The sequence below is a fragment of the Oncorhynchus nerka genome, linkage group LG9b, assembly GCF_034236695.1.
Source record: "Oncorhynchus nerka isolate Pitt River linkage group LG9b, Oner_Uvic_2.0, whole genome shotgun sequence".
In the NCBI taxonomy this organism is placed as follows: domain Eukaryota; kingdom Metazoa; phylum Chordata; class Actinopteri; order Salmoniformes; family Salmonidae; genus Oncorhynchus; species Oncorhynchus nerka.
The window spans coordinates 32958480-33015993 of NC_088424.1; the positions used below are offsets into that span (position 1 = coordinate 32958480).

Sequence of the window (57514 nt, forward strand, 5' to 3'; positions counted from 1 at the left end):
AAGATTTTATTTATTTATTTAACCCTTATCAACTCTATAATTCCAAGTTTTGGGAGACTTAGCAATGAGAGGGAGATGGTAGAGGAACTGATGACCATGATATGTGCTGTACAAGGTGTAACTGCAATAGCATGCAACCCCATTGTCCATCTGGGCTTTGTGGTTGAGTAGTGAGGTATGAACATACACAAAAACTATTGTGAATCTCCAAGTGTGTGTGTGTGTCTATATGTGCTTGTGGGGCTGTGACCAGTCACACAGGGCTAGTGGGGTCTAATAGTGTAGTAACATTGTAGTGATAGGGTGTAGTAATATTGTGTTTGTACATGAAGGTGTGTGTGTGTTTGTGGATTCAAATAATGAATTTCATGTGTGTGTGTGTGTGGTTGTTGATTGTCTGTTTGTTTTCTTGTCTGGTAGCCTGTGTGTTTTATTTTGCCTCCACCTCTTGCCCAGAATCTAAGAGAAAGAATGTGACCCCAGTGTTCTTAAGGTCAAGTATGCCAGCCAATTACAGCCTGACCCCTGATACCCTACAGGGTAATGGGGGAAGGGTGCACCAAGAGATGAAAGACAAAACAAACGAAGAGAAAGAAAGACAGAGAGAGGAGAGAGAGTAGTGTGTGATAGAGTGCATGTGCATGTCTATGTATGGTTTCCATGTCTTTTTCAGGGGTCAGGGTTGTAAAGCAGTTGTAGGGTCCATTGTCCTCAGTGTTGCCGTGGAAACAAGGTAGGCTGCTCATGGTGTAAGTTGGGGGGGGGGGGTTGCAGACGAAGACGGAGAGGATAAAGAATGAAGTGAAGAGGAAAGAGAAGGGGAGGGGGAGTTTGGAGAATTATGAATGAGGGGGAGTTTGGAGAATGAGGTGATGGAGAAGAGAACCATGTGAAATTGGATCTGGATCAGGAGTTCACCTGACAGAATGGTCTCATAATGTATAGTTGTTATCTGAGGGCTTCAGTCCTTAGCTGTTGTGCTTCTACCTACCTACCTACCTATGCAAAATCACAATTTTAAGAGGGCCATTCTCTTCTATCTGGTTGTTGTTACCTCTATGATTTGCCAGAGTTGCATTTCTGTGCTATCCACTGACCATCATCAGAGTGTGATAAGGTCGACCTGTGGAAAACACTCACAAAAAGGGCATTCTGAGTAGTGCTCACTGCTCAAACAGACTTCCCTGAGTTTTATATAAGGGAACGTGGTAACAGTGTGTAAAGTAGATGCAAAGCTCTGTCATGCTCAGTAAGACAATAACTAAGTCAACTTTCTCTCTCTTGTCTGCTTTCTCTCCTTTTCTCAGATGACCAGTTGGCAGTGAAGTTATCCTCCTTTTCTCTGACCACAGATTCCTCTTCTTCATCATCTTCCTCCTCTCCTCAGAGTTACCAGCCACCCCTGGCTCCACATCCGTACTTTTGGGGGCTTCACACCCGCTCTCTACCCAGTGAGGGCTCCCCCCTCTTCTGCTGCCCCTGCCAGCCCACCTCCTGCCCCATCTCCTTCACAGACCCCCAGTCCTCCCTCTCCCCTGACTTCCCCCACCCCTCCCTCTTCTCCCAGACAGGCCTGCACCTCCCCAACACCTCCACATCGCCCTCCAGTCAGACCCACCCTCCCCGCTCTATCATGGCCTCTCCCAAACTGGGCGTGTCAGCCACCACTACCACTTCCTCATCCTCATCCTCTTCCTCAGCCTCCCTCTGCCCCCCGCCCCACCCTGGTAGCCCCAGCCCTGTGCCCGAGGGCCCTCCCAGCCCTGTGACACCCTCCCCCAGCCCGGGTGCTACCTCTGCAGCCCCGCCCCGTGCCCACCTGAGCATTGCGGTGATCCTGGATGAGCTGCGAGTGCTGCAGCAGAGGCAGATCCACCAGATGCAGATGACGGAGGAGATCTGCAGGCAGGTGCTGCGGCTGGGCGGGGCCTCCTGTGGCCTGGAGGCGCCCCAGATCCTCCTGCCTCCTTTTCCCCAGCTCTGTCTGGAGGGCAGTGAGAGGGCCTCCAGTCCTCCCCAGCCTACACCCATCCAGCCTCCCAGCTCTGTAGCTCCTCTCCTGGCCTGCTTTTCCTCCCTGCTCCCTCCCCAGCCTGCCTCCAAGCCCTCCAAGCCCAGCCACCCCCTGTCCCATGTCCTGCGGCCACACAAGACCCAGATGGAGGGTGCAGGAGGGGCTACAGGGTCTTATCTTTACCCTGGGACCAGTGTCCGCCCTTCCTCCTCGTCTTCTTCCTCCTCTGCCTCCTCAGCCATCTCTACCATGGCCTCGTCCAACTACCCCCTGGCCCTCTCCCTGGCCTTGCCTACCCGTTACCTCCATGAGAAATCCCCCAACACCACCTCAGCCAGCGGCCACGGTGGCCTGTCCTTCCTCACCCCACCCCTGCCCACCACTGCCTCTATGGCACCCCCCTCCTTTCAGGAGCCCCACCTGTCTGTCTCCTCATCAGGGTCCTCGTCCTCCTCCCTGGGGCGTCTCCAGCATGCCTGTCGGTTCTGTGGGAAGCTGTTCAGCAGTGACTCATCCCTGCAAATCCACCTGCGCTCCCACACGGGCGAGAGACCCTACCAGTGCCCTGTCTGCCTCAGCCGCTTCACCACCCGCGGCAACCTCAAGGTGCATTTCCTCCGCCACCGCGAGCAGAACCCAGAGCTCTCGCTCTCCCTTCTCCCCCTTCCCTGTTTGGGCCGGGCATGGGACCAGCGGGGGGGTCTGAGCCCCAGGGTCAGCCCATGAGCAGCATTGGACTGAGTATCAGTGCAGCACAGGCTCAGAGACGTCGTAAACGGCGGGCTGAGGATGACCCGTATGGAGACGGTATGGAGCTGGGAGGTGCCGGAGGGGGCTTCTCTCTGGGGGCATCCACCAGTGCTCCCCCCACCTCTCTCCCCCTTCCCCCCAGTGTGGACCTGGCCCTCATCTCCACCGCCCACTCCCTCCTGCGGCTCAACCAAGCTGCTGCTGCAGCCGCTGCTGCATCCATATCCTCAGCTGCTTCCTCACTCACATCCTCCTCTTCCTCCTCTGCGTCCTCCTCCCTCCTCTCTGTCCCATCCTCGTCCACCTCTGCCATCGCTGGGTTCTTCAAGGGGGCAAAGCAGCAACGCTTTGATGAGAACACGCCCCCTCACCCTCCCATGATGTCGCACTCTGCTTACTCCCAGTTGGCCCACCTCCCTAAACTCCTCTTCCCCTCTGGCTCCCCCCACCAACACCCTGCCCTGGGCCTGCTCCGCCCTCCACCCCCTGCACAAGGCTCCTCCCACCTCTCCTCCACCCACTCTCAGCTCTCCTTCCCCTTCTCCCACTACCCCAAAGCCCACGCCTCCACCTCCTCCCCCTCCGCCTCTACCCCCACCTCAGACACCTCCAAGCTGCAGCGGCTGGTGGAGAAGCTGGAGAAGGAGCCTCCCACCTCCTCTCCCTGGGCCTCCTCCTCAGGGGAGACCTCCCACAGCAGCATGGCCTCTACTGGGTTGTTCAGTAGCGGCCTCATGGGCGCCAGCACCTCCAGCACTTATGTGATGGCAACCCCACCGTCCTCCACCCATGCCCCCACCTCTGTCTCCAACTTCACCAGGGAGATGGTGGCCGCTCTGGGCATGAGTGCAAATGGGGGCAGCGCCTTGGCAGGAGCCATGCTCCCAGGCCTTGGCATCATGAGCACTGGCTCCCTGGCCTCCAACCAGTGTGGGGTGTGTCTGCGTGTGCTGAGCTGCCCCAGGGCACTGCGTCTGCACCAGGCCACCCACCTGGGCGAGCGCCCCTTCCCCTGTAAACTGTGTGGACGCTCCTTCTCCACCAAGGGCAGCCTGCGGTCCCACCTGGCAACACACCGTGCCCGCCCACCGAACTCTCGTGCCCAGAACTCTTGCCCACTGTGCCAGCGCAAGTTCACAAATGCCCTGGTGCTGCAGCACCACATTCGCATGCACCTGGGAGGGCAGCTACCACCGGAGGGCGGTGCAGAGTCTCTGTCAGAGGCCTCAGCAGAGTCTGACACTATCTCTGAGCTCCAGACCCATTCCCTGGCACTGTCTCAGTCCCAGCCACAGTCCAATGACACCCCCAAGGTCTCCACTGAGAGCTCCACTGCAGCCTCAGGCAGCCAGTCAAAGAGCTCAGCAGCATCCACACACTTTCAAACCCTAGTGGGAGGCTCTGACCCAGTATCGGTCAGTGTGACATCACCAAAGTGTGTCTGGGAGCCTAACAGATCTCACTCCTCCAGCCCTGACCTGATCCCTCCCTCTGACCTCACCCCTGACTCCTTCCTAAACTCCACCTCACACACCCCTCCGCCCGGCAGCGCAGACCCCCAGTCCTGTTTGTCAGTGTGCCTTCCCCACCCCCTCCTCTAGGAGATACAGGCTCCCCAGTCAACGATGACAACCATGCTGAACACCTTGATTCAACCATTAGTACCATTGGCCCTGCTCCCACTTCCTCCAGTGTTACCAAAACCACCCCCTTGACCAGTCTAATGATGTCAGACTGTCTTTTGGGTCAGCATGCCCTTCCTCTCAATGTCTTCCTCCCCGGCCCTAGATCAAACCTGGAGGATCTACTGAGCACACCAACCCTCTGTGCCCCGGTAGCACACCCAAGCCCAGCCCCCTCCTTTACCCCTGTACTTAGCCCAGAGCACCCCAAACCCCACCCAGCACCCAAACCAGACTTAGAGCACCCCCCTAAACTACAAACCCCCAAGCCCACAGAGGAATACAGGGTTGAAACCCCCCCACCTGCAGCACCAAAGCATGACCAAGCTCTTGTATCTGATACGGACCCGAGAATGGCACCACCATCAGAGAGCACAGACACAAGCGATGCTGAGGCTAGGGAAGTTCCTCAGAAAGATGTACCCTACACCAGGATGAGTCAGGGGGCGTACCTCGGCTCCCATGGGAAGGAGGATGGGATGAGTGGTGTCAGTGACCAACTGGAAAGCACTTTTCCCATCAGTTTGGCTACCACTCTCCCCTCTCCCCTGTCTCGCCCTGAGAAGAAGACCTACAGCTGTGCCGAGTGTGGGAAAGAGTATGCCAGCCGCAGTGGACTGAAGGTGAGAGGATGAAAGTATTGATTGGTGTGTGGGTCGGTAGAGAACTTAGCTATCTCTTATGTTTATGGACTTCATGATAGCTGCTTTGAAGTGATTTATTCATCTGTGGAATTGTTAATTAGATGTCCAAAACATTGCAACCAATGAACCCAACATTACTACTAAAACTACTTTAATCTGTTTGTTAGGCATCAGGTTACATTTACCTGAAACATTCACTGATGACAAATCTCCTTCCAGAATCAGTCAAGCTAAATGTTTGTGATATAAATGTTATTTCCAGCCAGGGGGACTCAGAGGTTGGTCGGAGTGGCACTTAAACAATCTGTTATTTTCATATTCATCCACAGGGACACATGAAGCATCATGGAGGGGTTGTCATGGCACCACGTCCCCCTGTACGGAGCGGTCGCTCGGCCTCTGAGCGACTTCCTGCTAACACACCGACAACGTCCTCCAACCCCCCGGCCACCAGAAGCAATGTGGGCTTCTGGAACCAGTACCAAGCCTTCCTCAACACCAGCAACGACTCGGCAGACGACCCGGCACAAGGCCCGGCCAGTGGTAGCCAAGGAGAGGATGGGGAGATGCCCCGATTGGCTAAATCTCCCGTTAGATCCCAGCTGTCGAAAGAACCAACCACTGGAAGGGGTTCAGAAGATGGGTCTGACGAAGGGTCTACTCTAGAGTCAATGTAATTGGTGCTATCAATGGACATTCACTGTACCTTTGAGTCAAACCGTAGGGACTTTTGTATTGTATTGCTTCCAAATTCAGTTGAGTAGTCTGTCGGGTTTGTTGTCTGTGAGTAAGTTGCTTAGTTCATTTGTGATAACTGTAAGTTGGCCATCCTGGCCTTTTCTTTTAAAAGAGGGAAAAGTTGAAGGATGAAAAAAACATGACATAACTACAGGATTGGAAGATTGAGGTCAGAAGTCACTGTTAAGACAATAAGAGTTGGAGCTGGGCTCTAAAATGAGAGCTCTGTTAGGCAAAGAGCCCTACTCTAGATTTAGGGCTAATTTTCCTGAACAGTCTGACTCACTGTTTATGTGATAGATATCAACTCAGATAAAGACATGTATTGGAAAAGGAGGCAAGGTAGAGAGGATGTGATATTGTTCTCACATAAACAATTCCTTCATTCAAACATAAAAGGGAAAAGGAGGTGAAACAGAATGATAAGGGTCACTAAACTAAACTTGACATGGTAGCTTCAACCCTGGCAGTCTATGGAGATGCAGTCTCTCATCCTACTACTGTATAAAACCTCATCTTTCATGTCATCTGGGTTTACTTTTGAACTTGTGAATACTCCAGTCTCTTCCTCCAGCTGATTTACAGAGAAGCACAGAGGAGTGGGTGTTGTGGTGTGCCAGGTGGAGAAAGAAATGGACGAACAGTTTCCTGTGTGACCCATTTTCCTTTGGATCTTTTGAATAAGCTGATTGTCGTTTGGTCTCACAGTGATGTCCGTTCTCTGTAACTCGTTGTCTTTGGTTCATGTTGTATCTTTATAACAAAAACAAAAAAATCTGATATTGTTGTGAGTTGTACTTTCAGTGTATTCCTGTGAAATAAGAGGGATAAAAAAAGACAAAAAAGCTTCTTTTTTGTTGTTGTTGTTGACTGGCTGTTTTATTTGTTTTGGATCTCTATCGTGCCTGTTCTACATTCTCCTGTAGAGCTGTTTTGATATTTGTTTATTTGTCACACACTGCTGTTAGTGACACCAACACAATGGCACATGCACAAACATGCCAGATGCACACAGCTGTTTTGTGCATATCGTAAGTGTGCATTTGGCTATTTTTTTGTGCAAGTGGGTGTGTGTTTGTGTGTGTGAGCGCGCTACATATGTGTACATATGTGCCTATGTGCGTGTGTGTTGGCACAGCAGTGTGTAGCCTCTAACTGCCTCGGCCTTGCCAGGTTTCCTCACACACAGGCGTCATTAATCCCTGCTCTCTTTCAACACAATTAAACTCCTGCCTTCCTCTGTGTCTGTCACATCAACCAAGAGGAAGAGGGGGGGAGAGACCAGCTGTCCCCACTTCAGACCCTAATCCCCTCAGCCATGATGACAACCAGAGCAGGGTGTGTGTGAGAAAGGTCAAAGGGGGGGCTGATGGCTCAGACTGTGGTCACTGGTCATTGAGGGTTAAAAGGATTGCCAAGGTGTAAGCATCAATTAATTAACATTTAGGAGTGTGGGCACATACAGTAAGGTACTGAATATTATGTGGGTGTGCAGTCTTTGTGGATCTGTTTAGCTGATGCTCATTCATCTTACCACTCACAAAAGGGAAAATGTACACTACCGTTCAAAAGTTTTGGCTCAGTTAGAAATTACCTTGTTTTTGAAAGAAAAGCAAATGTTTTGTTCATTAAAATAACATAAAATTGATAAGAAATCAAGTGTAGACATTCTTAATGTTGTAAATGACTATTGTAGCTGGAAACGGCTGATTTTTAATAGAATATCTACATAGGCGTACAGAGGCCCATTATCAGCAACCATCACTCCTGTGTTCCAATGGCACGTTGTGTTAGCTCATCCAAGTTTATCATTTTAAAAGGCTAACTGATCATTAGAAAACCCTTTTGCAATTATATTAGCACAGCTGAAAACTGTTGTTCTGATTGAAGAAGCAATACAACTGGCCTTCTTTAGAATATGTGAGTATCTGGAGCATCAGCATTTGTGTGTTTGATTACAGGCTCAAAATGGCTAGAAACAAATAACTTTCTTCTGAAACTCGTCAGTCTATTCTTGTTCTGAGAATTGAAGGCTATTCCATGCAAGACATTACCAAGGAACTGAAGATCTCGTACAACGCTGTGTACTACTCCCTTCACAGAACAGCGCAAAGGGTCTCTAACCAGAATAGAAAGAGGAGTGGGAGGCCCCAGTGCACAACTGAACAAGAGGACAAGTACATTAGTGTCTAGTTTGAGAAACAGACGCCTCACAAGTCCTCAACTGGCAGCTTCATTAAATAGTACCCGCAAAACACCAGTCTCACTTCAACAGTGAAGAGGTGACTCCGGGATGCTGAGAATGAGTTGCAAAGAAAAAGCCATATTTCAGACTGGCCAAATTGACACTCGTCAATATATGTTCATAAATAAACATTTTTTTTCTTCAGAAGCAAACTACTGTAGGTTGAAAATTACTTTGCATATGGAAGCATTTTTAGTGTCTTGAAATTTGTTGAAGGCATTTTTCCATTTAATGTTTTGACAAATAGCTAGTTAAAGAATCAATCAAAAGTCAGAGAGGGAAAAACAGTGGCTTGTCATGATGGAGGAACGGCACTCTGGATAGAGACGTTTGGCCAACTGCTGTTAGTTAAGGGTTTCTAAGTAAGCATTTCACGGTAAAGTCTACACTTGTTGTATTTGGCACATGTGACAAATAAAGTTTGATTTGATTTGAGCCCACAAAATGTTAAACCTGAAGTGAGTGGTCAAAATAACATAAAGGAGAATGTTGGCTTTATGCCAACTCAGCCATTATTAAGGCGATGCTGGAGCAATCTGGGTTATGTGCCTTCCTTAAACTCACATCGACAGACTAACCTTGTCAGCTTCATGAGTTGAAATAGCAACCTTCCAGTCACCGGCCTTACGCTCTAACCGCTAGACTACCTGCCGCCCATATAATCACTGCAATAAATACACTGAAGTTTAGAGGGGCAATATCCTATGTGACAATGTATGCACACATGACCTTCGTTTTGGATAAAAGCGTCTGCTAAATGGCAGATATTATTATTATTATTATGAAAATATAGGCAGAGAATATGCATTATGATGATTTTTAAAAAATTATACAACAGAAAAATGTTTGATTATGATGATATGCATTAAGATGATTTAAACTGTTATAAAGCAATAGGCCCTCCTGTTAAAAGAGTTGAAATAATTTCCCAGGTCTAGGATGTCATACTGTCAGTTAAACTAGCCTCGAGACAGACTCTAGCGACTGGAGCACACCTACCAGGGTTCTGATGGTTAAAATGATTGCCAAGATGTACGCATTAATGAATGAACATTTAAGAGTGTGAGCGCACACACAGATGAACCTTTGGCATGTTTTATACTTAAGTCATTTAGCAGACGCTCTTATCCAGACTGACTTACAGTAAGTTCATTCACCCTAAGACTCCTAGGTGAGACGTCCACAGATCACAGTCGTAGTAAGATACTGAATTTTCTGTGGGTGTGCTGTCTATCTGTGTGGATTTAGCTAGTGATCATTCATCTTACCACTTACAAAAAGGCATGGCTGATAACAACTTTATTGAAGGAAAATGTACTTGCTACGACTGTGATATGTGGTTGTCTCACCCAGCTATCTTAAGATGAATGCACTAATTGTAAATCTCTGTGGATAAGAGCGTCTGCTAAATGACTCAAATGTAACATGTAAAACATGTAAAGCATCAGTGTATGTGCAACTGATCTCCACATGAATGACACGTATACTAAGTAGAACGGATTAGTATGTCTGTACAGCAGGTGGCAGTGTCCACTTTTAGATATTGATCCAGACACCATACATAGAGGAAGGAGTAAGGAGTGGTGGACAAAACAGCCCATAGAAAAACCCTAAAGTATGGCTGTCAAGGCATTATTGGAATGTGTCACTTGACTTGGAGGTTTCAGGCGATGAAACATCAACTATGTAAAAAAAAAATGAAGTAGCATTAAACAAAACCTTCAGGATTGAATTTGTTTGATAATATTTCATAACATATTACTGGTTAAGACCACAACGTGGCAGTGTTTAGCCAGGCCTTCAACATGAGAGAACCTATTGGATTGACCAAGTGAACCAACTGACCCATTTGGGCTGAGGTAAGCCTAACCCCTCGTTCATTATCCAATATCAACGGGCCCCTTGTGCATGCCTGCCTGATGATAAATGTGTCATTCAACTGGGAGAAACAATCATCTATCACAGCACATTTGAGCATGTCTCCAGACTACTAAACGTTTCAGAAAGAATGTGAAAGAGAAAATACTTTTTTTTTTAATCCCCAATGATGAAATCAACCATTCGTTAGTCACATGTGATATCAAAGACACCACTTCCCTGATTTTGGAGTTGTGGGTAACTGCATACATGGAGTGTGTCTGAAAGTGGATGTGTCTGCAAAAGTGGGAGGTTCAACAGAAGTGGGTCTATGGAACTCAAATCAGCTTGTTGGGAAGATTTGTTGCCGCTCAAGACCGTTTTGCTTGGCTGATTGGGCTACACGACGAGTCGATTGTTGACTACGCTAGCATTTTAGCTGAGCCTAACCCTAACCATTTCCTTAACCTTAACCTCAATCTCCTAATGTTAATGTTAATTTTCCTAACCTGCCATGTTAATTATCCTAAGCTGATACGCATTTTAGCTAAGCCTAACCCTAACCTTTTTGCTAACCTTGACCTCATTCTCTGTCAGTTTCCCTAGCTAATTCCCTACTTTTCACATGGACACAGTAATAAACAGCTCTAATATAACCAATAATGGAGCGCTGATCTTACACCCAACCCTGTTGAGCCACCCACTGATGTTACACCCAAACCTGTTGAGCCACCCACTGATGTTACACCCAACCCTGTTGAGCCACCCACTGATGTTACACCCAAACCTGTTGAGCCACCCACTGATGTTACACCCAAACCTGTTGAGCCACCCACTGATGTTACACCCAACCCTGTTGAGCCACCCACTGATCTTACACCCAACCCTGTTGAGCCACCCACTGATCTTACACCCAACCCTGTTGAGCCACCCACTGATCTTACACCCAACCATGTTGAGCCATCCACTGATCTTACACCTAACCCTGTTGAGCCACTCACTGATCTTACACCCAACCCTGTTGAGCCAACCACTGATCTTACATCCAACCCTGTTGAGCCACCCACTGATCGTACACCCAACCCTGTTGAGCAACCCACTGATCTTACACCCAACCCTGTTGAGCCACCCACTGATCTTACACCCAACCCTGTTGAGCCACCCACTGATGTTACACCCATCACTGTTGATCTTTTGAAACACCCACCCACTCTTAGACACACTCCAAGTATGCAGTTACCCACCCATACTGCGATTTTGAGGGAAATTGGATGAATCGTGCGCCTTCCTGTGGAGATTAGGTATATACACAATTACACTGATTGGCCCAAGGGGGGCGGTATAGTAATCAACTGAAAACTTTGAACAAGTATATCTCCTGGACCGTTTGAGCTACAGTCATGACATTTTGTACATAGGCCTATATGCAGCCTCACATGAGCAACACGTTTCCCATTAGGGCCTATAAGCTGCACCCATTCTGTTTTTATATTTTATTTCCAGCAGTGGAAAAAGACTAGAGTTTTTACTCGCCGTCTTTAATCCGCGCAACATAAATTTGAATAATTGTCACTAATTGGCCTGGAGGGGACAACGACAGTGACGACAACAGTGACAACGACAGTGACAACGACATGTTTACTGCTGCCTTACACAACATATCTCATGTATTGATACTTTTATGGAATGATGTCATGTGTGACTGTAGACAGTGTTGGTGATATATGCTTACTAACTAGTAATAACTAGTAAACCTTTATAAAGGCCTACAGCAGTGGAGGCTCCTCAGAGGAGGAAGGGGAGGACTATCCTCCTCAGTGAATTTCACAAAAATGTAAATAGTGAAACATAAAAAAAAGTGATCCTTTTGATAAAACTATAATACGTCTATTCACGTCACCAAATAATTGACTAAAACACAGTGTTTTGCAATGAAGGTCTACAGTAGCCTCAACAACACCCCAGTGTAGTGTAACATATGTGAAACGGCTAGCTAGTTAGCGGTGGTGCTCGCTAAATAGCGTTTCAATCCGTGACGTCACTTGCTCTGAGACCTTGAAGTAGTGGTTCCCCTTGCTCTGCAAGAGCCGCGGCTTTTGTGGAGTGATGGGTAACGATGCTTCGAGGGTGACTGTTTTTGATGTGTGCAGAGGGTCCTTGGTTCGTGCCCGGGTATGGGCGAGGGGACGGTCTAAAGTTATACTGTTACATTGATGCTGTTGACCCGGATCACTGGTTGCTGCGGAAAAGGAGGAGGTCAAAAGGGGGGGTGAGTGTAACGAATGTGAAACGGCTAGCTAGTTAGCGGTGGTGCGCGCTAAATAGCGTTTCAATCGGTGACGTCACTTGCTCTGAGACCTTGAAGTAGTGGTTCCCCTTGCTCTGCAAGAGCCGCGGCTTTTGTGGAGTGATGGGTAACGATGCTTCGAGGGTGACTGTTGTTGATGTGTGCAGAGGGTCCCTGGTTCGCGCCCGGGTATGGGCGAGGGGACGGTCTAAAGTTATACTGTTACAGTAGCACCATGGTGTAGCCAGAGGACAGCTAGTTTCCGTCCTCCTCTGGGTACATTGACTTCAATACAAAAACTAGGAGGCTCATGGTTCTCACCCCCTTCCATAGACTTACACAGGAATTATGACAACTTCTGGAGGACGTCCTCCAACCTATCAGAGCTCTTGCAGCATGAACTGATATGTTGTCCACCCAATCAAAGAATCAGATAATTAATCTAGTACTGAAAGCATAAGCTACAGCTAGCTAGCACTGCAGTGCTTAAAATGTGGTGACAAATTGACTTAAAGAGAGAGAAAGACAATAGTTGAACAGTTTTGAACAAATTCATGTAATTAAAAATGAAGGAAAAGCAGCGAATTCAGATAACTAGTTTAGCCCACTCAAACACCCAGCCCAAACAGAGAGGGGTGCTATGTTAGCTAGCTGGTTATGACTATCCAACACAGGAACTCTTCCAAGTCAAGGTAAGCTTTTGGTTGTATTAATTTCTTGTATTAATTTCAGCAAGAACTGAAGTCCACAAGCGAAGGGATAAATGTGAGAGGACGAGAGCACGTAGATACGAGAAGGAATTTATACCAGGGGCGCAACTTTCACTGGGGATGGTGGGGTGATGTCCCCCCCCACACATTCTGAAATTGCATTTTTGTCCCCGCTAGTTTTATCATTGCAATGTAACACAAAAAGCCTGCTCTATTTAACTGAGACCACACGCGCACCTGATCTCAGAGGTATAGCTACTGAACTGGAAACAGCAATAATTATGACAGCGACACTTGCTACGTTTTGCATAGTCCTATAGGAAATAGCTTACCTTTTGGGAGGACGATTTGCAGACAGAGACAAATAAATGGGTAATCGATACTGACTGAAAATGAAAACGTTCAATGCTTGCTCACCATAGTAGCCTAACCGATGTCCGCATTGTGCCTTCAATGATGATACACATTTTTTATTGCACTTTGATTCATGTTGGTTGAGCACTTCTTTCTATTATCAATATTTATTTACAGACACTGTAGTAAACTACAGTCTAATCATATTGAAGTTAATTTCATAATCAATTTAACTGCCACTTGATTCTCTGCCCATGTAAGTAGCCTAATCTATTTCAATGAGGCCACACATACTAGGTGCACTTGAACTCTCATCCCAACATGCCCAAGCAGCAAATTCTGAGTGTGTGAATAATGTGAAAAAGATGTGCTTTTAATACAATAGGTAGGCTAACATATACAGAGCAGAAAGAGGACGGTTTCCAAATAGTTTGTGGGACAACTGCCCACTTCAGCCCACAGCATGAAAAATGCAGACCGCGCTGCAATGATCTCTGTGGGTCTGAAGGCATCCTACAGAATCCAGCCCTCTAGTGCAGTCAGTACACAACACTATGCTCATCATGTCTTAGCAGGATCAGATGGTGACAGTGCTCCCAGCAGGGTCAGACAGCCAGGGAGCTCAAGTGAATTTAGCAGTATATTAATAATATTAATATTAGATTCCATCTTGAATTGATGGGTAGACCTAAAGTAGCTACAGGACAGTAGCTTTAAAGCTGCAGACTGTGATCTAGGAATAATGGTCATTTCAATTATTGAACCATTGATTATATTCTTGGAAAATATAATGTATGTACACCAAGGTAATTCTTTGTCATGCCTCATTTTAGGAGGATCAGATGGTGACAGGGGTCTCAGCAGAGTCAGGCAGCCAGGGAAGACCAGTCTTTGACAGAGGTGAGGTGATTTTCTGCAGATACAACGCTTTATTCTCTCTGTGCAGCAAACACTGGATGAGCCAGATGCTATTTTAAGGCAGCCTGACAAACCTCCAAAGTTTCCAAACTGTATCAAGGGTTGATAGAGGCTTTTACCGAGGACACAAAACATGTCAAACAAAAATGTGAGGAAGACCTGGCAGAAGCTATTGATGATGATGAATAGATACAGATATGTTTTAATGCCCAGTCATGTTCATATCATCTCAGACATAAACTACTGCAGTTTAAGACCATCCATAAAAAATACTTTATGCCAGTGAAACTGAATTACATGCACTCAGAAGTGTCATTCCTCTGCTGGAGGTGTAAAACACAAAAGCAGGCATATTTTCATATGTTATTGTCTTGTGAAGGCTGGCTGAATTCTGGCAAAGAGTATGTTGTTTTAGCTCAGCATGTCTACAGATTCAACCTTCTCCCTGTTTTTGTTTTCTTGGAAATGTTGATACTGGAGACTGTTAACGGAAGAAACTGTGTAACCAAGCATTTATAGCAGCAAAGAAATGCATTGCCATTAATTGGAAGGTTGGTTATCCTCCCACAATGTCATGTTATGTATCACTAGATTTGATTTATTACAAGATTAAGGGTATACTGGGCAACTTTCATAAGGTCTGGATGCCTTATATGGAACACAGTACGACTAAAGGAATCTGTATTGAAAACATGCCCACGTCAGGGGAGATACCTATTTAGGCAATCCCTAGCAGCTGGGCTGCTCAGTGCTGGCCCTGGGGGTCTGCCATCCTGTGGGTTGGCACTCTGGCCTAGGCCTAACACACGCAAAACAAAAAATGTCTGTTTCACTAAGATCCTAAAGCTGAGTGGGGTGCGTTGGGTTGGGGCACTGCAGGGTGGTGGACCCCTAGGGACAGGACGGGGTGAACCAGCTATATTGTGTGCAAGTAAAAAGAGCTCTACAGTACAACTAGTCATTTGAGATTAATTATATGGAGGATTTGCTGTTTCTGTGTGTTAATGTATATTTGAGGTGCATGTGTTTATTTTGATGTGTTTTTTTTCCAAACCTTACCGTTGGGCATGAAAACATTTTAAGATGTGAACTGGGAAGGAAATTGTGTTGGGAGAGAGGTGAGTTACTGACTAGACTGGTGGGGGTCGGGCATGCAGGCGGCTCGGGCAGGCTGCTCGGTCTGGCTGGTCAGTCTGAAATTTGATACAGAGGATGTCTTAATAAAGACAATCAAAAGTCTGTATTTTTTCAAGAGTTGTTCATTTGTTAGGCTACTGGTTAAAGGTGCAACACAATATGTATTATTGAATTACCTTTGATCTAGTTCAGTCTTATTAATCACTTAAACATATTTAATAATGATCTCTTTGTCACGTTCTGACCATAGTTCTTGTGTGTTTTTCTTGTTTTAGTGTTGGTCAGGACGTGAGCTGGGTGGGCATTCTATGTTGTGTGTCTAGTTTGTCTATTTCTATGTTTGGCCTGATATGGTTCTCAATCAGAGGCAGGTGTTAGTCATTGTCTCTGATTGGGAACCATATTTAGGTAGCCTGTTTTGTGTTGGGTGGTTGTTTCCTGTTTTTGTTTTCTGCACCAGTTAGGACTGTTTTGGTTTTGCCATGTTTATTGTTTTGTATTCTGTTCATGTTTAGTTTCTCTTATTAAAGAACCATGAACTTTAACCACGCTGCATTTTGGTCCTCCTCTCCTTCCCAGGAAGAAAGCCTTTACGCTCTTAACTAGCTTGATGACTGTGGAAATGTTTGCTGACTTCTTGTTCTAAATAAAGACAGCATATTGGATTGTATGAAAATGCATGAAATTAGCTTTAGATGCCCAAAGAAATTCTGGGGGAGGACACACAGGTTATGCCCCCCCACACTTTCAAAGCCAAAGTGGTGCCCATGATTTATACAATAAGCAAAATGATCATGCTGTTTGTATGTGGCTGCCATGAAAGTGAACTGTGTTTGTGTTTGATCAGGGGTGTATTCATTCTGACGATTCTGTTGAAAAACATTTCTTAAACAGAAGAAAACGGAACGAAATTGGGATAAACATACCTGAATTTGTCCAATAGAAACTCTTGTTTGCAACTGTTAGACTAATGATTACACCCTTGATCAGCTAGATGAAGGCAGGAGATTGCAAGGTGGTATTGAATGTGTCACTGTCTGTCACCTAATTTTCCTCTGGACCTGTGCATCTATGTTGTATACTTTCATTCATAGGATAGGATGTAGCAACCTCATGATGGGTGTAGGGAAAATTTGAGTATCATGTAGTAGCCCAAACCTATCGATGTTACATTGAGCTGGGTGAATGGAATATGAATGACAGTCATCCAATATGCTGTAATAGAAATAAGCCATGTTCATAAAAATCGTCCTCCCTTATCTTAGAAGTTACCGACAGCCACTGGCCTACAGAGGCTGACTGGGCACCTTTTGCCCAACATCTCTGCGAAGGTCATCAACTAAATTAACCGTGCCCATTCATGCCAAGGCAGAAGGGAAAGCCCCATGTTAAAGTGGGAGGTTTTAGTAGTTTCCAGCAAAGGCCTCGAGAGGGACTCTCAAACTACCACATCTGTAGCTGTGTGAGAGAGGAATCAACAACATATCACAAGGGCAAGTTTGGGAGAGATGCAAAGAACTAGATAAAACGTTGAGTACTGCGGACAAAGATAAACAAGTAGGTCGATTATAGTTAGAGTGGAAATTGAGCGTTAAAACGTTGGGATGCCAAATCATTGATGCAACCCGTCGCACCTCTTTCTTTAATTAAGTTAATCTTTAGAAGCAAGCTACGTTGAATATGTATATTTTCGACATAGGATGCAAGTGATAATAATATTTTTGACACCTTATTTTGCATTTGGAAGCATTTTTCCTATATGTGTAGTCTAGTAGGCTCTTGAAATTTGTTGACAAATACCTACTTGAAGAATCAGGCAAAAGTCATAGAGGGCAAAACAGGGTCTTTTTGGACGGGTGTCGTGGAATGGCACTCTGGATAGAGGCGTTTGCCCAACTGCTGTTTCTTGTGTTGGCATGGGACCCGAGCGCACAAGGAGCGGCACCACAAGATATAAAACACGAGGTGAGTGGTCAAAGAACAAATAACAACGGGAGATGTTGCCTTATTGAAAATGTATGCATGCATGTATGACTGTCACTTTGGACAAAAGTTATTATTATTAAATATATGCAACAAATATGCATTATTTAAACAATTTGCATTATGATGATTTAATCTGTTATAAAGCAATAGTCCCTACTGTTAAAAAAGTGGAAATAATTTCCCAAATCTGGGATGCCAAACTGTAGGTAAAACTACGCCTGTGACTATATCGAGTGCAGCTACGACCGGAAGATACTTTTCGTAGTAGGTTAGGGTAGCATTTTAGCTAACCTTAAACCTTTTCCTAAACTTTATCTAATTATCCTAACCTGCTGCCTAAATTATCCTCGCCTGTTACGAAAAAGTCACTTCCGATCGAAGTTGTACACATATTCATAACCTAGCGGGACGGCTTTACTTCCAATGTAATTTACACAAAATGTACAGTCATTACCAACTACATTGAAATTCAATCATAAAAATGTAGAGATAAATATAATTTAGAATATTAAAATGGTTCTCTTTAGCCTTGGGTGGTGTAGGTAAAGACAAATATTGTGTTCTTATTTACTTGGTTTCAGATACATCAAACATTTGACAAATATAATTCCATTTGAACTGTTCTGGGAAGAATTCTTTGGAAATAACTTGTCTGACATGTTTATTGTTACGCCTCTTGTCCCACAAACACCAGCCACCTATGTATACGTATGGTAGGCAAGGAGATACATCAGAATATAATAGTATCCCTTTCATGATTGTACAATTTCAAAAGCTTAATAATAATAATAGTAATATATGGTTTACTTCCGCAATCTTTGAGTGCGGTCGAGGATATCCAAGATTACAGTTTACAGTAAAACTGGGTGGATGTGGAATTGATCTGACCTCAGCCAAAGGAAGCAGGCCACAATGGTGATGGCTTGCATGACAACAGGAATTCTGAGGCTGCAAAATAAGATGAGATGAGAAAAGAAAAAGACAAGAAGGCGGCAAATGGGAGAAATACCATGGTCTCTGTATTGTGGTCAGGTACAGAGGCACTTTCTGAAAGGAGAGGGGATTTAGAGTTGCGCTATAGTTGCAGTATAGAATCCAAGTTCAAAGAGATGCAGAGATAATTATTGACATCTGTCCTGAGTTAGGGTTGAACTGGGGGAGGGGAGTTTTAAGGGCTGCCTCTGAGGATATGATAGTCTGGTGTTCAGCAGTGGAGGAGGACTCGCCTGTTTCGACGACAGGAAGTTACCATGATGTTAAACCCTTATGCACCCCACCCTCTGCCATTTAGGACAATGCAGTCAGCTAGATCATGTCCCAGGAAGCTCTGACTTCATCACTGCCCTTTTGATGTTTTTAATCTGACTGCTGGCGCATTAACTGTAATCTTAGCGTAATGTAGGTGCCTGGATTGTATTTCCAGCTGTGCAAATGTAAAGAATAATTGAACTACATTGACCTAGATTAGACTGCCAATTTAGCAGAAAGCAGGCTACTAGGTGAGGGAACTGAAGCACTGATAGTGTTTGTTTGTCATTTAGACAGATTGCTTTTTGCTGCTTCTCCTTTACATGCTTTGGGGTAAATCACCAACAAACCACATAATACTACTGGTAAAATGAGTCCCTCAAACAGACTCTTACAATGCTTGGCCATCATTTTGCACCAGAACACTCACTAGCTTACACATTAGGTATTGAGAGAGTGATAATACCCTAAATGAACGGTAGTTCTGTTTAAGACCAGCAGTTCTGTTTAATAGTCCGTTGGACTGGGCTCAAAGCAGCTGTGTGAAGACCATAGTACCAGTCATGGAAGGTAGGCAGGTGTGTCATATCCTGTGGCCTCAGGGAGAGATAGGAAGTGGGCATGGGATTTCCTCTTTTCTTGAATTAGTCTCACTGCAGCTTGACCATGACAACACATACAGTGACTGACACAGAGATGGAGGGGGGAGGGGGAGAAAGGGAGGAGTGTTAGTCAGTACAAAGAGGGAACCAGTCTCAAGGAAATGTGAATGAGTGGGAGATGACTAAATGCCAAAGGAAGGAGAGAGAGAAAAAGAGGGAAGGGGTACTACCCACATGAAAAGGAACCGAAAATAAGTCATTGTGATGATGCAATTTGGGAACAAAGTGGTTTAGGTTTATGAATGATGTAATTAGGCAATACACAGTGTGACAGGATGTTACTCATAGGCCACATACACTTAGTAGACATCTGCAAGCAGCACTGCTGGGTAGTAACATGGCAACGACTCTACATCCCAGTTTCCTGACCACACAACCTGACCAGGAAATACTCAGGGTCTTAGTTATAACCTTCTCATAATGATAACGTAATTAAGTATATTAGACTGACCTTCTTGTTTTTGCTTTTGAGAAGAGGATTCTCTTTTATTAAGATATGCAGACAAATTGGCTAATGCTCAAATTACTTTGGCATCAGTGGGATGTTTTAAAAATGTTACTTCTTATACAGTTGAAGTCGGAAGTTTCGATACAATTTAGCCAAATACATTTAAACTCAGTTTTTCACAGTTCCTGAAATGTAATCCTCATAAAAAATTCCCTGTCTTAGGTCAGTTAGGATCACCACTTTATTTTAAGAATGTGAAATGTCAGAATAATTGTATAGAGAATGATTTATTTCAGCTTTTCTTTATTTCATCACATTCCCAGTGGGTCAGAAGTGTACATACACTCAATTAGTATTTGGTAGCATTGCCTTTAAGTGGTTTAACTTGAGTCAAACGTTTTGTGTAGCCTTCCACAAGCTTCCCACAATAAGTTGGGTGAATTTTGGCCCATTCCTCCTGACAGAGCTGGTGTAACTGAGTCAGGTTTGTAGGCATCCTTGCTCGCACACACTTTTTCAGTTCTGCCCACAAATTTTCTATATGATTGAGGTCAGGGCTTTGTGATGGCCACTCCAATACCTTGACTTTGTTGTCCTTAAGCCATTTTGCCACAACCTTGGAAGTATGCTTGGGGTCCATTTGGAAGACCCATTTGCGACCGAGCTTTTAACTTCCTGACTGATGTCTTGAGATGTTGCTTCAATATATCCACATAATTTTCCTACCTCATGATGTCATCTATTTTGTAAAGTGCACCAGTCCCTCCTGTAGCAAATCACCCCCACAACATGATGCAGCCACCCCCGTGCTTCACGGTTGGGATGGTGTTCTTGGGCTTGCAAGCATCCCCCTTTTTCCTCCAAACATAACGATGGTCAGAGGACATTTCTCCCAAAAATATGATCTTTGTTCCCATGTGCAGTTGCAATCTGTAGTCTGGCTTTTTTATGGTGGTTTTAGAGCAGTGGCTTCTTCCTTGCTGAGTGGCCTTTCAGGTTATGGACTGGTAGGACTGGTTTTACTGTGGATATAGATACTTTTGTACCTGTTTCCTCCAGCATCTTAACAAGGTCCTTTGCTGTTGTTCTGGGATTGATTTGCACTTTTCGCACCAAAGTAAGTTCATCTCTAGGAGACACAACGCGTCTCCTTCCTGAGCGGTATGACGGCTGCGTGGTCCTATGGTGTTTATACATTTACATTACATTTACATTTACATTTAAGTCATTTAGCAGACGCTCTTATCCAGAGCGACTTACAAATTGGTGCTTTCACCTTATGACATCCAGTGGAACAGCCACGTTACAATAGTGCATCTAGGTCTTTTAAGGGGGGGGGGGGGGGGGGGGGGGGTGAGAAGGATTACTTTATCCTTCTCATTACTTTATATACTTGCGCACTATTGTATGTACAGATGAGAGTGGTACCTTCAGGCGTTTGGAAATTGCTCCCAAGGATGAACCAGACTTGTGGAGGTCTGCAATTTATTTTCTGAGGTCTTGGCTGATATCTTTTGATTTTCCCATGATGTCAAGCAAGGAGGCCCTGAGTTTGAAGGTAAGCCTTGGAATACATCCACAGGTTCACCTCTAATTGACTCAAATGATGTCAATTAGCCTATCAGAAGCTTCTAAGCCATGACATAATTTTCTGAATTTTCCAAGCTGTTTAAAGGCACAGTCAACTTAGTGTATGTAAACTTCTGACCCACTGGAATTGTGATACAGTGAATTATAAGTGAAATAATCTGTCTGTAAACAATTGTTTAAAAAATTACTTGTGTCATGAACAAAGTATATGTCCTAACTGACTTGCCAAAACTATAGTTAGTTTACAATACATTTTTGGAGTGGTTGAAAAACGAGTTTTAATGACTCCAACTTTAGTGTTTGTAAACTTCTGACTTCAACTCAAATCAAATCAAATCAAATCAAATTTTATTTGTCACATACACATGGTTAGCAGATGTTAATGCGAGTGTAGCGAAATGCTTGTGCTTCTAGTTCCGACAATGCAGTGATAACCAACAAGTAATCTAACTAACAATTCTAAAACTACTGTCTTATACACAGTGTAAGGGGATAAAGAATATGTACATAAGGATATATGAGTGAGTGATGGTACAGAGCAGCATACAGTAGATGGTATCGAGTACAGTATATACATATGAGATGAGTATGTAGACAAAGTAAACAAAGTGGCATAGTTAAAGTGGCTAGTGATACATGTATTACATAAGGATGCAGTCGATGATGTAGAGTACAGTATATACGTATGCATATGAGATGAATAATGTAGGGTAAGTAACATTATATAAGGTAGCATTGTTTAAAGTGGCTAGTGATATATTTACATCATTTCCCATCAATTCCCATTATTAAAGTGGCTGGAGTTGGGTCAGTGTCAATGACAGTGTGTTGGCAGCAGCCACTCAATGGTGGCTGTTTAACAGTCTGATAGCCTTGAGATAGAAGCTGTTTTTCAGTCTCTCAGTCCCAGCTTTGATGCACCTGTACTGACCTCGCCTTCTGGATGATAGCGGGGTGAACAGGCAGTGGTTCGGGTGGTTGATGTCCTTGATGATCTTTATGGCCTTCCTGTAACATCGGGTGGTGTAGGTGTCCTGGAGGGCAGGTAGTTTGCCCCGGTGATGCGTTGTGCAGACCTCACTACCCTCTGGAGAGCCTTACGGTTGAGGGCGGAGCAGTTGCCGTACCAGGCGGTGATACAGCCCGCCAGGATGCTCTCGATTGTGCATCTGTAGAAGTTCGTGAGTGCTTTTGGTGACAAGCCGAATTTCTTCAGCCTCCTGAGGTTGAAGAGGCGCTGCTGCGCCTTCTTCACGACGCTGTCAGTGTGAGTGGACCAATTCAGTTTGTCTGTGATGTGTATGCCGAGGAACTTAAAACTTGCTACCCTCTCCACTACTGTTCCATCGATGTGGATAGGGGGTGTTCCCTCTGCTGTTTCCTGAAGTCCACAATCATCTCCTTAGTTTTGTTGACGTTGAGTGTGAGGTTATTTTCCTGACACCACACTCCGAGGGCCCTCACCTCCTCCCTGTAGGCCGTCTCGTCGTTGTTGGTAATCAAGCCTACCACTGTTGTGTCGTCCGCAAACTTGATGATTGAGTTGGAGGCGTGCGTGGCCACGCAGTCGTGGGTGAACAGGGAGTACAGGAGAGGGCTCAGAACGCACCCTTGTGGGGCCCCGTGTTGAGGATCAGCGGGGAGGAGATGTTGTTGCCTACCCTCACCACCTGGGGGCGGCCCGTCAGGAAGTCCAGTACCCAGTTGCACAGGGCGGGGTCGAGACCCAGGGTCTCGAGCTTGATGACGAGCTTGGAGGGTACTATGGTGTTGAATGCCGAGCTGTAGTCGATGAACAGCATTCTCACATAGGTATTCCTCTTGTCCAGGTGGGTTAGGGCAGTGTGCAGTGTGGTTGAGATTGCATCGTCTGTGGACCTATTTGGGCGGTAAGCAAATTGGAGTGGGTCTAGGGTGTCAGGTAGGGTGGAGGTGATATGGTCCTTGACTAGTCTCTCAAAGCACTTCATGATGACGGAAGTGAGTGCTACGGGCGGTAGTCGTTTAGCTCAGTTACCTTAGCTTTCTTGGGAACAGGAACAATGGTGGCCCTCTTGAAGCATGTGGGAACAGCAGACTGGTATAGGGATTGATTGAATATGTCCGTAAACACACCGGCCAGCTGGTCTGCGCATGCTCTGAGGGCGCGGCTGGGGATGCCGTCTGGGCCTGCAGCCTTGCGAGGGTTAACACGTTTAAATGTCTTACTCACCTCGGCTGCAGTGAAGGAGAGACCGCATGTTTTCGTTGCAGGCCGTGTCAGTGGCACTGTATTGTCCTCAAAGCGGGCAAAAAAGTTATTTAGTCTGCCTGGGAGCAAGACATCCTGGTCCGTGACTGGGCTGGGTTTCTTCTTGTAGTCCGTGATTGACTGTAGACCCTGCCACATGCCTCTTGTGTCTGAGCCATTGAATTGAGATTCCACTTTGTCCCTGTACTGACGCTTAGCTTGTTTAATAGCCTTGCGGAGGGAATAGCTGCATTGTTTATATTCGGACATGTTACCAGACACCTTGCCCTGATTAAAAGCAGTGGTTCGCGCTTTCAGTTTCACGCGAATGCTGCCATCAATCCACGGTTTCTGGTTTGGGAATGTTTTTATCGTTGCTATGGGAACGACATCTTCGACGCACGTTCTAATGAACTCGCACACCGAATCAGCGTATTCGTCAATATTTTCATCTGACGCAATACGAAACATGTCCCAGTCCACGTGATGGAAGCAGTCTTGGAGTGTGGAGTCAGCTTGGTCTGACCAGCGTTGGACAGACCTCAGCGTGGGAGCCTCTTGTTTAAGTTTCTGCCTGTAGGCAGGGATCAACAAAATGGAGTCGTGTATATACTGTATATATACATAACAATATATGCCATTTAGCAGACAATTTTATCGTAAGGAACTTACAGTCATTTTACATATTGGGGGTGTGAATTGAAACCACTACCGCTGACGTTACAAGTGCCATGCTCTATTAACTGAGCTGCTACTTTTGCTCAGTCTTGTTGATGCTGGCTAGAGGACTGTTTGCATAGACAGCTGGAATCCCATACACACTATGTGCATGTAGAGACGCGTCAGAGGTCAGGGAGGTTTATCAGTAATAGCCACATAGAATATTTATGACGATAATGTTGTAACACCACCCAGACACATTTATGTTTATTGATTCTTATGATATACACTACATGACCAAAAGTATGTGGACACCTGCTCGTCGAACATCTCATTACAAAATCATGGGCATTAATATGGCGATGGTCTGGCTTGCAGTCGGCGTTCCAATTCATCCCAAAGGTGTTCGATGGGGTTCGGGTCAGGGCTAGAATGTCATTGTATGCTGTATCGTTAAGATCTCCCTTCACTGGAACTAAGTGGTGTAGCTCGAACCATGAAAAACACCCCCAGACCATTATTCCTCCTCCACCAAACTTACAGTTGGGGCAGGTAGCGTTCTCCTGGCAACCGCCAAACCCAGATTCGTCTGTCAGATTGCCAGATGGTGAAGCGTGATTCATCACTCCAGAGAACGTGTTTCCACTGCTCCAGAGTCCAATGTGACGAGCTTTATACCACTTCAGCCGATGCTTGGCATTGCGCATGGTGATCTTAGGCTGCTCGATCATGGAAACACATTTCATGAAGCTCCCGACAAACAGTTATTGTGCTAACGTTGCTTCCAGAGGCAGTTTGGAAATCGGTAGTGAGTGTTGTAACTGAGGACAGACTATTTTTTTACGCTCTACGCACTTCAGCACTCGGCAGTCTCGTTCTGTGAGCTTGTGTGGCTTACCACTTCGCAGCTGAGCACTTGTTGCTCCTAGATGTTTGCACTTCACAATAACAGCACTTACAGTTGATTGGGGCTGCTCTAGGCAGGGCAGAAATTTGACAAACTGACTTGTTGTAAAGGTGGCATCCTATGACGGTGCCACGTAAAAAAATCACTGAGCTCTTCAGTAAGGCCATTCTACTGCCAATGTTTGTCTATGGAGATTGCATGGCTGTGTGCTAGATTTTATACACCTGTCAGCAATGGGTGTGGCTGAAATAGCCGAATCCACAAATTTGAAGGGGTATCCACATATTTTGACCATGTAGTGTATGTGTGTGTTGTGATTTGTAATACTGTGTGCTGTGGCTCCTAAGCCAAGTGTCTTGTATGGGCCAGATCATTGTGTATCTAGCTATAAGCTATGGGGCTTCTTTCTCATGCTCTGTTGTTGTGTTTGTTGGTAGTCATTGTGACACATTAAGTGGATCAGTAATCTGGAGAACCGAGCCAAATTTCATGTAAGTCTTTTTAAGGTCAGGGAAGTCATATCCTTGCCTCTAAAAAGCCTAGGGCTATTAATTTATTACTTTGTTCATGGAAAATGTCTATATACTAGGTCTTACTCACTCAACTAACTAAAGCAAATAAAGGGACCACTATAACTGCCCACTGCCCACTCACTCTCTAGGCTTCAGTGATCAAAACTACAAGAGTTAGGAGTAGTATACCCTTAATTAAAGACTGTTCTTTGTGGACCCACCAATGGGACCATGGATGGGAGGAGTGGGCCTCACTAGGCTTATCATTGAAACAAGTATTCAGTGTTGATCAATGGCTCTCTCGCTCATACATCCATTTTAAATACAGTTTAACAACAACACACACTATGAAAGACCTAGATAGAAGACTAGAATGAAAGGTATAGTGGCCTCAGAAAGAGCAGCTGTGGCCTTATGTCAAGCATAGAATTGAATCTTGTCCTGAAACAAACTATTCCTCTAAGACATGTCCTCACACCTCCATTATATTTCTATTATCATAATCCATTAATTACACGCTTCACCATCCCTCTTTTTCATGATGAAAGACCTCTTTCACATATTAAGTCTTAACACAGAGAGCAGGGTCTCCCAGAGAGAGATTAGTCCCCTCCATTCCAAGCACGCCTACGTGTCTAGAGAATTTTGAGTAATCAATATGACAGATATTGACACATTCAATACCACCTTGCACACTCTTGCCTGCATCTAGCTGATCTAGGGTGTAATCATTAGTCCAACAGTTGCAAATGAGAAATTCTGGTATATTTATCCCTGTTTTGTTCTGTTTGCTTCTGTTTAAGAAAACGTTTTTCAACAGAATTAGCGGAATTAATACACCCCTGATCACACAGCATGATCACTTTGCTCGTTGTATATATAATTCCTTCTCGCAACTATCTATGTGCGCTCCTCCTCTCCCCTTTTTCCTTTGCTTGTGGACTTCAGTGCAGAACACATCAGCTGTCTGTGACCAGGCGAGAAAACCTTTCCGAGCCAAACATTTACATTTACATTACATTTAAGTCATTTAGCAGACGCTCTTATCCAGAGCGACTTACAAATTGGTGCATTCACCTTATGACCTCCAGTGGAACAGTAGTGCATCTAAATCTTTTCAGGGGGAGGGGGGGTGAGAGGGATTACTTTATCCTATCCTAGGTATTCCTTAAAGAGGTGGGGTTTCAGGTGTCTCCGGAAGGTGGTGATTGACTCCGCTGTCCTGGCGTCGTGAGGGAGTTTGTTCCACCATTGGGGGGCCAGAGCAGCGAACAGTTTTGACTGGGCTGAGCGGGAACTGTACTTCCTCAGTGGTAGGGAGGCGAGCAGGCCAGAGGTGGATGAACGCAGTGCCCTTGTTTGGGTGTAGGGCCTGATCAGAGCCTGGAGGTACTGAGGTGCCGTTCCCCTCACAGCTCCGTAGGCAAGCACCATGGTCTTGTAGCGGATGCGAGCTTCAACTGGAAGCCAGTGGAGGGAGCGGAGGAGCGGGGTGACGTGAGAGAACTTGGGAAGGTTGAACACCAGACGGGCTGCGGCGTTCTGGATGAGTTGTAGGGGTTTAATGGCACAGGCAGGGAGCCCAGCCAACAGCGAGTTGCAGTAATCCAGACGGGAGATGACAAGTGCCTGGATTAGGACCTGCGCCGCTTCCTGTGTGAGGCAGGGTCGTACTCTGCGGATGTTGTAGAGCATGAACCTACAGGAACGGGCCACCGCCTTGATGTTAGTTGAGAACGACAGGGTGTTGTCCAGGATCACGCCAAGGTTCTTAGCGCTCTGGGAGGAGGACACAATGGAGTTGTCAACCGTGATGGCGAGATCATGGAACGGGCAGTCCTTCCCCGGGAGGAAGAGCAGCTCCGTCTTGCCGAGGTTCAGCTTGAGGTGGTGATCCGTCATCCACACGGATATGTCTGCCAGACATGCAGAGATGCGATTCGCCACCTGGTCATCAGAAGGGGGAAAGGAGAAGATTAATTGTGTGTCGTCTGCATAGCAATGATAGGAGAGACCATGTGAGGTTATGACAGAGCCAAGTGACTTGGTGTATAGCGAGAATAGGAGAGGGCCTAGAACAGAGCCCTGGGGGACACCAGTGGTGAGAGCACGTGGTGTGGAGACGGATTCTCGCCACGCCACCTGGTAGGAGCGACCTGTCAGGTAGGACGCAATCCAAGCGTGGGCCGCGTCGGAGATGCCCAACTCGGAGAGGGTGGAGAGGAGGATCTGATGGTTCACAGTATCGAAGGCAGCCGATAGGTCTAGAAGGATGAGAGCAGAGGAGAGAGAGTTAGCTTTAGCAGTGCGGAGCGCTCCGTGATACAGAGAAGAGCAGTCTCAGTTGAATGACTAGTCTTGAAACCTGACTGATTTGGATCAAGAAGGTCATTCTGAGAGAGATAGCGGGAGAGCTGGCCAAGGACGGCACGTTCAAGAGTTTTGGAGAGAAAAGAAAGAAGGGATACTGGTCTGTAGTTGTTGACATCGGAGGGATCGAGTGTAGGTTTTTTCAGAAGGGGTGCAACTCTCGCTCTCTTGAAGACGGAAGGGACGTAGCCAGCGGTCAGGGATGAGTTGATGAGCGAGGTGAGGTAAGGGAGGAGGTCTCCGGAAATGGTCTGGAGAAGAGAGGAGGGGATAGGGTCAAGCGGGCAGGTTGTAGGGCGGCCGGCCGCCACAAGACGCGAGATTTCATCTGGAGAGAGAGGGGAGAAAGAGGTCAGAGCACAGGGTAGGGCAGTGTGAGCAGAACCAGCGGTGTCGTTTGACTTAGCAAACGAGGATCGGATGTCGTCGACCTTCTTTTCAAAATGGTTGACGAAGTCATCTGCAGAGAGGAGGAGGGGGGGGGGGAGGAGGATTCAGGAGGGAGGAGAAGGTTGCAAAGAGCTTCCTAGGGTTAGAGGCAGATGCTTGGAATTTAGAGTGGTAGAAAGTGGCTTTAGCAGCAGAGAGAGAAGAGGAAAATGTAGAGAGGAGGGAGTGAAAGGATGTCAGGTCCGCAGGGAGGCGAGTTTTCCTCCATTTCCGCTCGGCTGCCCGGAGCCCTGTTCTGTGAGCTCGCAATGAGTCGTCGAGCCACGGAGCGGGAGGGGAGGACCGAGCCGGCCTGGAGGATAGGGGACATAGAGAGTCAAAGGATGCAGAAAGGGAGGAGAGGAGGGTTGAGGAGGCAGAATCAGGAGATAGGTTGGAGAAGGTTTGAGCAGAGGGAAGAGATGATAGGATGGAAGAGGAGAGAGTAGCGGGGGGAGAGAGAGCGAAGGTTGGGACGGCGCGATACCATCCGAGTAGGGGCAGTGTGGGAAGTGTTGGATGAGAGCGAGAGGGAAAAGGATACAAGGTAGTGGTCGGAGACTTGGAGGGGAGTTGCAACGAGGTTAGTGGAAGAACAGCATCTAGTAAAGATGAGGTCGAGCGTATTTCCTGCCTTGTGAGTAGGGGGAAGGTGAGAGGGTGAGGTCAAAAGAGGAGAGGAGTGGAAAGAAGGAGGCAGAGAGGAATGAGTCAAAGGTAGGCGTGGGGAGGTTAAAGTCGCCCAGAACTGTGAGAGGTGAGCCGTCCTCAGGAAAGGAGCTTATCAAGGCATCAAGCTCATTGATGAACTCTCCGAGGGAACCTGGAGGGCGATAAATGATAAGGATGTTAAGCTTGAAAGGGCTGGTAACTGTGACAGCATGGAATTCAAAGGAGGCGATAGACAGATGGGTAAGGGGAGAAAGAGAGAATGACCACTTGGGAGAGATGAGGATCCCGGTGCCACCACCCCGCTGACCAGAAGCTCTCGGGGTGTGCGAGAACACGTGGGCAGACGAAGAGAGAGCAGTAGGAGTAGCAGTGTTGTCTGTGGTGATCCATGTTTCCGTCAGTGCCAAGAAGTCGAGGGACTGGAGGGAGACATAGGCGGAGATGAACTCTGCCTTGTTGGCCGCAGATCGGCAGTTCCAGAGGCTACCGGAGACCTGGAACTCCACGTGGGTCGTGCGCGCTGGGACCACCAGATTAGGTGGCCGCGGCCACGCGGTGTGGAGCGTTTGTATGGTCTGTGCAGAGAGGAGAGAACAGGGATAGACAGACACATAGTTGACAGGCTACACAAGAGGCTACGCTAATGCAAAGGAGATTGGAATGACAAGTGGACTACACGTCACGAGTGTTCAGAGAGTTAAGCTTACGTAGCAAGAATCTTATTGACTAAAATGATTAAAATGATACAGTACTGCTGAAGTAGGCTAGCTGGCAGAGGCTGCGTTGTTGACTAAGTAGGCTAGTTGGCATTGGCTGCGTTGTTGACACTACACTAATCAAGTCGTTCCGTTGAGTGTAATAGTTTCTACTGTGCTGCTATTCGGGGCTAGCTGGCTAGCTAGCAGTGTTGATTACGTTACGTTGCGTTAAAAGAACGACAATAGCTGGCTAACTAACCTAGGAAATCGCTCTAGGCTACACAATTATCTTTGATACAAAGACGGCTGTGTAGCTAGCTATGTAGCTAGCTACGATCAAACAAATCAAGCCGTTGTACTGTAATGAAATGAAATGAAAAATGTGATACTACCTGTGGAGCGAAGCGAAATGCGACCGGATTGTTGAGTGCAGAAGTTCTGTTCGGTAGACGTTGGCTAGCTGTTGGCTAGCTAGCAGAGTCTCCTATGTTAAGGACGACATAAAACTACACACTCTAAACTACACAATTATCTTGGGTACGAAGACAGCAAAGACAACTATGCAGCTAGCTAACACTACACTAATCAAGTCGTTCAGTTGAGTGTAATAGTTGTGCTGCTAATCGGTAGACGGTGGACTAGCTAACGGTGGACGTTAGCTAGCTGGCTAGCTGCAGGGCAGTGTAGACTGCGTTAGGACGACGAAATACGATAATTACGCAATTATCTATGATACAAAGACGGCTGTGTAGCTAGCTAAGAAGAAATTGATAAGATTAGACAAATCAAACCGTTGTACTATAATGAAATGTAATGAAATGTAATACTACCTGCGGACCGAGTGCAGATGCGACCGCTCGCTCCAACCCGGAAGTTGTGACCGCTGACCGCTACACACATCCTACAGAATTGTCACGTCATAGTCTAGAGCGTCATAGTCTAGACGTCATAGTCTAGAGCGTCATAGTCTAGAGCGTCATAGTCTAGAGCTACTAGAACTAACACGTTAGTAAACCCGCTACAATCAAGCAGTTCAGTCAATGCAGTTTAGCTGTTACACCAGCGGGCCACTGTCGTAATCAATTAATAAAGCCAAAAGCTTACCCTGACTTGGAAAAGTTCTAGTTTTGCATAGTCATAGGCCGCTAACTAACATAGCATCCCTCTCTGTTTGAGCCGGGTGTTTGAGTAAGCTAAACTAGCTAGTTGCATTTGCTAGCTAAGTGAATGTTTAAAAAAATACAACCTAATATAGCTCTCTCTCTCTCTGAAAAAAATATATACTTTGAAATATAGTTATCTCTCTCTCTCTTGTCTCTCCTTCATTTTTAAATAAATACATTTGTTCAAAACTATTCAACTGTTGTCTTTCTCTCTCTTTAAGTCAACAACTGTCCACATTTTATGCACTGCAGTGCTAGCTAGCTGTAGTTTATGCTTTCAGTACTGGATTAATTCTCTGGTCCTTTGATTAGGTGGACAACATGTCAGTTCATGCTGCAAGAACTCTGATAGGTTGGAGGACGTCCTCTGGATGTTTAAATCCAATTTTATTGGTCACATAGACATATTTAGCAGATGTTATTGGTCACATACACATATTTAGCAGATGTTATTGGTCACATACACGTATTTAGCAGATGTTATTGGTCACATACACGTATTTAGCAGATGTTATTGGTCACATACACGTATTTAGCAGATGTTATTGGTCACATACACGTATTTAGCAGATGTTATTGGTCACATACACGTGTTTAGCAGATGTTATTGGTCACATACACGTGTTTAGCAGATGTTATTGGTCACATACACGTGTTTAGCAGATGTTATTGGTCACATACACGTATTTAGCAGATGTTATTGGTCACATACACGTATTTAGCAGATGTTATTGGTCACATACACGTGTTTAGCAGATGTTATTGGTCACATACACGTGTTTAGCAGATGTTATTGGTCACATACACGTATTTAGCAGATGTTATTGGTCACATACACATATTTAGCAGATGTTATTGGTCACATACACGTATTTAGCAGATGTTATTGGTCACATACACGTATTTAGCAGATGTTATTGGTCACATACACGTATTTAGCAGATGTTATTGGTCACATACACGTATTTAGCAGATGTTATTGCGGGGTAGCGAAATGCTTGTGGTCCTAGCTCCAACAGTGCAGTAGTATCTAATAATTCACAATAATACACAAATCTAAAATAATGGAATAAAGAAATATATAAATATTAGGACGAGCAATGTCGGAGTGGCATTGACTAGCATACAGTAGAATACAGTATATACATATGAAATTAGTAAAGCCGTATGTAAACATTATTAAAGTGACTAGTGTTCCATTATTAAAGTGGCCAGAGATTCCATCTCTATGTATATAGGGCAGCAGTCTCTAAGGTGCAGGGTTGAGTAGCCAGGTGGTAGCCGGCTTGTGATTGCTATTTAACAGTCGGTGGCCTTGAGATAGAAGCTGTATTTCAGTCTTTTGGTATCAGCTTTGATGCACCTGTACTGACCTCGCCTTCTGGATGGTAGCGGGGCGAACAGGCCGTGGCTCGTGTGGTTGATGTCCTTGATGATCTTTTTGGCCTTCCTTTGACATCGGGTGCTGTAGTTGTCCTTGAGGGCAGGCAGTGTGCCCACGGTGATGCGTACCACCCTCTGGAGAGCCCTGCGGTTGCGGGAGGTGCAGCTGCCGTACCAGGCGGTGCAGTTGCCATATCAGGCAGTGATACAACCCGACAGGATGCTCTCAATTGTGCATCTGTAAAAGTTTCTGAGGGTCTTAGGGGCCAAGCCGAATTTCAGCTTGTCAAGTTGTCATAATTACTGTATAAGTCTATGGAAGGTGGTGAGAACCATGAGCTTTCTAGGTTTTGTATTGAAGTCGATGTACCCAGAGGAGGACGGAAGCTAGCTGTCCTCCGGCTATACCATGTTGCTTCCCTACAGAGTGTTGCTGAGGCTACTGTAGACCTTCATTGCAAAACAGTGTGTTTTAATAAATTATTTGGTGATGTGAATATATTTTGTATTGTTCTAAAAATGAGAACTTGTTTAATGTTTCACGATTTTTATTTATATGAAATTCACTGAGGAGCCTGGTCCTCCACTGAGGAGCTGAAATGGCATCATTACTAGTTCATTAAAAGTGTTGTTATGTTCTTTATGTTCCTGGAACATGGACACCAACCTAACAGGAAGTTACATACACTATAGTAACGATGTACTGACTGTGCACAGGGTGTGGTTGTTCACAATAATTTACCCTCAGGCCTTTGGGTTTTCCATATTAGAAAAGAGAGGGAGAGGGGAAGGAGGAGTGGGGAGAGAAGAGGACAGAGAGACGGGTAGGAGGGAGACGTTTTGACTTTGACGTTTGGATGGGATCATAGAGAAATTCCCAGTAAAATGACTGACTGACTGACTGTGCTGTTTCAATAGAGACTGACATTAATGCAATTGAAGAGAATAGTCTACTTTTGTGAAGAACTAAATAGTTGAAGGTCAAACATACAATCAAACAAATTGTATTTAGAGTTGTGAAAAACACTTCCTGGCTGTGTGCTAGCTTATTGACAATGTTCAAGTCAGGATGTGTTCGGTAAAGAATATCAGAGAAGTATCAGCTTTCACTACCTCCAACTCCTGTTTGGGGGGGAGAGAAATAGCAGAGCTGAAACTGTGTGGGAGAGGTTTGGGACCCAGCCACTGGTTCTGCTCCAAATAGAGAGAGGGAGGCACCAGAGTTTAATAAGTTTCCAGGGGAAAGTAAGGTCAGATATATAATAATTTGGCACCTTCTCTAGTGCAGCCAGACACTGTAATCTTACAAGAACAAGCCTGGAAAGCGAGGCCACCCTAGACCTATAGGGATGTAAGGACACCACTTACTGCAGAGGCCCGACTGGAATAAAACATCTCATAAACAATTATGACATATATCTGGAGCATGGTCTCAATCAAAAACGATACCTCTGTAGTCCAATAGAAACCATGTTTGCCATGTACACACAAACACAATGAAAAAGACACCAGAGTACTATAGTTCGTAACTTACAATGTGGAAATATTTTACCAACAGAGTGTTTTTAGTTTCACTGTTCAGTCTTTGTCTACCAGGATTTTGAATTTTCCCTACAAGGGCTTTAGTGAAATCTGAGCTGTCTTTGTGGGTGCCATTTTGCCCTGGGCTGGCTGGACACAGTCACTGAAGAGTAGTGTTGATGTTTGAATACTTTTATACTTACCCATTGGAATGACCAGCACCTGTTTGTGGACATTGTGCTTCTCCTGCAAGCCAAAACATATGAAAACCTAAATTAGAGCTTATTCGTTATTTATGTCATTGTGAAATGTATATCAACACCAGAGCCCACTCTGTCTTATTTGAAGACATTCAACAGATGTTGATTTATTCATAGTATATTAATTCTTCACACATTTGAGACATGTTGTAACAGTACAACCTCCATGTTTCAGGTGTGGTTGCAGCAATATGGCTACCTGCCGCCAGGTGACCTGCGGACACATGCTGCCCGCTCCCCTTACTCCATCACCACGGCCATCACAGCCATGCAGAGATTCTACGGCCTGACCATCACCGGCTCTATCGACAATAACACTTTAGAGTGAGTCCCTTTCATGCTAAACTGTTGCAGGTTTAGTACCATATTACCCTATTTGTTAGAGTTTCTTCTGGTCAGGTCATGTGGCAAGGAAAACGCATGATCTTACCTGTGTGAACTCACTGATTCAAAGTTAAATTAATCAATGACCTGTTTCCAAGATAGAGATTCTACTGGGCATTGTGTGACCGGTCCCTGAATTGTGTTTGCCAGGGCGATGAAGCGGCCGCGCTGTGGAGTTCCAGACAAGTTTGGCACTGTGCTGAAGAGCAACCTAAGAAAGAAGCGCTATGCAATCCAGGGCCTGAAATGGGACAAGACCGATCTCACCTATTGGTAGGTTAGCCCTCCAACTCTAAGTGCATGTGTCGGGTAAAAATGAAAATAACCCCCACAACCCATATGGTGAAGTCATGTCAAGTCATACTGTAAATTCCCCTCATCTCAACCAGATTTTCAGAAATTCCCGAGTGACTTAATATACCAAATAAAGTGTATCACCGTTTCCTCTCTTATTCCCCCTGTCTCCATCTTCCTCCTTTCACAAACTGTTCTCTTCTCTCTCTAATGGTGCCCCCTCTCTCCATCTCTCAGTATACAGAACTACACCCCTAAGGTGGGGGAATATGAGACCAATGAGGCTATCAGGAAGGCCTTCAAGGTGTGGGAGGATGTGACCCCTCTACGCTTCAGGGAGATCCCCTACAGTCACATACGGGACAGGGTGGTGGACATGGCAGACATCATGCTCTTCTTCGGTGAGGGTTTCCATGGTGATGCCAGTCCCTTCGATGGCGAGGGGGGCTTCTTGGCACACGCCTACTTCCCCGGTAACGGCATAGGGGGAGACACTCACTTTGACTCTGCAGAGCCCTGGACGGTCGGCAACAGTGATCTGTCAGGTGAGTGACCTTGAGTGTTTGGAAGAGGAACGTTATGACGGGAATTCATGTTTGATTCCTGATGTCAGGAAAACCAGTTTAACCTGTTGGGAGTTACCATGCTCCCCGGGCAGTTGTGAGCAGCAGGCCATAAAACACACCATCAACAGGCCCCAACGTGTTTGTGTTTTGAACTTATCTCCAGGGCATGTTTGTGTGGGGGAGATGAATGATCTACAGATTTTTTTTGTTTTTAGTTTTGATGATGAGAGAGAGGCCTGCTATTTAAAACCATAGTAATAGGGTGTCAATACTTTAGATGTTTCTAGTCAGTTACATTTGAATGGTGCTTTTGCTATACATGTTAAGCTATTGTTATACAAGATTGAATTTCATGGGACAATTTAATGTGATGGTGATGACATGGTACCTTCTTTCTCAGATACTGTGTTATGGTATTGGCATGGTTCTGTTGGTCTTAGGCAATGATGTGTTCCTGGTGTCGGTACATGAGCTGGGTCATGCTCTTGGCCTGGAGCACTCCAACGACCCCTCTGCCATCATGGCTCCATTCTACCAGTGGATGGACACCGAGAACTTCCAGCTGCCTGAAGATGACCTCAGGGGAATACAGCAAATCTATGGTGAGCAAAGGCTAAGAGAAAATGCTTTATCATTCATTATCATTACTGATAGATGTTCTACTGTATCTAGGCTGTAACTAGGGCCCAGAGTTCATTTTTATCAGATCATAAAAAAAGGGCCTATGTAATGATAGTAGTAAAGGATAACATTGGATTGCATCTCCCGCTACCCTGCAGGGGGTAGATCAGGTGGTGGCCCTCGCCCTCCTCCACCTAACCCACGCTCCCCTAACCACCCACCCAAACCCACTCACACCCCATACAACCCTGGCTTTGGTCCTGACATCTGTGAGGGACACTTTGATACCATCGCCATCCTCAGAGGAGAAATGTTTGTGTTCAAGGTACTTAATTACATATATGTATAGCTGAAATCAGCTTTGTTGTTGTGTGTATATACAGTGGGGCAAAAAAGTATTTAGTCAGCCACCAATTGTGCAAGTTCTCCTGCTTAAAAAGATGAGAGAGGCCTGTAATTTTCATCATAGGTACACTTCAACTATGACAGAAAATCACATTGCAAATTATGGTGGAATTATGGTGGAAAATAACTATTTGGTCACCTACAAACAAGCAAGATTTCTGGCTCTCACAGACCTGTAACTTCTTCTTTAAGAGGCTCCTCTGTCCTCCACTCGTTACCTGTATTAATGGCACCTGTTTGAACTTGTTATCAGTATAAAAGACACCTGTCCACAACCTCAAACAGTCACACTCCAAACTCCACAATCGCCAAGACCAAAGAGCTGTCAAAGGACACCAGAAACAAAATTGTAGACATGCACCAGGCTGGGAAGACTGAATCTGCAATAGGTAAGCAGCTTGGTTTGAAGAAATCAACTGTGGGAGCAATTATTAGGAAATGGAAGACATACAAGACCACTGATAATCTCCCTCGATCTGGGGCTCCATGCAAAATCTCACCCCGTGGGGTCAAAATGATCACAAGAACGGTGAGCAAAAATCCCAGAACCACACGGGGGGACCTAGTGAATGACATGCAGAGGGCTGGGACCAAAGTAACAAAGCCTACCATCAGTAACACACTACGCCGCCAGGGACTCAAATCCTGCGGTGCCAGACGTGTCTCCCTGCTTAAGCCAGTACATGTCCAGGCCCGTCTGAAGTTTGCTAGAGAGCATTTGGATGATCCAGAAGAAGATTGGGAGAATGTCATATGGTCAGATAAAGCCAAAATATAACTTTTTGGTAAAAACTCAACTCGTCGTGTTTGGAGGACAAAGAATGCTGAGTTGCATCCAAAGAACACCATACCTACTGTGAAGCATGGGGGTGGAAACATTATGCTTTGGGGCTGTTTTTCTGCAAAGGGACCAGGACGACTGATCCGTGTAAAGGAAAGAATGAATGGGGCCATGTATCGTGAGATTTTGAGTGAAAACTTTCTTCCATCAGCAAGGGCATTGAAGGTGAAACATGGCTGGGTCTTTCAGCATGACAATGATCCCAAACACACCGCCCGGGCAACGAAGGAGTGGCTTCGTAAGAAGCATTTCAAGGTCCTGGAGTGGCCTAGCCAGTCTCCAGATCTCAACCCCATAGAAAATCTTTGGAGGGAATTGAAAGTCCGTGTTGCCCAGCAACAGCCCCAAAATATCACTGCTCTAGAGGAGATCTGCATGGAGGAATGGGCCAAAATACCAGCAACAGTGTGTGAAAACCTTGTGAAGACTTACAGAAAAAGTTTGACCTCTGTCATTGCCAACAAAGGTATTGAGATAAACTTGTTATTGACCAAATACTTATTTTCCACCATAATTTGCAAATAAATTAATTAACAATCCTACAATGTGATTTTCTGGATATTTTTCCCTCATTTTGTCTGTCATAGTTGAAGTGTACCTATGATGAAAATTACAGGCCTCTCTCATCTTTTTAAGTGGGATAACTTGCACAATTGGTGGCTGACTAAATACTTTTTTGCCCCACTGTACATGTATATTTAGTTTGTAGAGGTATTAACCCTGTCTCTTTCTCTCCTTCAGGATAAGTGGTTCTGGAGAGTCCGTAACAACGCGGTTCTGGATGGGTACCCAATGCCAATAGGCCATTTCTGGAGGGGCCTGCCGTCAAACATCAATGCTGCTTATGAAAGGGATGATGGCAATTTTGTATTTTTCAAAGGTAAATTTGACTTTACTCTGTTAACATTACAACCTCTGTTAAGGTTTCGTCACAATATTTACATAGTCTACTATTCCCATTAAATTAGATATCATTACTGAGGAAAACCACTCATTCAGATTCTCTCTCTGACTCTGTGTAGGAGACAGGCACTGGGTTTTCAAGGAGTCTCTTCTGGAGGATGGCTACCCCAAGCCTCTGAAGGAGATTGGAAGTGGTCTACCCAAAGACAAAATAGACGCTGCTCTCTTCTACACCCCCACCGGCAAGACATACTTCTTCAGAGGACACAAGTCAGTCTTTTTGCATCTGATTGTCTCTGTGTCTTTGTTTAGGTCAACATTACATGACAGAGTGGAGTGGAGCGTACAAGACTAAAGAACGTTGAAAACATATTTCTCTGTCATGAATTTCCCTATTTGGCCATAAGATGATAGCAAATTTCCCAAATAAGTGGTTCTGACTTTTGAAATGGAGAACTAAAACCAGCAATGTGAAACACAGAAATGCTACAATGATACTATTCACTCACTGAATATCAGTTATCCGGCTGAACTCAAGAGGCCAAGCTAAGAGAACCGGAACGTCTGTCTCCGGCAGGTTTTGTCTTTCAGTGGCTCACTTATATCTCATAACCAAGAGCACACCAGCTGAGCAACCACATCTTTGGAAGAGTAATAGGCCTGTAGGTGTGAGGTCAGCACAGACCAGAGGTTTGGAGACATGCGGATGAACTGACGTTGAACTGAAACATGTCTATCTCTCCCCATGTTAGGTACTATCGATACAATGAGGACTCACGCTCTGTGGACCCTGAATACCCCAAACCCATCAGTGTGTGGCAGGGCGTCCCAGACAATATTAAAGCTGGCATCATGAGCAGAGACCAAGGTAACCATCCTGTGTGTTTTTGTGTACGTGCGTGTGGGTGCATGCACGCGTGCAATTGGTATTTTTTCTGTTTTAATCTAGAGGAAAAAAGTTATTCCAACTCTGGATTTATTTTGTTCATCTTTATCTCCACACTGTATTTGTCTCTCAGGACACACCTACTTCTACAAAGCCAATAAGTATTGGAAGTTCAACAACCAGAAGCTTCGTGTTGAGCCTGGATACCCCAAGTCTGCTCTTAAGGACTGGATGGGCTGTCCAGAGGAGGACCCCAAGACCGACGGAGGGAGAGGGGGTGGAGGACAAGACCGGGAAGACAGAAAGGAGGATAGAGACGAGACGGAGGTGATCATCATCGAGGAGGAGGGAGGATCTGGTGGAGGGGCGGGCGTGGTGGCGGCGGTGGTGGTTCCCCTCATGCTGCTGGCGTGTGTGATCCTCACTCTGGGGGCACTGCTGTTCTTCCGCAGGTACGGCACCCCACGCCGTCTCCTGTACTGCCAGCGCTCACTACTGGACAAGGTGTAGAGGGGAGGAGAGGGAGAGAGACGGAACGAAAGGAGGTTGAAGAGTTGAGAGGGACTGTATAGGAGAGAAAAGAGCAAACAGGGAAATGCAAGTGGAGATGAGGGAAAAAATTAGAGAACTAAAGTCAAAGGGATCTGTAGACTGTGAGCGAAGGTTAGCCAGAGCAAGATATATGTGTTAGCTGTAGCTTAGATATTCCTTACTGGGGCCAACTTAAATATGGAATAGATTCCTTTTGCTCTTTCACTCCCACTCTATTCCTCTATTTCTCCCCCCTCTTCTGTTCTCTCATTGTGGTTGTTGACGCCAGCTCATCGCTGTTTGTTTAGCCTTTTTAAATTTTGTTTTTCAGTTGATGTTGTCAGTGTTTGTGTCCTTCAGCTTTATTTGAACATAATTATGTGCAGTGCCTCCATCCATCCATTCCAGCACCTATTGTGTTAAAGAATACAACCAGCGTCATGTGATGTTCTGCTCCATGTTAGCAGAGGATGCTAGATTCTGTCAAAGCCATTCACCTATTAAGTGTTGCCTCATATACAGTATCTCAGTTATATCACATGAACTATGAACGGTCTGGAGAGAGAGGGGATAAACACTGAGTTTACCAAACATTAGGAACACCTTCCTAATATTGAGTTGCACCCTCCCCCCTTTGCCCTCAGAACAGACTCAATTCGTCGGGGAATAGACTACAAGGTGTCGAAAGCGTTCCACAGGGATGCTGGCCCATGTTGACTCCAATGCTTCCCACAGTTGTGCCAATTTGTCTGGATGTCATTTGGGTAGAGGACCATTCTTGATACACACAGGAAACTGTTGAGCATTTTTTTTAAACAGCATTGTTGCAGTTCCTGACACAAACAGGTGCACCTGGCACCTACTATGGAGTTGGGGGGCCAGACCCTGGTTTCTACACAATGAGAACACTCTTTACAGCAAATACTGTTTGCTGTGAATTATTAGTATCTTTCATATGAATCTTAACCTTGTGACCCATTCTATACATCTGTGATTTGTCATGAACATCCAGAAGGATGGACTTAGTCCTGCTGGTTGGGCTCTCGCTGAATCACCTACGTGGGGCTCGTTGACAAGCTCCATTACTGCAATAATTCAATAATAAAGTTGACTTGTTTTGAAGAAATGTAAAAGTCTCTCCTTCTGATTAGAATAATTCCACGACAGTCCTTAATATTCTTTAATGTCATGCAGTGTTTTAATGATTATTATAATGATTATTATTATGATTATTATTATTATCAATGATGTTGTCATTATTATTATGTCTAGTACTATTGTTTTTTGTTCTCCATGTATAGAATGTGTTTGTGTACATTGTCATTAAATGTCCTGCTGGACAGGGAAGTACGTTTTGAAAGTGGCCTTAAATGTATATTTGATTTGAGGGAAAGGGAATGGGATGGGGATATTATTTTGTGAAACTTGATTGTTTTTCCATCTCAATGCAATAAATAGAAGATATGAAAATGACTCCTTTTTGTCATTCCACTTGTTTACAGTTCTCAAATCATGGTGCTGTTTTTATTTTTCAGGGACGCAAAAGTTTACTAGTATTTAGAACAATAATAATGATATTCATTTTTATAATTATAATAATTATAACTACTGTATTTAAAGTATTTGAATAAGATTGTGTCTGTTTTTTTCACATTAATCCTTTAAATAAAATGTTTTTTAAAAATGCATAGTAATATGTACTCTTTATTTTTGTTTCAGCACTAATTGGTCAGTCACAGACATACACAGGAATATACACTCAGAGACACTCCTTAACAAATGACTTCGTAAACAACTTACGCAAGTAAAATCCTAACTGAAGCTCAATATCACCCTGGTATTGTAATCATTCACCCTTACTGCTTACCTACTCTCCATATTACTCCACCTTACGATTGTACGGCAACTGGTCCCATACTCACTCTTGCTTTACCTCCAGGGTTATTGCTCCCCAAAAGCTCCACTCTCTTACTGGTGCTTGGCAACTGGCAGGCCTGAAACTGGGTCGGAAATGTGTGTGTGTGTGTGTGTGTGTGTGTGTTATATGAGCCAATAGAGCAAGCAATCAAATCATGAAGCAACTGGCAAAGGCGTCTCCTAACAGCTAATGAGCCTTTGACAAAAAAACTGATTTGTGCATGAGAGAGAGAGGAAACACTTTAGTTAACATATTCAATGTTATGATTAAAGCATGACGTTTGGGCAATTACGTTGATGAGGTAGGTAGTGTATTTTCCTATTGTGTTAAAATGATTTAGGTCGACCAGCCTTTCCATCTGCTGGAGACAGTGTGTTGTGGAGTTGAGTTTTGAACTGGGGAGAGAGTAATGAGGCTCACTTGGTTGGGATGGGAAGGGAGAGGGAGTGTTGAATCACATTTGGAAGCCAGAGATGGAGAAGAATTCCATTAACAACATCTGGAATTCCAACTGCATCTGAACTGCCAGACACACAGCAAGCCAACAGGATGGCGGTTGGAGGGGGTATTTCCATTGTGTGCTGAGTATATCACTGTAAATGCACAGTACATGTTTTATGTGTGCGAGTCTACCTCCATGCCTTGTGAACTTGTCAGACGTGTGTTTGTGGGGATTTGTGTGTGTGTGTGTGTGTGTGTGTGTGTGTGTGTGTGTGTGTGTGTGTGTGTGTGTGTGTGTGTGTGTGTGTGTGTGTGCACGTACTCTTTTCCCAGCTGATTCTTCAGTATGAAAAACAACCTCAGCATATTCCTCCCCACAAATCCCTTTCTATCTCTCTCCCTCCCTCTCCTTCTTCCCCTCTCTCTGTCCTCTCCCTCTGTGTAATTGGAAACAGTTTCTTCCCTTTTGCCTAAATTACTAACTTTTTTCACAAGCCCTAACAAAGACCACTCCGCTCAATAACCTCCTCCTTTCCCAGCCCCTCTTTCATCATCCAGCTCTCATTTCTTTTTCCAAATAGATGAACAGAAGAAAACCCACTATTTTCTTAATCTCGCTCTCTTATCCATCCATCTCTCTTCCCCTCTCTATGGGGCCTACATTTTTTTCAGTCCAACACCTAGCTACATTATATGCACCCCAGACAATGTCCCTGCTCTCTCTTTCTTTTGCTTTCCCTATTTTTCCCCAGTCTCTCTATCTCTCCAAGAGAGACTTCCTGGGGCTGTTTTAGTTGCAGTGCCGCAGACCTGCTAATGAATGGGCCTTGGTGATGAGGAAGTCACCGTCTGTCTGCCACAGAATGACATCACTGTCTGGCCAGGCAACCCATGATGAATAGGACCTAGAATCTTTGCTGACCACATGACTTGAAGAGGCAAAACTCTGGCCCCAAGGCTATAAGCACGAACTAAAGTTGTTTTGGTCAGGTCAATTGGTCAGGAAGAACAGGGTGGTCTCATAGACGAGACGTAACATAGTAAATGAAAATCCGGGACACTCAAATTCGTATGATATGTTATGTTTGGTAAGGTTACATAAGACAGAAGATTACTTAAGGCAAAAACAAAAAGAGGGTGGTTGGTTGGGGGGTTGGGGGGGGCGTATAACACAAATGTCTAGCAACCCAAAGGTTGCACGCTCTAATCTCGTCATTGACAACTTTAGCACTTTGTGACATCTGCTGATGTAAAAAGGGCTTTATAAATACATTTGATTGATTGATTTTAGCTAATTAGCAACTTTGCAACTACTTAGCTAACCCTTCCCCTAACCCTTTAACCTAACTCCTAACCATAACTTTAAACCTAACCTTAACCCCTAGTCTAGCTAACGTTAGCCACCTAGCTAACGTTAGCCACAACAAATGATCATTTGTAACATACTGTTTCATACAAATTGTATCAAAAAATATCAAACAAAATGTAATTCATAACATATCATGCAAATGGATAGACATCTACAAATTAATACATACCTTACCAAACATAAAATGTAATAATTTGAGTGTCCCGGATTTTCCTTTACTATGTTATGTTTATCCCTGAGTCCAGATTGAAAATTGAAGGTCCTACTCATGACCATTGCTGTAAAACAGTGGCGGTCAGTGACGTTTAATTCGTATGTCATTCATATTCCATTCACCCAGCTCAATGTAACATCGATAGGTTTAGGCTACTACATGATACTCAAATTTTCCCTACACCCATCATGAGGTTGCTACATCCTATCCTATGAATGAAAGTATACAACGTAGGTGCACAGGTCCAGAGGAAAATTAGGTGAAAGATAATGACACATTCAATACTGCCTTGCACTCTCTTGCCTGCATCTAGCTGATCTAGAGTGTAATCATTAGTCTAACAGTTGCAAACAAGAGTTTCTATTGGACAAATTCAGGTGTGTTTATCCCCGTTTCGTTATGTTTGCTTCTGTTTAAGAAATGTTTTTTGGCGGAATGAATACACCCCAGATCATACGCAAGCACAGTTCACTTTCATAGCAGCCACATACAAACAGCATGATCATTTGCTCATTGAATAAATTCCTTCTCGAATCTACGTGCTCTCCTCCTCATTCAACTTTTCCCTTTGCTAGTGGACTTCAGTGCACAACACATCAGCTGTCTGTGACCAGGCCAAAAAAAACTTTCTAAGCCAAACCTTTATATCATAACCACTAACCTCTACACACAGCCTACATCATTGTCACCATAATAGCTAATAATCAACATAGCTACTAGAACTCATGCATTAGTAAACCTGCTACAATCATGCAGTACAGTGTACAGTCAGCAAGCAGTTTAGCATTTACACCGGTGGGCTCCGGTGGCAATAAATTAATTAGGGCTGACCCCATTTAGTTGACTGGTCGATTGTTTGGTCGAAAGGCTGTTGGTCAACCGATAGTTCTTTCATCGAGCAGTAGCAAAAATATATATATATAATATTTAAAAAATAGATAGTGGTTGCTGTCCGTGGGTCAGACACACATCAGTGCGCTGTGGAATTGACACCTTTTCCTAGATCATGTTGCTATGTGCACGATAGCAAAGTTAACCAGCATATTGGTGTTGAGAACAATGCGGCGGAGGCTGCAGCAGAACGAGTAGATGAGAAAACAGCCCAAGCCTTAGGAGAGAGGATACCCCCACTTAGGTCTATAATCAATAGTCTAACTTGAAGTGTGCCTGGCTTTATAAATCATCAATATATCTACAGAAATAAGACAAATCCTGCTTGGGTTGCATATTTGAGTTTTTGTTTAATAGTCTACTGATTCTGTGAGCACCAAGCCGGCAACAAAATGTCAAGTAAACAATTTGACAAATTCTCCTGTTTTTAAGCTTTGCTTTGCTGTAATAAAGGCTTTACACTTATTTTTTGTTAGAACAGCCTCTCTGGTATTATTTATAATGTATTTAGTGTTGTTTACACTGTTACAAATTGTCAGAAAAATTATATTTAGAATGATAATAATAATAATATATTGTAATTTATACAACACTTGTTTGGCACACATCATATGCATGCAGCACTTGCTCCTTACCTTATTTTTCTTGATCTCCAATTTTTTCCACAACTAGTCAAATGTATTACACACATCTGACTTTCCTTTTACCTCCTGAGCAACCAGTAAACATTCCCAAGTTTCAAGTTGGTCACACACACATATTTAGCAGGTGTAGCAAAATGCTTGTGTTCCTAGCTCCAACAGTGCAGTAATATCTAACAATTCACAACAATACACACAAATCTAAAAGTAAAAGAATAGAATTAAGAAATATATAAATATTAGGACAAGCAATGTCGTCGTGGCAATGACTAAAATACAGTAGAATAGAATACCGTATATTCACATGAAATGAGTAAAGCAGTATGTACATTTTATTTAAGTGATTAGTGTTCCATTATTAAAGTGACCAGTGGTTCCATGTCTATGTACATAGGGCAGCAGCCTGTAATGTGTAGGGTTTAGTAACAGTCTTGGTGGCTTTGAGATAGAAGCTCTTTTTCAGTCTCTTGGTCCCAGCTTTGATGCACCTGTATTGACCTTGCCTTCTGGATGGTAGCGGTGCGAACAGGCCGTGGCTCATGTGGTTGATATCCTTGAGGATCTTTTTAGCCTTCCTGTGACATCGGGTGCTTTAGGTGTCCTGGAGGGCAGGCAGTGTGTTACTGGTGATGCGTTGGGCAGACCACTCCACCCTCTGGATAGCGTTGTGGTTGCAGTTGTCATACCAGGCGGTGATACAGCCCGACAGGACTCAATTGACTCAATTGTGCATCTGTAAAAGTTTGTGAGGGTCTTAGGGGCCAAGCCAAATTTCTTCAGCCTCTTGAGTTTGAAGAGGCGCTGTTGCACCTTCTTCACCACACTGCTTGTGTGGGTGGACCATTTCAGATTTTCAGTGATGTGTATGCCGAGGAACTTGAAGCTTTCCACCTTCTTCACTGCTGTCCCGTCGATATGCATAGGGGCATGCTCCCTCTGCTGTTTCTTGAAGTCAACGATCAGCTCCTTAGTTTTCTTAACATTAAGCTGTCTCGTCATTGTTGGTAATCAGGCCTACTACTGCTGTGTCGTCTGCAAACTTGATGATTGTGTTGGAAGCCTGCATTGCCATGCGTTGCCATGCAGTCATGGATGAACAGGGAGTACAGGAGGTGAAGGTGTTGTTTCCTACCTTCACCACCTGGGGGCGGCCCATCAGGTAGTCCAGGACCCAGTTGCACAGGGCGGGGTTCAGACCCAGTCTGAGGTTAATGATGACCTTGGAGTGTACTATGGTGTTGAAGGCTGTGGTATAGTCAATGAACAGCATTCCTACATAGATATTCCTCTTGTCCAGATGGGATAGGGCAGTGTGCAGTGTGATGCCAATTGCATCGGCTGTGGATATATTGGGGCGGTATGCAAATTGAAGTGAGTCTAGGGTGTTAGGTAAAGTGGAGGTGATATGATTTTGGTCTCCCAAGTGGTGCAGCTGTCTAAGGCACTGCATCTCAGTGCTTGAGGCATCACTACAGACATCCTGGTTTGCATCCAGGCTGTATCACAACCGCCCGTGATTGGGAGTCCCATAGGGTGGAAAACAATTGGCCCAGCATCGTCCGGGTTTGGCCGGAATAGGAATTTGTTCTTAACTGACTTTGCTAGTTAAATAAAAAAAATCCTTAACTAGCCTCTAAAGGCACTTCATGATGACAGACGTGAGTGCTGCAGGGCGATAGTCATTGAGTTCGTGGACATCTTGAAGCAAGTGGGGACAGCAGACTGGGATAGGAAGAGATTGAATATGTCCGTAAACACTCCAGCCAGCAGGTCTGCGCATGCTCTGAGGACAGGGCTTGGGATGCCGTCTGGGCCGGCAGCCTTGCGAGGGTTAACAAGCTTAAATGTCTTACTCACGGCCATGGAGAACGAGAGCCCACAGTCCTTGGGAGCGGAATCCTGGATTCATTCTCTGATCCTTTGATTGGGTGGACAACATGTCCGAGCTCTGATAGGTTAGAGGACGTCATCTAGAAGTTGTAATAATTACTGTGTAAGTCTATAGAAGGGGGGTGAGAACCATGAGCATCTGAGGTTTTCAAATTAAGTCAAATCAAATTGTATTTATCACATGCGCCCGAATACAACATTACCGTGAAATGCTTACTTACAAGCCCTTAACCAACAATGAGTTTTAAGAAAAACAAGAGGTAAGAAAAATATATACTGATAAACTAAAGTAAAAAATAAACGAGCAACAATAAAATAACAATAACTAGGCTATATTCAGGGGGTACCCGTACTGAGTCAATGTGCGGGGGTACAGGTTAGTCGAGGTAATTGGGTTACTATGTACATGTGGGTAGGGGTAAAGTGACTATGCATAGATAATAGATGATAAACAGTGAGTATCAGCAGCGTAAAAAAAGGGGGTTCAATGTAAATAGTCCGCGTGGCCATTTGATTAGCTGATCAGCAGTCTTATGGCTTGGGGGTAGAAGCTGTTAAGAAGCCTTTTGGACTTGGCACTCTGGTACCACTTCCTGTGCAGTAGCAGAGAGAACAGTCTATGACTAGGGTGGCTGGAGTCTTTGGCCTTCTACTGACACCGCTTGTTATAGAGGTCACGGATGTCAAGAAGCTTGGCCCCAGGGATGTACTGGGCCTTACGCACTACCCTCTGTAGTGCCTTGGGGTCAGAGGCTGAGCAGTTGCCATACCAGGCGATGATGCAACCAGTCAGGATGCTCTCAATGGTGCAGCTGTATAATTTTTTGAGGATCTGAGGACCCATGCCAAATATCTTTTCAGTCTCCTGAGGGGGAATAGTCGTTGTCGTGCTTCACAACTGTCTTGGTGTCATTGGAACATGATAGTTTGTTGGTGATGTGAAGGAACTTGAAGGTCTCAACCTGCTCCACCATAGCCCCGTTGATGAGAATAGGGTCCTGTTCACGTTGAGGGAGAAGTTGTTGTCCTTGGACCACACTTCTAGGTCTCTGACCTCCTCCCTATAGATTGTCTTATTGTTGTTGGTGATTAGGCCTACCACCGTTGTGTCATCGACAAACTTAATGATGGCGTTGGAGTCGTGCTTGGCCACGCAGTCGTGGGTGAACAGGGAGTGCAGGAGGGAACCAAGCACACTATGGTGGTCTGCTTGAAACATGTAGGTATTACAGACTCGGCCAGGGACAGGTTGAAAATGTCAGTGAAGACACTTGCCAGTTGATCAGCGCATGCTCAGAGTACACGCCCTGGTAATAACACAAATTGAATTTACTGTACTTGTGCAGTTTTCCCCAAACCTCTCCTCCAGTAATCCCAATCATTGCATGTATTCAGTGTATTCCAGTACCCACACAGGGTAAAGGCCTGGTGTAGCGAGTGAATATTTAGACTACACATGACTTCATTTTCAAACAGCCATGCCACATCCTGCACAAGCTCTAAATACACAAAAACACATTATCTATACATTATCTATACATTATCTATACTCAACACCACACATGTTCATTCAAATAGGCACACTGACACAAATACGCCTGTATACAGAAACAAAGACACCTACACTTGTTTGTATGGTATTTGCTCTGTGTGCATATTTGTGGTGTGTTGCTGGAGTCAATGGAAAATAGGGTGGAAAGAAAGATGGTATGTCTAATATTCACAGTCTTCTATTACATATTCTATTAGTTTCACTGGAAAGACAATTCCCTCACTTATAGGTCTATAGTGTGTGTGTGTGTGTGTGTGTGTGTGTGTGTGTGTGTGTGTGTTAAACTATCCTTGTGGGTACCAGAAGTCTTCACACGGATAGTAAAACAAGGAAAATACGGCCAAGTGGAGACAACAAATGTGTGTGTATGTGGCTTGTATTACTATCCTTGAGGGTACCGGAAATCCTGTACAAAATTCTCCCTTGTGGGGGAAAAGGCTATTTTAGGCTTAGGGTTTAGGGTTAGAATTAGGGTTACGGGTTAGGAGTTAAGGGGTTAGGTTTAGGGGTTAAGGTTTAGGTGTTAGGGAAAACAGAATTTTGAATGGAAATCAATTTTAGGTCCCCACAAGGATAGAAAAACAAACGTGTGTGTGTGTGTGACTGCATGTGTGTGTTCTTGCAGATGTGCTAATATTCCTCTTTTTCTCCAATTCAATAACTTCATATCTCCTTACCAACTGTTTAATTTCTAATCATTTTTCTGTTTTCCTTTGTGGTACAGTATGTCTCTCTCCCACCAGTGATGAATCTGCACACAAACCTGCATTAATGTGCTATGCTATGTGCTATGCTATGTAAGTTATACCGTCTGTCTGCACTTTGACTATGGTGTGGTGTTAGTTATTTCTAGTCAAACAAGGTATCGTGTGAAAATAATACAGGGAGTAGGAAGTTGAACTCTCTTCTCATATAACACCGTTTCTCAAACTATGCAAGAAGAGACTTCCCAGCAAGAGCTGCTGAATCAGACTCTCCCTCCTTCCCTCCTCTCCCAAACCCCAGCCACCCACGCTATGACTCAGTCACATCCGTTAGGAAACCCCCCTGCTTTAATCTGGGCCTGGTCTGGACTACTGGCACTTGTAATCTGGCAGCAAAAAATGCACACAATGTTAGTCTAGACCACATGAGAGGGCAGAGAGACGTCTTTAACCTCATGCTGATTACCCAGATATCACTCTTTCAAGTTGTCTGCACCTTATCTCTGCATTGTCCTACAGGTCAAACTCTTGTCAGAAAAAGGACTAGAAGAAAACAAGAGCAAGAGCGAAAGAGAGAGTTCTGAGCAGCCACATCAGAGGGAGCCTTTGAAAGTGGAGCCGGGGGCCCCTGTCAGTGTTATGTTACAGTCAGCGCTGGTCTGGAATCTGGACACAAAGAACCATGTGGGCCTAAACCATGTATTTATTGCCCAGTCATTAGCATGGATTGGCCTGGCTCAGCTCAGTTTCCAGGGAGGGCTGGAGAGGCCTGTACTGATGAGTATACTCTTGACAGAGGTGGGGAGAGGTTCTGTTAGACCTAGCTACAACCAGAGAGCCATGCGTTTCAGCTCCATCTTCCCACACCAGAAAGTTGCTGTGTTCAGCAAACTAAATTGAGTCGGACTATTGGCAACCCAGAGGGCGAAAATAGCCAAGTATCCTTGTCCTCCTCGAGGCTGCCTTGCGCTGTGTCCTGTAGAGCACTTAGCCTACTTGGCCAGCGGACCTTGGTCCTTGTCCACTTCAGTCTCTCTTTCCACAGAGAGGTTTGCCAAACTCTCCCGGCCTCACTGCAACTATTGTCTCATACACCATCGCAACAGACTCTGGGCCCACAGAACATCTACAAACCCCACACCCTCCATACTGTACACCAGGGTTCCCCAACTGGCAGCCCACGGGCCAAAACCGTGGTTTTATTTGGCACCCCATGTTTTCTGACAAAAAACAACACATTTTTATTGTTAGACATAATATACTAAAAACACTCTGAGATCAGCTCAGAAATCTGTTCCCAAGTATTCCCACACATAATAGAGAGAAACGTGATCATATACAAATGTACACAAGGTTTGAAATGATGTTTTAGTCAAACATATCTGTCTGGGCTTCTTGCGGCCAATTTGCTGTTTACAAATGATTTGCAATTATGTTCTGGACCCCTGACCATCTGCTCGCGGCTGAATCTAGTTAATGATCCCTGCCGTACATCCACCCACACTGTCAACCCATTGCTCTACCTTTAACCTCAAACCTTTCTCGATTGTTACTCCCAAACACACATCATTGTAGGAACAGGCTCTCATCTCATCCTTCGGTCTTCTCTCGGTCTGACACATAAATGAGCACACATGGCTGTTGTTAATAAAAGTAAAACACTATCCTGCTAGATAAGAACTTAATTGAAAGATGTGTCAAACACAATTGTCTCATTTCTAAAGTGGGTTTTTCCATGGAGTGAGCTGCTCACAGGCTGGCAGGAGTGTGCCGGCTGGGCCGGGGTTGACAAAGCCAGGAAGGTCGACCCAGTTCAGTTGAGCCGTCCTGCACACAGAGTTGCATCAGGGCACAAAAATGTTCAGCCCAGCGACCAGAGAGCTGTAATTACAGAGGAGCTCTGCTGAGCTCGGCAGGAAGAACGTCAAGGCCTGAGAGAAGTAGCAAGGGATTGGCCAGAGGAAGAGGGCACTTCATGATGCACAAAATACTAATGAAAGAGAGGAAGGGTGGGAAAGACAAAAGTGAGATGGAGGGAATTGTGTGTAAGGGGTGAGGTTATGTTAAAAATTGTAACTCGTTAAGTTTCCATTGTATTCTCTCAATTAACTTAAAACAGTATTTAGTGGTAGATACACAAACAAATGAGGTGGTTTGGCAGGTCATGTATCGGAGGACACGTGACTCGACCTTCACCTATCCCAAGCCCATTGGGCAGTTGCAGCATTGAGACAAGACCGTAATCGGATATCACAAAATTGGGGGTAAAAAAAAAAAAAAAAAACTTGACAGCACTGCAGAGCAAAATGCATGTATTTTATTGGCTTGACAAAGCCATATGGGGAAAAGCTATTCTAACCATCACATATTCCTCATGACAGTCTTTTTAGAGCCATTTGCTTTCAGTAAAAAATAAAATAAAATGCCCTGTCCCCCAAATCGTATGCCAGAAAACCTTCCCATTCGTCTTTCCTATTAATTACTTATCTTCATCTACTTCATGGCCCTTCCTACAAATGCCTGTTGTCCATCACTGACACCTTGTGGATCTCCAATATTACTGCAACTTTTTTTTTTGACCGGCATTGGTTTTAAGGTATATGCCATTTTCAGCTTCATAGTAATAGAGGATAAAGAAATGAAGAAGTTACCCGGAACATGAAAAGTTTGAAAGAGTTTAAAAAAATGTATCAATTTAGCTCTTTGTTTTGCTACAATGATCTGAATAATTATGGGCATCTCCAACTGACAGAAGTTCGCTCTTGCAGAAAACAAGCGCAAAAGCTTTTTCAAACTTGTTTTATTTGTACATTCACAGGAGTAAACAAAAAAGAAAAGCTTTAATAATGAGTTAAAAAACTATTAAAACCATTTGTGAGGAGTTTTAATATGCACCCCTTCTCCAGCTTCCGTTGATCGTACAGGGAGAACTATTGGATGAGCAGAAAGAAGCATTTAGAAGATGAAAACACAAGAGGAGCGTGTCATTTCTACTATCTTGCAGATAATAGTCTCATCCCTCAAACTAAACAAAGACAGAGGGATCAGAACACTGCACAAACACGTCAGTCCTCCCTAGGACACAAGGCTGAGCACAGTAGACTGGGACAACATGCAGCAATGATGAAGCACCCCACAGAAACCGTGGAACACACACACATACAACTGGTGATGGCCAAAAACCAGTGTGTGTATGCATAGAACTCTACGTAAAGCACTTACGTATGGGGGGGGTTGCCTTACTGTCAATCTCACAAGAATATAATAAAACAAAAAAAGAAAACTGTCAGGCAAAATGAAATAAAAATCTAAACTTTCATAATGGAGCAAGACAGATAGCAGCCTGGGGGAGAACACTGCTAAACCATGGTCCCTATCTGTGTCGGTGTGTGTTTAAAAAACGTGACAGATAGCAGCCTGGGGGAAAACACTGCTAAACCATGGTCCCTATCTGTGTCGGTGTGTGTTTAAAAAACGTGACAGATAGCAGCCTGGGGGAAAACACTGCTAAACCATGGTCCCTATCTGTGTCGGTGTGTGTTTAAAAAACGTGACAGATAGTGACTACATCTGTTGGTCTACTGTAGGGTCTTATATTGTAACAAAGTAAATGTAGTGATGGGGAATGGGGGGGGGTTATTTTAAGACAGTTCCAGCCATACAAATTCCCTCTAGCGTCGTCTGTCACGAGGTGGGGTGTCACTGCGGCTGCGGGAGCGTCTGGCCCCCCCTGCACTGCTGCCCCCCGGTCTGCGGTAGCAGTCTTCTCTGTGTTTGTCACTCTCTCCATCTCTGCCCCAGTCTCTCTCTCGCTCTCTGTACCGCTCCCCCTCGCCTCTTTCTCCAGATGCAGCACTCGCGGCTTTCATCTTTTCTTTGCGATCTTCCTCCCTTTTCTTCTCCACCTCCTCTTGCTGCTCCTTCCTCCTCTTCTCTCGCTCCTTCATCCGCTCTTGATGAGCTGTCTCCTTCTGTGAAAACTGGCCACAAAGAGACAGAACATGGGAGAACGTCAGAGATGTGGACTGTGAACAATTGAAATCAATACTTTCAACAAATGTAAGGAAGGACATGTAGACCCTATTATCAATAACAAATTAATCTATAATCTTGTTCAGATAGTTGAGTTGTGTGTATAACTGACCTGCTCTTCTGTGAGGGGGAGCCAGTATATACAAGGGGCTGCTTTGGTTTTCTTGAACAGTTCATCCAGCAGTTTGACAGGAGGTTCATCTGCAGCTTTCTCTGAAGAAACACAAAGAGTAAACATACAGTTGACACAACCGGGCACAGATCGAAACACCCATCTTTCCATCACCAACTCGTCACCTTTCTTGTCCATCTTCCGCTCCTTGCGTTTCCTCTCTCTGGAGCGGGATCGTCTGGGGACCGCTTCCTCTCCAGGTTTTCCTGGACCAATGTCACGGACCTTGTCCCTGTCCCACTCCCTCTCAGCCCGGGTCCTCTCCCTGTGCTCCATCTCACGCTCTCGCTCCGCCCACTGTTCCCGTTCAGGCAGGAGAGGGGGCAGGGCCGCCCCCCGACCAGGCACCGCCGCAGCCCCCCGCTCACCCTCCCCAGCCCTCTCAGGGGGAGGCAGGCCTCTGTGGAAATCCAGCTACAGAGGAAGGGGAGCATTACCATAACGATATGGGAACGATATCCATCATCAGGTAGGGCAAAACCACGAGAACGCAGAAAGTCTTACCTCCTCCTGCTGAATGAAGTCCAAACTGAGGAACTTGGGGTTGCTTTGAGGCCATTTCACCCCATGCAGGGCTGTACGAGTGGCAATTGACTCCTCTGCACTGGAGTACTGGAAGAAAAAGGAGAGCAAGACAGGACATCCATGAGGAACAGTGAGGCTTGCCTTAGATAAGACAGAATAGGGAGATGTAGGTGATGTTCTGGGCTGCACCTCAAATGACACCCTCGTCCCCCCTATAGTCAAATGCACTAGCTTTGACCACAGCCTCCGACGGATGATAAAACTAAGTTTACTATACGGAGAATAGGATATCGGTTGAGACACAGTCCTGGATTCAGGATGATAGCGAACAGACAGAGACGTACTGTGACGTAGCAGTGAGATTTGATCTTGTCGATCCAGAAACCGTCCTCGTGCACGGTGCCGGTCCTACCGAGCAGCTCCTTCAGCTGGCTCAGGGTGAACGGACGAACCAGGTTGGACACGTGGACGATGTTGGACACTTTGCCTCGTGGAGGAGAGGGCTGCTTGGCCATGCGGACAGGGTCATCTATGGTGATGGACACGCCAGACTTCTGCTGGCTGATGGAGCGACGGATCATTGTGTCACTGGGGGTCACTGAGGAGAGGAAAAGATAGAGATACATCAACCTGACCTCACTCAACATATCAAAGGGTAGAATCTAGCCCAGGGTTAGAGGTTTTGATCTGATAAGAAAATTAAGTTGATCTTCAATTTTGGATCAATCTATCACCTGTTTTCATCTCCATGTCATGGCTGGGGGGAGAGGTACATTGTGTCTCCATGGAGTCTCTCTGGAATGAGCCATCCATCTTCTCCTCTCTGTCTCCTTTAACCTCCCTTCCATCCTCTCGGTCTTCCTCTTCGTGTTCACTCCTCTTGGACTCCTTCTGTCCATTCTCCTGGGTCACTGACGGGACCACCTACATTACAGGTGGGTGGAGAAGAGGTGGCACACACACGTTTTAATATGACATTCACAAATGCTAATAGCTTTGGGTTAATTAAGGATGTTAGCCGTTATAGTAAATCCTACTGAATGCACCTTTATTAATGAGTGCAGAAAACCCATTTCCAGTAATAGATTCCTACTACTTGAAACTAGATAAAATGTACAGTCCACAGACCAGGTGAAGTTAAAGTTGAACTGACCTGTGTGACTGTGCGTCTGATCTTGAGGTCCTGCTCACCCCGCTCCCTGCCCTCCACCCCAGAGAGGTGATCCTCCTCTGGATGCAGATCCACCACCATCTCCTGGCCTGGACACAGTCTGATGTCTGGGATCAGAGACTGGGGAAAAACAGAATCAACAGATTAGGGGTGGGAGAAAGAAGCATCAAGACTCAGATAGTAAAAAGTTTAATAGTATTCATTCTGAGGTGTTTTAGATAATGAATATGTACAAGAGTATTTTTTGCAGTGTACTGATGCTATACCTTCAGAGAGTCTGTGGTGATGCTCATGGATGATTTCTTGGTTGTGACTGCAGTGCTGGATCCCCATCGCCTCTTCCTCCCAGCCCCAGACTCTGTTTCGCCCTCTGCAGTGACAGCACCTGGAGAGGCCTTGCTGCCTGGAAGACATAGGGGAATTTAACCATGGCCAAACGCACAATCGCAAGCACACACACACACATCTATAACTGGTGCTCACTCACACATATGCAAACTAAACAAAAAACCAAGACTACCTACTGGGCTGAAAAAACAAAACAGGCATGAGCGTTTAGAGGGAGGTATACTCACTGCTAAGGGAGATCCTACGGGCTGTGAATGCTTTTGGTGTCACACACTGAAACAAAAAGAAATAAACACACCCCAAAGTAGAGAGGGGAAAAGGTGAGAGGTAGAGATGAAGAGGTGCATGGACAGATTGAAGGGAAGACAGGACAAGAGAAAGTGGGTGGGTGGGTGAACAAGGGAAGAGAAACTAGATGAGACTGCAGGTCACTTTCCACCTCAACATAGCCAGACTATGAATAGCACCAGAGTCATATAGAAGAGCTATATATGTCTCTCAATGGCACACTGTAGTTTATATATACGCTTGGTCTCAAAACGGTGCGTATGACTTTAAGATAATGACTGAAGCCCCAAATGTGTTTATGATTGGTGTAGAATGGTGTTAGGGGAGCCGAAGTCTCACACACACAGAAAGACATAGTAGCCTGATGACAATACTGCAGTTTAAATGCATTTCATTGCAATAGAACATCTGAATGGTGTAGCTGGTAAACCAAGAGGCTGCCAGGATTACTGAGTCATAAAACAAGACTATGAAATATTGGGTGGTTTATAACTATTTTTCATTCCAAACTGCAATAGCAATAAATATGTAAATTAATTCATTTGGATTTGACAATGTTGTCAGAATCAATTCCCCCATTTTAGGGTAAGAGGAGGGAGTCAACAAACTATGCATTTTCTAAATATAGTTTTTTGGTAAATAATAACATTGAGAAAATGACTACTTATTCCCTGGTACCACTGACACCTGATGCTTACTGGGATGGATATGGCCCAATCTTGACTGCATGTACTGTATCTAGGCAACAAGGGTCCAATCAAAGGAGGTTGTCAAGTTTGGGTGGAAATCTGACAGCTGGTTGGCAGGCAGGATGGGCTCTGTAGTTCAGTGGTGGCGGGACTTGAGTGGCTTTTGAAAAGGTTTTGGAGTCAAGTCCTTAAGAGGTCAGATATCAGTCCTTTCAGATCTTTGTCATGCCTTTCTGTTGTGACTGTCCAACTGAGGTTCAATGGAGATGAGACAAGGATAATCAATAATTAACAAGAGTCACTCCAAACACTAGAAGGGGCGTAAGCAGACACCCTCTTCCTCCGGGGCATCAGGAGACAGTGTTGAGTGACAGGTAGCAGCAGAAAAAGGGATCAAATTGTCAAGTCCCTTTTTCTACCAACAACTAGACATTTGGTTGTGAGTCCAAAGAAATGCTGAAGACCATTGAGAAAGTTTACAAATGTCCAAGATCATGTCTTTGAAAAACAGCCATGAAGAGAGGCCCCAAGTTGTCCTCGTGAGAGATTAATTTGGATCCCATTCTGAACAGTTGGAGAACAAAATCCCAAAATATCCTTTCTCAGAGAACCCACTTAGTCCAGAACAAATATCGACCAGTTAAACTGTCCATTAAGCAGCACATTCAGGTGTAGATGGTGAGAAGACAAATGTACTGAAGTGACCCCATGGGAAGACATCTACAGCCCTGTCGTTGAAGGGTTTGAAACAGTCTATTGAGTGTCTGCCTCTTCATCTCCACTCTGACCCCTCTGTGTGATGAGATTGTATGTGGCCATACAGGTGTGTATGAACCAGTTGAGCCAGGTGTTGGTGACAGACAGACGAGATCAGTCATCCCAAACCCTCAGCCCATTAGTCCAATCAAGTGCCATCTCCGGGGCAACGTGGCTTTTGTTGCCACAGCTGTCCCACTGCAGTGCAGACTCGGGGGCCTATCTGTGGTATACCCAGGGCTCTTGGGGACATTGGAACAGGTGCAGCAGTAGTGGCAGAAGTAGTATGCAGGTACCATTATGGGCAATGGAAGAGGCATGAGCACCTTTATAACAAAGCAATCAATGGGGTTTTAAACATCAGCCACAGTAAGAGCATATCCCCTGCTGGTTCTGTCTGAGAGAGC

General features: G+C 45.0%; 2 protein-coding genes and 1 pseudogene across 2 annotated transcripts in view; 2 read left to right on the forward strand and 1 right to left on the reverse strand.

Moving 5' to 3' along the window:
* Window positions 1–1549: 1549 nt before the first annotated feature.
* On the forward strand, window positions 1550–7416 carry LOC115114673 (sal-like protein 2; annotated as a pseudogene).
* A 9331-nt stretch (window positions 7417–16747) lies between these two features.
* LOC115114675 (matrix metalloproteinase-14-like) lies at window positions 16748–40979 on the forward strand. The gene is made up of 10 exons (XM_029643110.2): window positions 16748–17301; window positions 34251–34399; window positions 34610–34732; window positions 34991–35298; window positions 35760–35921; window positions 36099–36265; window positions 37928–38066; window positions 38209–38359; window positions 38842–38957; window positions 39109–40979. The coding sequence occupies exons 1-10, from the start codon at window positions 17203–17205 to the stop codon at window positions 39483–39485; spliced, it is 1791 nt and encodes a 596-aa protein (XP_029498970.1). The 5' UTR covers window positions 16748–17202; the 3' UTR covers window positions 39486–40979.
* Window positions 40980–51909: 10930 nt separating this feature from the next.
* Window positions 51910–57514, reverse strand: part of LOC115114677 (apoptotic chromatin condensation inducer in the nucleus) — a 27904-nt gene continuing 22299 nt past the window's right edge. Inside the window, 9 exon segments of the mRNA XM_065013572.1 lie at window positions 51910–53106; window positions 53271–53371; window positions 53456–53744; window positions 53835–53942; window positions 54200–54453; window positions 54590–54779; window positions 55009–55146; window positions 55293–55429; window positions 55602–55647. Coding sequence (XP_064869644.1) covers window positions 52798–53106; window positions 53271–53371; window positions 53456–53744; window positions 53835–53942; window positions 54200–54453; window positions 54590–54779; window positions 55009–55146; window positions 55293–55429; window positions 55602–55647 — 1572 coding nt within the window. The 3' untranslated portion in view covers window positions 51910–52797.

Excerpts from the sequence above, each read along its gene's own strand:
- LOC115114675 (XM_029643110.2), top strand. The coding sequence starts at position 17,203 with ATGGCACTCTGGATAGAGGCGTTTGCCCAACTGCTGTTTCTTGTGTTG. Across the intron at positions 34,400-34,609 it reads ATCGACAATAACACTTTAGA|GGCGATGAAGCGGCCGCGCT; the intron begins GTGAGTCCCTTT and ends TGTGTTTGCCAG. Across the intron at positions 35,299-35,759 it reads CGGCAACAGTGATCTGTCAG|GCAATGATGTGTTCCTGGTG; the intron begins GTGAGTGACCTT and ends TGTTGGTCTTAG.